Source organism: Nycticebus coucang, chromosome 1 (genome assembly GCF_027406575.1).
Source record: "Nycticebus coucang isolate mNycCou1 chromosome 1, mNycCou1.pri, whole genome shotgun sequence".
Lineage (NCBI taxonomy): Eukaryota > Metazoa > Chordata > Mammalia > Primates > Lorisidae > Nycticebus > Nycticebus coucang.
Genome location: NC_069780.1, coordinates 92,620,772 through 92,692,860, shown reverse-complemented (window position 1 = coordinate 92,692,860; position 72,089 = coordinate 92,620,772). Strand labels below are relative to the sequence as shown.

At 39.2% G+C, this 72,089-nt stretch overlaps 1 protein-coding gene and 2 pseudogenes across 1 annotated transcript; 2 read left to right on the top strand and 1 right to left on the bottom strand.

Annotated features, from left to right (window-relative positions):
* Positions 1-15,639: 15,639 nt before the first annotated feature.
* On the top strand, positions 15,640-16,144 carry LOC128588855 (DAZ-associated protein 2-like; annotated as a pseudogene).
* A 9,374-nt stretch (positions 16,145-25,518) lies between these two features.
* Positions 25,519-27,578, bottom strand: LOC128590655 (ubiquitin-conjugating enzyme E2 N-like; annotated as a pseudogene).
* Positions 27,579-58,610: 31,032 nt separating this feature from the next.
* On the top strand, positions 58,611-60,084 carry LOC128590646 (aspartyl/asparaginyl beta-hydroxylase-like). Its single transcript, XM_053598030.1, has one exon. It carries the CDS (start codon positions 58,611-58,613, stop codon positions 59,601-59,603), a length of 993 nt encoding a protein of 330 aa, XP_053454005.1. The 3' UTR covers positions 59,604-60,084.
* The last annotated feature ends 12,005 nt before the right edge of the window (positions 60,085-72,089 follow it).

Sequence of the window (72,089 nt, the reverse complement as noted above, 5' to 3'; positions counted from 1 at the left end):
TACTATGAAACTAATTTGGGGCTCTCACATGAAAGCTATAACCCAGTTACAACCTAACAATAGGGGGAAGTGGGAAAGGGGGGGGTGGTGGGTAGAGGGAGGGGGATCGGTGGGATCACACCTGTGGTGCATCTTACAGGGGTGTTTGCGAAACTTGGTAAATGTAGAATGTAAATGTTTTGTGTCACACTTTATGGGGGCAAAACATGATTGCAAGAGGGACTTTACCTAACAATTGCAATCAGTGTAACTGGCTTATTGTACCCTCAATGAATCCCCAACAATAAAAAAAATAAAAAAATAAAAAAAAAACAAAAAAAAAATGTAGAATGTAAATGTTTTGGCACAATAACTGAGATAACACCGGAAAGGCTATGTTAACCATTGTGATAAAAATGTGTCAAATGGTCAAAAAAAAAAAAAAAAAAAAAAAAAGATGGATAAAAGATCTAAATCTAAGGCATGAAACAACAAGAATCCTTGAAGAAACTCCAGGGAAAAACACTTGAAGGTATCAGCCTGGGGAAAGACTGTATGAAGAAGACCTCTGTGGCAATTGCAGCAACAGCAAAAATAAACAAAGGGGACTTAATTAAACTGAATGGCTTCTGCACAGCTAAAGAGACAAGAACCAAAGTGAATAGATAACCGTCAGAATGGGAAAAGATATTTGCATATTATGAACTGCACAAAAGCTTGATAGTTAGGATCTACAGAGAACTCAAATTAATCAACATGAAAAAAGCCAACAATCCCTTATATCAATGGGCAAGAGAGATGAATAGAACCTTCTTAAAGAAGATAAACGAATGGCTAACAAACATATGAAAAAATACTCATTGTCCCTAATCATCAGAGCAATGCAAATGAAAACTACCCTGAGATATCATCTAACCCCAGTGAGAATAGCCCACATCATAAAATCTCAAAGCTGCAGATGCTGGTATGGATGTGGAGAGAAGGGAACACTTTTACACTGTTGGTGGGATTACAAACTAATACGACCTTTTGGGAAGGAAATATGGAGAATTCTCAAAGAATTCAAACTAGACCTCCCATTTGATCCTGCAATCCTATTACTGTGTTTCTACCCAGAAGAAAAAAATCATTTCATCATAAGGACATTTTATTGCAGTTCAATTTACAATTGCCACGTTGTGGAAACAACCCAATGCCCACCAATCCAGGAATGGATTAAAAGGCTGTGGTATAATTATACAATGGAATACTATTCAGGCATTTAAAAAATGGAGACTTTACATCTTTTATATTAACCTGGATGGAGTTGAACACATTCTTCGTAATAAAGCATCACAAGAATGGAGAAACAAGAATCCAATGTACCCAATTCTGATATAAGGACAATTGATGACCTAGTACATGGTGGAGTGTAGGGGAATGGGGGAGAGGAGAGAGGGAAGGAGGCAGGGAGTGTGGGGTCATGGTGTGTGACACACCTCTTGGAGGCAGGACATAGTTATAAGAGGGACTTTAACAAATGCAATCAGTGTAAACTGGTTCTCTGTAACCTCAATGAATCCCCTACAATGAAAACAAACAACCCCCCCCCACAAAAAAAATAAGAAAAAAAGAAAAGAAAAGAAAAAAATACCGATTTGTTTTTTTTCAAGAAGTGAGATTGAACTTGTTGGCCCAGGTGATACATGTAGTCAAATTTCTGCTGTTCAGAATAAAGTCACAGGTAAACAATGTTCTTCATTGGAACACTTCCCGTACGGAGTCTTGTTCTTTTGTGTGAGTTAATTTTGTAAGCTATTCACATCATACACAATTCACAACAAAAATTGCTGATCAGAGCAAATCCAGTCAAGAAAATATATTTGTTTCTGTAGCACTATTATAGAATGTGAAGGCAACAATATAGTCTAATATTTTTCACTTAGTATATAGCTCTCTTCACAATTCTACTCCATTACATTTTATTTCTCTCTCCTTTTCAGTTCAATACACTTTTCTTTATCTGCTTTCACCTATTTGGTTATCTCTTTCCTACCTGTATTCATCTAAATGCTCTGTTTGTTTATTTAGAATTAGTTTTCCTCTCTCCTTTAAAATGCTCTGTGTTTCAGGAATGACCACAGGGTTCTATGATGCTATATTGCCTGCAGACATTGTCTTGTTCAAAAATTTGAATTGTAGTTTCAACTATAGTACTAAAGATTTACCTACTAATTGATTTGGATGTGAATTCACTCTTTAGGTGAAAGACCTGAAGAAGGCTAGTGGAAAGCCTCTGATGGGAGAAAAAAGCAAACAAAACAACAGCGAATTCTTACTTGCTCATTTCTAGAGCAGTGTAGGAGAGATATATAAATGATGGAGCTATTTGTATCAGCTGTCACTGTCACTCTGTTTTATCCGAGAAGTAACTCTGCAGTTCCTTTAAACAATTCTGCCGGTATGTATTTGGACTGGTGATAAAAGTAAAACATTTTCAATGTCAAGAACTATACATTTTAATACAATTTTTCATTTTAATGGAGTCAGAAGCTTTGAGAACAGTCCTGATGGAAATCTTCAACTGGTGCTGAAAACACTGCTATGTTATATATATAGGTAAAGGAAAAGGCAGCATTTTTGTCTCTGCAAATACACAATCATATGCCCAACCAAAATTTTTTTTTTTTTTTATTAAATCATAGCTGTGTACATTAATGTGATCATGGGGCAGCATATACTGGTTTTATAGACCATTTGACATTTTTGATCACACTTGTTAACATAGCTTTCCTGGCATTTTCTTAGTTATTGGGTTAGACATTTATATTCACAACCAAATTTATTTTTATTTATTTTTTTTATTGTTGGGGATTCATTGAGGGTACAGTAAGCCAGGTTACACTGATTGCAATTGTTAAGCAAAGTCCCTCTTGCAATCATGTCTTGCCCCCATAAAGTGTGACAACAAGGCCCCCCGCCCTCCCTCCATCCCTCTTTCTGCTTTTCCTCCCCCCCCATAACCTTAATTGTCATTAATTGTCCTCATATCAAAATTGAGTACATAGGATTCATGCTTCTCCATTCTTGTGATGCTTTACTAAGAATAATGTCTTCCACGTCCATCCAGGTTAATACGAAGGATGTAAAGTCTCCATTTTTTTTAATAGCTGAATAGTATTCCATGGTATACATATACCACAGCTTGTTAATCCATTCCTGGGTTGGTGGGCATTTAGGCTGTTTCCACATTTTGGCGATTGTAAATGGAGCTGCAATAAACAGTCTAGTACAAGTGTCCTTATGATAAAAGGATTTTTTTCCTTCTGGGTAGATGCCCAGTAATGGGATTGCAGGATCAAATGGGAGGTCTAGCTTGAGTGCTTTGAGTCACGACCAAATTTTAATTGAGAATGACAGGAGAAAAATAAATTTAATGTTTTGGAACTGATTAGACATATCTGCCAATGAATATAGGATTTTTTCCTACATTGAAAAATGTAAACATTTGGAGTGTTTAAAATAAGTATTCTGTTGCTGTGCTAAGTATTTGTTGAAGCATTTATTTTGCTTTCCTAAAAATAATCCTCTCCCCTAGGCTGTTTGATTCTTTCTAAAAGTTTTTTTATTTTTAGCAAATATTTTTATTGAGCTGATATATCCTGTTCTTGAGAATACACACACACATATATATATATTATGGTTTTATGAATTGGTTCATTTCCCTTTTCATTGCCTTTTATATATATTTTTTACTGTGTTAAAAACAATCCAAAACATACATATTATGCTGCTCATTGAATATGTTAGAGACAACGGTAGGTAGAAACTGTGTATTTAATTCTTTTCTTGTGTTTACTGTATTTAAAAGACTTTGTAAATAGTTTTTTTCCTTTGGTTTTCATTATTTAATTGAGTATTACAGAAATTTATACACTTTTAAATTCATTTTTTCTTTCATTTCCGTTCTATCATTATGTATTATGAAAAATTGACACTATGCCTGAATAAGAAAAAGCCTTCTTCATGATCAAGACCAGGAAACTCTATTTAATTTATTTTACAATGTGTGCAATACAAAAAAGGAAGAATACTGCTGGTTTAGATCATGCTGTGGCCCTTTTGTCATCTTAGAAACACACAATTTTTAGTGTAAGGAATACACATAAAACTGCAATTTAATAAAACTGGATGGTAGAATTCTGGCCTGAGGTCCTTCAGCTGCATATCCCTGAGCATCATTTCACTTCTCTGGGTCACATTTTCATCTCTGGTAAAACCGGAAGCCAGACTTGTCTTTGTTTGCAGGTTTTGAATTGAAAATAATCAATGAAAAATGCTTTGCACTATGTCGATCTTTCCTGATGCATGAATCAAGATTGTCTTTAAATCTGATGATGAGCCAGCACTTCTGTGAGCTCCAATACCCATGTGATATGCTGAAAAAAAAAAAATAGAAATTGATAATCAACACCCAAAAGCTCATTCTAGTTATCTTGCTCCCTTGCTAATGACACTAGCAGTTTTTTTTACCTCTCTGTTTTTCAGTGGACTCAATTATAGTGTCAAGATAAAGAGATTGACTCATCTTATAGTACTATAGTACTACTGTGAGGCATAATCTATAAAAAAAATTCTGTTTATGAAAATTGCAAAAACATCATAAAGGATAAATAACAGTGTTATGATTCTACTTTCCAAGCATAGCCTAATGTATTCATGAATCTAAATCAAGCAATAACTTTAGTACAGAGTAGAAGATGTAATTTTCCTGCCCATTTATTTCGTCAAAATGCTTACTTCTTAGAATAGGTCATTCAGATTCTCAAGAATTAATACTAATCAGTCACATCTTCATTATACATTTGTAAATTCCACTGGCTAACATTTTCATAACCCTAAAGAATTTACAAACCACACTTTCTTCTAGAGTAGTTATAGTTTTGTGTGCAAAAACCTCTTAATGATATTGGCCTTGGGAAAGAATTTATAAAGAAGCCCCCAAGGACAATTGCTGCAACCACAAAAATAAGTAAATGTGACCAGATCAAGATAAAAAATTTCTGCATAGCTAAGGACACAATCAACAAATCAAAGAGACAACCTTCAGAGTGGGAGAAGATATGTATATGCTAGGAATCCCACATAGGGCTAATAACCAAAATCTACAAAGAATTCAAGCAAATCAACAAAGAAAGAGCTAACAACCTCATTAAAATCTGGGAAAAAGACAGGACCAGAATCATTTCTCATGAGGACAGTCAAATAGCCAACCAAATCATGAAAAAAGTGCTGGTGAACTCTAATTATTGGAGAAATGAAAATCAAAACCATATTGAGATATCACCTAACCCCAGTAGGAATGGCCAGTGCAGGGAGAAGGGAACACTCATGCACTGTGAGTGGAACTGCAATCCAGTTCAGCCTCTATGGAAAGAAGTATGGAGAATTCTCAAAAAACTCAAAGTGGACTTTCCACTTGATCCTGCAATCCTACTACTATGTATCTACCCAAAAGAAAAAAGTCATTTTATCATAAGGACACTATAATGTTTACAGTAGCCCAATTTACAATTGCAAAGATTCGGAAACAACCCAAGTGGCCTTCAACACATGAATGGGTTAATAAACTGGGTTTGTGGATACTGTGGAATACTGTTCAGCTACAAAAAAGACAGAGACTGTGTATCTTTTGTTATAATTTGAATGCATTTGGACAACATTCTCCTAAGTAAAGTAACTCAAAAATGGCAAAAGAAGCATTCCATGTTCTTAATGCTAATGTGAAATTTTCAGAATAACAACTTGCTCGCATGAGAGAAAAACTCAATTAATTTCAAGAAGGGGGAGATTGGTAAATTCCCACATGATGAGTACAATGTATGGGTAATGGCACAACCCCTGGGAGGAGGTCACACTGCAATTTGAACTTTATCTAACAAATGCAAACAATGTAACTTAATTGTATATACCCTCATTAATCTGAAATAAAACATTATAAACCCACAGATCCTAATTATTCACTGCTAAAGAGACAAAAACATAAACAAAATAAAAGCCCAATGGTATTTAGAGAATTTTTTTTTTTTTTTGAGACAGTCTCACTATGTCATGCTCGGTGGAGTGCCATGGTGTCATAGCTCACACCAACCTCAAACTCTGGGGCTTACACAATTTTCTTGCCTCAGCCTCCCCAAGTAGCTGGGACTACAGGCATCTGCCACAATGCTCAGTTCATTGTTATAGCTGGCCTGGGCTGGGTTTGAACCTGTCTCAGTGCATGTGGCTGGCACCATAACCACTGTGCTATAAGCACTGAGCCTAGAGAATATTCTTAAACATGCCTTCTGATTATGGAGAGAAAAACAAAATTTTATACAGTTAAGCCCTGTTTGAAATACCTCGCTTAGGGCCTCTCAGAATTCCCGTCTGCAATAACATAAGACAATAGGAGAGCCAGGAGCTGTGCAGGCCTCCCTTCTGAGTCTCCAGAAGACCTGAGTGAGAAATGGAAGTTTTCACACTATTCCCAGGGTTGTGGGTGTTCAGGTAACAGTGAACTGCTCTAGTAACATCCTGCAGTGCACAGAGAACTCAGCATCTTGCTGTCTCCTCTTCCTGCATGATCCTGAATGAACCAGGTTCAATTTCACTGCTCATTAGCAAGTTCATTAAATGTTACTTGAAATTCAATGGAGAATGGGAAAAAATATTCACGTTTTATACCATATGGCAAAGCACCATAAAAAATCTCATTAAATATTCTCCCCCAAGTTTCTTTCCATTCCTAGCTGCTTCATCCCCTTCCCCTCCACATTCCCCCACCAAGTCCTCAGTATTCCCTGTCATACCTGCCTTTTGCAAAATCATCTCTGTATGTCCAAGCAGGTTTTCTTTGTACACCCTGGTTAGCCAAACAAGGGCCCAGTGACCCAAACCTTGTTTTTAGGGGCCAAGGCTGAAGTCTGCCCTGGCGAGGGTTCAACACCCCTCCTTCACCTTGACAGGTCCTGCCTCTATGAGGGTCAGAAGTGAGCACAGAAGGTCCTGAGCAAAATAAGACATCTTGGAGACAAGATGGCTGACTGAAGCCAGCTTTCCATAGAGGCTCCCGTCCAGAAGGAGAGTTAAAGGACAGAAATTGGACTTTGTGTTAACAGAGTTGACGGAGAACAATCCAAGATGGCGGCGAGTAACAGTTTCCCTGCAACAGGGCACCGTGAGTCTGGGGAGATAAGACTCCAGGCATCTCTGGCAGGTGGGATCTGCCTATAATCATCCCTTTGAGGATACAAAAATCAGCAAGAGACTTCTGGACACCAAGAGAAAAAAAACAGTGGAAAACTGGAAACTGGTCGCGTGTGTTTGAACAAAATAATCCCACTAGCAGCCGTAAGTACAAGCAGCAGTGAGACTGCAAACCAGAAAGGCCTTACCTGTGAACTGTTTCGGTGTTTTTGGACTTGGCACTCAGTTTAACTGCCTTGGGGAGAGCATCAGCAAGAATGTGGAGAACTTTGGGCATTGTCTAGGGGCCCAGACTGAGCCACTGTGCCAGATGGAGCTAATAGTGTTCGGCTGTGGGCTGTAGAGAGCCATTGTGAGAGAACTGCCCCAGCAACCTCTGCCCTCAGCGTCGCAGAGCAAGGATCAGGCAGGAGCTAGTGACTGAGCAGCCTAAAGACAGGGACTGAGTTGCCTTACAGCCTTAACCCTCAGGAGCAGAGTGAGACTGGTTTTGGCACACTGGAGCCTTGGGCTGTTGCCCTGGGTAGAGTGCAGTGGCATCACAGCTTATAGCAACCTCAAACTCCTGGGCTTGGTGCCACCCGGACCTCCATAAGAGCTGTGCTGCGACCCCTGACATGCGACCCGTGCCTGCTAGGCCTCCGCATGCCCTGACCAGGAACTTCAGGAGCCGTGCAACCCTGCATCCTCCCTCCTGTACCCTCCCTGCCTCCATACTGGCCCACTTGTCTGAGGAGGGACTCTGGTAGCCGTGTGCCCGCCGGAGCCCCCCTCCCCCTGCACAGAGCCCTTCTCAAGGCCAGAGACTGCTGGAGCCTTGGGCTCTCAGTGCCAAACTCATTGGGTGCCAGGCACTCCCAGAACCATGTGCACCACCTCCCACCTGTTGCTGGATCTGGGTGTGTCACACTCCAGAGCTGCTTCCACAACCAAAACTCCCAAGCTGGGACAGCCCCAGAGAAACTACACAGGGTCACTCCCTACAAAGATCCAGCAAAAATAGAGTGATCCCGCTGGGGTCTAATCTTGGAGAGGCACCTTCCAAACATTGAGGATGGCCAGAGGCAATGGTGAAGAACAATCATGAGGCAAAATCAACAGAAAAACTCTGGCAATATGAATAATCAGAGAAGATCAACTCCCCCAAGGATCAATGGGGCAGACACAGCACAAGATCCCATGCACAAACAAATAGTTGAGATGTCAGAAATCGAATTCAGAATCCAGATAGCAAATAAGATTGAATTAGAATTCCAAGGAGTAACCCAAAAGATATCTCAAGAATTCAGTGAATTCAAAGACCAAATGACCAAAGCTTTTGACACATTGAGACAAGAAGTTGCAGCCCTCAAAGATCTGAGAAATACAGTAGAATCCCTCAGTAACAGAATGGAGCAAGCAGAAGAAAGGATTTCTGACATTGAAGACAAAGATTTCGAATGCTCCCAAACTCTCAAAGAGGAAGAGAAATGGAGGGCAAAAACAGATCACTCTCTCAGAGAGCTCTGGGATAATTTGAAGAAAACCAATATTTGTCTTACAGGGATCCCAGAAAGCGACTAAGTGACTTCACAAGGCACAGAGTATCTTCTCCATGAGATTATGAAGGAGGACTTTCCAGACATGCCAAGAGATTCTGAAATTCAGATAGCAGACAGTTTCAGAACTCAAGCACAACTCAACCCAAATAAGACATCCCCCAGACACATCATAATCAATTTCACTAAAGTTAATATGAAGGAGAAAATTCTGAAAGCTAACTGTGTTACAAATATTAACTACCAGGCACCAGCAAAGATAGAGCCTGAGGCACAGGCTCTGTGGACTCAAAAAAGCTTCTCTTCTGCAGGAGAATTTAGCCAGGACAGAAACAAATTCCGCAAAGTTGTTCTGTTCTGTCAGTAACATCAATTGGGGCGGGGCTAGAACTGAGTGAACAGCCCAGCCTCCATCAAGTGCCCAAGCTTGTCAGGCCTCACCTCCTCCTGCCAGATAGTGGCAGAGAGCAGCAGCCTGGCTGAGGAGACATAGATTTCCTTGTGATTCAGGCAGGTGCAAAAACCTAGAGTATCTGCTCATTGGAGGCAACTGGATCACAGCCCTGCAGGGTTATCAGTGACTGGGTGTGACAGAGGTGCAACGTGGAGAAGTAGGCATCAACCTTCCCAGACTAATCTATTTGCTGCGTGGGTCCTCTTGACCTCACAGAGCACTGGAGCAAGTCATATTTAAGTTTTCAGCAGACCCCTGCGATCTACTCGCCAGAGACCTTTTAAACTCTCCCATCTGAGACAGGTGCTGACTGAGACAATTGATTTGGACATTTTGAACTGAGCCAATTGCCTGAGGAGTATCCAAGTGGTACCCTGGGTGTGTGGTTGTAGGAAGGTTTGATTTTCATTTTCCAATTGTTGCCTGTGAGGGGCAGGGTGACTTAATTGCTGGTATTTCTCCAGAGCTGAGACTTCTACCCAGAGTAACTGCTTCACTAGGGTTGGACAGAGACCAGCTGAAAACAAGACAGAGCCACTTAGCCCCACTACACCAAGCAGGTCCCCAGTTTCTCAGGCCATAGCATTGTATGGGTCCTCGACAAAGATCCAGTAGAAAAATCAAACCGTGTAAAACAATCATGGGGCGGAATCAAAGGAAAAACTCTGGTAACATGAATAACCCATGCACAAACAAATAGCTGAGATGTCAGAAATCAAATTCAGAATCTGGATAGCAAATAAGATTGAATTAGAATTCCAAGTAGTATCCCAAAAGATATCTCAAGAATTCAACGAATTCAAAGACCAAATGACCAAAGATTTTGATACATTAAGACAAAAAGTTGCAGCCCTCAAAGATTTGAGAAACACCATAGAATCCCTCAGTAACTAAATGAAGCAAGCAAAGGATTTCTGACATTGAAGATAAAGCTTTCAAATGCTCCCAAACTCTCAAAGAGGAAGACAAATGGAGGGCAAAAACAGATCACTCTCTCAGAGAGCTCTGGAAAAAATTTGAAGAAAACCAATACTCGTCTTATAGGAATCCCCAAAAGTGATGAAGTGGCTTCACAAGGCACAGAGTCTCTTCTCCATGAGATTATGAAGGAGAACTTAACAGACATGCCAAGAGATTCTGAAATTCAGATAGGAGACAGTTTTGAACCCCAGCACGATGCAATCCAAATAAGACATCCCCCAGGCATATCATAATTAACTTCACTAAAGTTAATATGAAGGAGAAAAATCTGAAAGCAGCCAGACGTAAAAAATCCATTACCTACAAAGGGAAGAATATTAGAATGACTGCAGATCTCTCTGCTGAAACTTTTCAAGCCAGAAGAGGGTGGTCATCGACTTTTAATCTCCTAAACCAAAATAACTTTCAACCCCGGATCCTGTATCCAGCTAAACTGAGTTTCATTTATGATGGAGAAATTAAATACTTTAATGAAATTCACATGTTCAAGAAATTTGTCATTACCAAACCAGCTCTTCAGGATAGTCTCAGAATTATCCTCCATAATGACCAGCCCAATCCTCTACAACAAAAGTAAACTCACTCAGAACTTTTGATCAAGCTCCAACTTCCACAGTGGCAAAAGGATTAAAAATGTCCACTGGACATTCGAAAAACTAGATACCCCAAATTTTACCAGACTTATCAATATTCTCCATTAATGTGAATGGCTTAAACTGTCCTCTAAAGAGGCACAGGTTAGCTGACTGGATCCAAAAACACAGGCCAGATATTTGCTACATACAAGAGTCACATCTTACCTTAAAAGATAAATATAGACTCAGGATGAAAGGATGACTCATATTAATAGAGTCAAATAGACTCATTATTTCAGGCAAATCGTAATCAGGAAAAGCAACTGTTGCAATTTTATTTGCAGGTACAATATGCTTTAAACCAACAAAAGTAAGGAAGGATAAGAATGGTCACTTCATATTTGTTAAGGGTAATACTCAATATGATGAGATTTCAATTATTAATCTTTATGCACCCAACCAGAATGCACCTCAATTTAATAGAGAAACTCTAACAGTCATGAGCAACTTGATTTCCTCCAGCTCCATAATAGTTGGAGATTTCAACACTACTTTGGCAGTGTTGGATCTATTCTCCAATAAGAAGCTGAGCAAAGAAATTTTAGATTTAAACCTAACCATCCAACATTTAAATTTAGCAGACATCTACAGAAATTTCATCCCAACAAAACTGAATACACATACTTCTCATCAGCCCACGGAACTTACTCCAAAATCGATCACATTTTAGGTCACAAGTCTAACTCAGTAAATTTAAAGGAATAGAAATAATTCCTTGCATCTTATTGCACCACCATGGAATAGAAGTCGAACTCAGTAACAACAGAAATCTGCATACTCATACAAAACCATGGAAGTTAAATAACCATATGCTGAATGATACCTGGGTCATAGACGAGATTAAGAAGGAAATTGCCAAATTTTTGTAAGAAAACAATGAAGACACGAATTATCAGAACCTCTGGGATACCATATAGGCAGTCCTAAGAGGGAAATTTATAGCACTGAAATCCTTCCTCGAGAGAACGGAGAGAGAGGAAGTTAACAACTTAATGGGATATCTCAAACAACTGGAAAAGAAAGAAAATTACAACCCCAAACTCAGTATAAGAAAAGAAATAACCAATATTAGAGCAGAATTAAATGAAATTGAAAGCAAAAGAATTATACAACAGATCAATAAATCAAAAAGTTGGATTTGTACCAGAATGTTTACAGCAGCCAAATTCATAATTGCTAAGTCATGGAAAAAGCCCAAGTGCCCATCGATCCATGAATAGGTTAATAAATTATGGTATATGTACACCATGAAATATTTTGCAGCCTTAAAGAAAGATGGAGACTTTACTTCTTTCTTGTTTACATGGATGGAGCTGGAACATATTCTTCTTAGTAAAGTATCTCAAGAATGGAAGAAAAAGTATCCAATGTACTCAGCCCTACTGTGAAACTAATTTATGGCTTTCACATGAAAGCTATAACCCAGTTATAACCCAAGAATAGGGGGTAGGGGGAAAGAAAGTGGAGGGAGGTGGGAAGTGAGAGGAGGGAGGTTGATTGGTGGGATTACACCTGTGGTGCATCTTACAAGGTTACATGTGAAACTTAGTAAATGCAGAATGTAAATGTCTTAACACAATAACTAAGAAAATTCCAGGAAGGCTATGTTAACCAGTGTGGTGAAAATGTGTCAAACGGTCTATAAAACCAGTGTATGGTGCCCCATGATCGCATTAATGTACACAGCTATGATTTAATAAAATTAAAAAAAAGGAAAAAAAATATTGTTGAGCACACTAAAGAAATAAAGCCTGTAACTCCACCCCATACAGATAATTGCTAACCATAATCCCATAGTTACCATTAATAGCCATTCAAGCTCTGATTTTTGTGTTTACATCCTTGTATCTGTATCTAGTTTTGTGTATAAGTTTTGACTTTCAAAATTGAAGTCATGTTGATTTTATTACCTAAATTAAGAACATTTCCTCATTGAAACACACACATGAAATACCCATTATTTAGTTAAACTGTAATTTCTCTGTGCACATTTGGACATTTAAGGTTATCTCCTTGTTTTGCTCTTATACATAATGGGGCAATAGAAAGAGCCATGTATATAAAAATTAAAAGAAAAGTTGGTTTTTTGAAAAGGTCAATAAAATAGATAAACCTTTGGCTAACCTAACCAGGAAAAAAAAGAGTAAAATCTCTAATCTCATCAATCAGAAATAACAAAGACAAAACAACAACAGATTTCTCAGAAATTCAAAAAATCCTTAATGAATATTACAAGGAACTTTATTCTTAGAAATATGAAAATCTGAAGAAAATTGACTAATTCTTGGAAGCACGTCACCTTTCAAGACTTAGCCAGAATCAACTGGAAATGTTGAACAGGACCATATAAAGTTCTGAAATAGCATCAACCATAGAAAACCTCCCTAAAAATAAAAGCCTGGGACCAGATGGTTTCACATCAGAATTCTACCAAACCTTTAAAGAGGAAGTAGTACCTATATTACTCAACCTGTTCCAAAGTATAGAAAAAGAAGGAAGACTACCAACATGTTCTATGAAGCAAACATCACCCTGATCCCCAAACCAGGAAAAGACTCAACAAGAAAAGAATATTATAAACCAATATCACTAATGAATATAGATGCAAAAATATTCAACAAGATCTTAAGAAACAGAATCCAGCAACATATCAAACAAATTATACATCATGATAAAGTCGGTTTTATCCCAGGGTCTCAAGGCTGGTTCAATATAAGTAAATCTATAAATATAATTCAGTACATAAACAAATTAAAAAACAAAGATGATATGATTCTCTTAATTGATGCAGAAGATCTTTTGATAATATCCAGCATCCCTTCGTGATCAGAACGCTTAAGAAAATTGGTATAGAAGGGACATTTCTTAAACCGATACAAGCCATCTATAGCAAAGCCACAGCCAATATTATATTGAACGGAGTAAAATTGAAATAATTTCCACTCAGATCAGGAACCAGACAAGGTTGCCCATTGTCTCCACTGCTCTTTAACATTGTAATGAAAGTTTTAGCCATCTCAATTATGGAAGAAAAGGCGATGAAGGGTATCCATATAGGGTCAGAAGAGATCAAACTTTCGCTCTACGCAGATGATCTGATTTTATATCTGAAAAACACGAGGGATTCTACTATAAAACTCTTAGAAGTGATCAAGGAATACAGCTGCATCTCAGGTTACAAAATCAACATGCATAAATCAGTAGCCTTTATTTATACCAACAACAGTCAAGCTGAAAAAACAGTTAAGGACTATTCCTTTCACAGTAGTGCCAAAGAAGATGAAATATTTGTGAGTTTATCTAACAAAGGACGTGAAAGATCTCTATAAAGACAACTATGAAACTCTAAGAAAATCAATAGCTGAAAATGTTAACAAATGGAAAAACATACATGCTCTTGCTGGGAAGAATCAACATTGTTAAAATGTCCATACTACTCAAAGCAATATACAACTTTAATGCAATCCCTATTAAAGCTCCACTGCCATACTTTAAAGATCTTGAAAAAATAGTACTTCATTTTAATGGAATCAGAAAAATTCTCAAATAGCCAAGACATTACTCAGAAATAAAAACAAAGTAGGAGGAATCATGCTACCAGACCTCAGACTATAGTATAAACTGATAGTGATCAAAACAGCATGGTACTGGAATAAAAACAGAGAGGTAGATGTCTGGAACAGAATAGAGATCCAAGAGATGAACTCAGCTACTTACCATTATTTGATCTTTGACAATCTAATTAAAAACATTCAGTGGGGAAATGATTCCCTATTTAACAAATGGTGCTGGGTGAACTTGCTGGCAACCTGTAGAAGAGTGAAACTGGACCCACACCTTTCACCATTGACTAAGACAGACTCTCACTGGATTAAAGATTTAAACTTAAGACATTAAAGTATAAAAGTACTAGAAGAAAGTGCAGGGAAAACTCTTGAAGAAATCTGTCTGGAGAATATTTTATGAGGAGGACCCCTGTGGGCAATTGAAGTAGCTTCAAAAATACACTACTGGGACCTGATCAAACTAAAAAGCTTATGTACAGTCAAGAACACAGTAAGTAAAGCAAGCAGGCAGCCCTCAGAATGGGAGAAGATATTTGCAGGTTATGTCTCTGACAAAGGTTTAATGGCCAGAATCCACAGAGAACTTAAACGTATAAGCAAAAAAAGAACAAGTGATCCCATTGCAGTCTGGGCAAGGGACTTGAAGAGAAACTTCTCTGAAGAAGACAGGTGCACGGCCTACAGACATATGAAAAAATGCTCATCATCCTTAATCGTCAGAGAAATGCAAATCAAAACTACTTTGAGATATCATCTAACTCCAGTAAGATTAGCCCATATCACAAAATCCCAAGACCAGAGATGTTGGTGTGGATGTGGAGAAAAGGGAACACTTCTACACTGCTGGTGGAATGCAAATTAATACATTCCTTTTGGAAAGATGTTTGGAGAACACTTAGAGATCAAAAAATAGACCTGCCATTCAATCCTATAATTCCTCTACTAGGTATATACCCAGAAGACCAAAAATCACATTATAAGAAAGATATTTGCACCAGAATGTTTATTGCAGCCCAATTCATAATTGCTAAGTCATGGAAGAAGCCCAAGTCCCTATTGACCCACGAATGGATTAATAAATTGTGGTATATGTACACCATGGAATATTATGCAGCCTTAAAGAAAAATGGAGACTTTACCTCTTTCATGTTTACATGGATGGAGCTGGAACATATTCTTCTTAGTAAAGTATCTCAAGAATGAAAGAAAAAGGATGAAAAAATTAACCGTCTGGGATGCCGAACTGGACCGCAGCCACCATGAACAGCAAAGTTCAATATCCAACGCAGCCAACTTACCCTGTGTAGCGTCCTGGGAATCCAGTATACCCTCAGACCTTGCATCTTCCTCAGGCTCCACCCTACACAGAAGTCCACCTGCCTACTCAGAGCTCTATCTCCGAGCTTTGTGCACCCAGGGGGCTGCCACAGTCCCTAACATGTCAGCTGCATTTCCTGGCGCCTCTCTGTATCTTACCATGGCTCAGTCTGTGGCTGTTGGGCCTTTAGGTTCCACAATCCCTATGGCTTATTATTCAGTTGGTCCCGTCTATCCACCTGGTTCAACTGTGCTGGTGGAAGGTGGGTATGATGTAGGTTCCAGATTTTGAGCTGGGGCTACTGCTGGCAACATTCCTCCTCCATCTCCTGGATGCCCTCCCAATGCTGTTCAGCTTGCAGTCATGCAGTGAGCCAAGTCCTCCTAACTTATAGCAAGGGGAACTTCTTCCTGGGTGGCTCAGATAGTGACTACACCATCTGGTGAGGAATCAAGGCCACCTCTGTGCCGGGAAAGACATCACATATCTTCAGCACTTCTCACAATGTAACTGCTTTAGTCATTTTAACCTGAAATTGCAGTTTAGACACATGTTGTTGGGGTGTCTTTCTGGTGCTCAAACTTTCAGGTACTTTTCAAATTTAATAAGGAACTATGTAATGGTAGCAGCACCTCTCTGAAGCATTTTGAGGTAGGGGAGGTATCCATTCATAAAATGAATGTGGGTAAAGCAGCCCTAAGGATCTTCCTTTAGTTCTCTGGAGTAATACTGTACCATACTGGTCTTTTGCTTTTAGTAATAAAACATCAAATTAGGTTTGGAAGGAACTTTGATTTTTCTAAGAATTAAACTTGCCAAATTACTCTGATTGGTGTTTAATCTCCTTTAAGTCTTTATGATTTATAGTACTTGTTATAAATGAAGCTCGTTAGTCATCTGCCTTCTCCTTTCCATCCTTTACCCCTCATCCCACCTCCAACCCAAGTCTTCCATTTCCTTACCGATCTCTATTGAATAAATGATGCAGGACAGAAAACCAGTCAGACTAATTCCTTCTCTCCTTGCACTTCTCCTCACTTGTCCTCTTTTCACTAGTCTTTGAAAAGGATCCTCTGAGTCCCCCCCTATACCTCACATGCAGATCCCATTACTTCTTCTTTTTTTTATCTCCTCAGGCAAAAGTGGAGGGTGCCTTTTAGGCCCTTCTTGTAGGTTGTCTCTGCATATGGGAACCTAACCCAAATTTGCTTTGGTGCCAGGAAAACTGAGCTTTGTTTGAACAAAGTATATCATACAAACTGTACTATAAACAACAGTTTGTTTAACATATGAGGGGCACGGAGGAGGGTGCATTTCAAAAACCTGATTGATGACTTTAGAGCCAAATTAAGGGGAGTTTTCAGATCAAAATTTTTTTGTCACAGTGTCTAATGCACCCACTTATGGCTCCCAAGAATTCCTAAATGGGGTTGATAGAGTCATATTGTGAGTGCTTCACTACAAAGTGACTTGAGTCCAGTGTAATCTCATTAGGGTTAAGAATATTTCAGGGATCCTTAATATTTTGACTTTTTGATTTCTGCAATTGGATTTTATTTTATTTTATCTTGTGCTGTGTACAAGTGATGTTTGACTGTTCCATGGACTGTTATGGAAGTTCAGCCATTGTATGTCTCTCTCTACACTGTGGATTTTTTATACTAAAAATGTAGAATAAAGACTATTTTGAAGATTTGAAAAAAAAAAAGAACGGAAGAAAAAGTATCCAATGTACTCAGCCCTACTATGAAACTAATTAATGGCTTTCATATGAAAGCTATAACCCAATTATAACCTAAGAATACAGGGCGGGGGAGAGGAAGGAGAGGGAGGGTGAGGATGGGTGCAGGGAGGGTGATTGGTGGGATTACACCTATGGTGCATCTTATAAGGGTAGGTGTGAAACTTAGTAAATATAGAATATAAAAGTCTTAACACAATAACTAAGAAAATGCCAGGAAGGCTATGTTAACCACTGTGATAAAAATGTGTCAAATGGTTTATGAAGCGAGTGTATGATGCCCCATGATCATATCAATGTATACAGTTATGATTTAATAAAAAAAATAAATAAAAAAATAAAAAAAAAGAATAGAAGAAAAAATATCCAATGTACTCAGCCCTAATATGAAACTAATTTATGGCTTTTATGTGAAAGCTATAACCCAGTTATAACCTAAGAATATGGGGAAGGGGGAGAGGGACGGGAGGGAGGGGGGAGGATGGGCGGAGGGAGGGTGATTGGTGGGATTACACCTACCATGTATCTTACAATATTACATGTGAAATTTAGTAAATGTAGAACACCATGTATCTTACAATCTTCCATGTGAAACTTAGTAAATGTAGAATATAAATGTCTTAACACAATAACTAAGAAAATGCCAGGAAGCTTATGTTAACCAGTGTGATGAAACTATTTCAAATGGTATAGAAAACCAGTGTATGGTGCCCCATGATCGTATTAATGTACACAGCTATGATTTCATAAAAAAAAAAATGAGACATCTGTCCTTGAAGTAATTAAAGGTATTTAATAAGGACCTACTATGTGATTCAGATAAATATTAGATACCTGAAATAATGTAAGGATGACAAAACAACAGCAACACAACAAAAGCAAAAGCAAGATGTGTGCTTTTGTGGAGATCCCTGTCTCGTAGATGTTCACCAAAAAGGCACACTAATTTGTGTGTGATTATAAAGGGGGTAGCAATGAGGGTGGGGAGAATACCCTTGTGCTGTAAGAACAGAATCAGGAGGCCAGGTGCGGTGGCTCATGTCTGTAATCCCAGCACTCTGGAAGGCTGAGACAGGCGGATCACTGAGCTCAGGAATTCCTGACCAGCCTGAGCAAGGGTGAGACCCCATCTCTACTAGAAAAAAAAAAAAAAAACTAGCTGGGTGTGATGGCCAACTATAGTCCCAGCTACTCAGGAGGCTGAAGCAAGAGGGTCTCTTGAGCCCAAAAGTGTGGGGTTGCTGTGAGATATGAAGAAGGCACTCTACTCAGGGGAACAGAGTGAGACTCAGTCTCAAAAACAACAACAAAAAACAAAGAACAGTCAGGTAGTTAAGGGGAGTCTTCCCTGAGAAGCTTCGCTTGAGCAAAGAGTAAGATTTAAGGAAAAAAAGGAAAGAGTAAAATTTTTTATAATAAAAAATAGCTTTATTGAGACATAGTTCATTAAACATAGAATTCACCTACCTAAAGCATATGATTCTTTGGTTTTTAGCATATTACAGATATGTGTAACCATTGTCTCAATTTTAGAACATTTTGAACAAACAACCCAATGTATTTGAGCTTCCACCTTCCTACTGCTCCAGCCTTTCTCCATTCAAGGCCTTATGCAAGCCCTGCTGTCCATCATGGTTCCTATAGAATTCTCTCTTCTAAACATGGGATCACCCAACATGTGGCCTGTTTTCTAATCCCTGAGTATAATGAACACACTGAGTGTATCATTTACTGTAATGTTTTCAAGGTTCACACATGTCAATTTGTATCATTGCTTCATTTCTGTTTGTATATGAATAGTATGCCACCGTATAGATACATACCATTTTGTTTATCTGTTATCCATATAGTTGGTTTTTGATGTCATAATTGGAATTACGATTATTTAAGATGAGATAGAAGTGTGAGAATAAAGCAGATTCATGCCATACTTTAAGAATTTTTCATATTTAATGGCCAGAGACCAGAGGATGAGTTTACAAAGGAGATGGGGAAAGAACAGCCGGAATGATAGAAGAAAAGCTGTGGATTTCTTGTGTTGTAGAAACTAAAGAGCAAGAGTGTTTTACAGAGGGAGAACAGCATGGTGGCATGGTACCGTGCAGCTCCTCAAGAGGTTAAGGCAAGAAGATTGCTTGAGCCTGGAGTTTGGGGTCATGATGGGTGACGTAGTGAGAAACTGTCTTGGAAAGAAAAAAGAAAAACACCCATGTGAAGTTCAGTAAGATGGAGAATAAAAGGTGCTCTTTAAATTTAGTGATGTGAAGTCCATTGATGATGGCACCAAGTGATATTTTGGTGGAGTGTTGGGAGTGCACACCATGTGGGAGTGGATGCAATAGGAGGAGATGAGGAAATGGTGATAGGAAATGTACGTGACAACTGCAACATTTACAAGAAGCGTGATGGGGAAGGAAAGAGGGAAAGAAGAAAAGCGGCATGAGAGCTGTAGAAATGTGTGGTCAAAGAAAAGCAAAAGGGATCTTAACCAAATCCAAATGATGAGGGAAAGGCTAAATCCTCCAGAGCTCTATCAGGACAACCGTCATGGGCTCCTGTACTCAGAAGGAGGAGAAGACGTTAGATGAGAAAAACGATGCTCCTCAGTGGTAATGAGAGAGGATGACAGGGTCTAGTCCGAGATGGGGGTGTGTGATTTATGAGGAAGGGATGTAAATCACCATCTACAGGCCTCTATTTCCTCTGTGGAGCAGAGGGGAAGTCATCATCCAACTTGAGGAAGGAGGAAGGGAGACCAGGTTTTGAGAAGAGTAGAAGTTTGAAAATGTCATGGACATGGGTAGGGGAGTTGGTCAGGGGGTCTCAGTGAGACAGGTAGTGAAGACTGTGGGCTTATTTGAGATTGTGGTTTTGAATTGATAGTAGATTCCACCAACAAACAGATATCCCTTGAGTACTGCATCCTAAGAACATCACTTCCTCTGGAAGTATTCCTAAACCCCTTCAAAATAGATTGTTCCCCTCCCATCATAGTCTGTAGCCTTGGCCATGAGGGTCAAACCTTACTAACAGTTTTGAGGCAACGAGGAGTGAACCAATGCCTTCACTGAAGTGATCAAGAAAGATTCACTGAGTGGTAGGTTAGTCACACCTAAGAGAGAGTTAGTAGTTAAAATCACAGCTTTTTGTATTATTAGAACTCATTTTTCCTTACTGCACTCTGTCCATCACACTCATTTATAAATGTTTTTTATTCAGAAATGTTTGCTCAGTGCCTGTGTGTGCCAGGCTCTCCACAACTTCCACAATTACCTTCCCACTCCCTCTGCACCTCTTTGCCCCTTACAGAAGACTTCTACTATTTCTTTTTGACTTTCTCTTTGTCTTTTTGTCTCTGTGTCTCTACATTAAGATGGAGAATTAGGAGTCATCAATATTTTCTCAGACTCGAATAGCTTTGATTCTTGGGCAGATGACGACTTTAAGCCTAGAGGTGACATCCACTTGGATGCAGAAGGAAGTGGAGCAGAAGTGGCCTTTGCAGCCCATGCTCTTGTAACACCACACAGACATAGCATGTAATATGTGTACCACGCAGTATGTGTTGTATTGTAATGGCTTTTTACATGTTCTTTTTGTTAGGTTGCCAATTTTTTATTTTAATCTCTGTGGTTTTGTAACTGTGCTTGTTTATTCAATAAATATGTGATGAACTACTATGTGCCTGTAAATTACTATGCATAGGAGGGAGGGGAAAAAAGATGAGAGTATTGAAAGAAACATTCTTCCCCCCCCCAACAATCCAGTAAAGTGCACGCATACGTGGACATATACATTAGAATACAATGTGACTATGGCTACAGTAAAAAGGATAGGCAGGATAAAAGTTAGCACAGGAAAGTGTGGGTTAGTCAGGGGATGTTTTCCGGTGAGAGAAACATTGGCAATGGGTTTGGAATAGTGAATTGTTTAGCAGGGAGTAGGAAGGTGGGGCCGGGTGGGTCGGAGCCTTTTATCCATGCCAAGGTGTTTGGGTTTTATCATAGATGATAAAAGCAAGTGAAGAGTTCTCAGCAGTTAGAATGATGTGATGCAGAACATTCCAGAGGTAGCATGGAGAACTATTTGGAAGGACTGAGGCTAAGAGGAGGTAGATGAGTTCAGAGTTCAGATGAGAGAGAAGAATGCACTGAACAAGCAGATGGGCATGGGAATACAGAGGAAAGGATGGATTCAGGGTCTATAGAGCAGATACAATCTGCTGGACTTGCAGCTGAGGGGGGCAGAGCTGGTAGAGTGAGAACAGAGTCCGAAAGGCAGGTCCAGACTTCCCGCCTATGTGGTTGATTGGATGGAAGCACCGTCAGTGGTACCTATGGGTATGAGGGAGAAGCAGGTTTGCAGAGAGGGATAAAGTTCCATTTTAGACCTCACAACTTGAAAGAGCCTCAGCAACACTGAATGGAGATTCACCATGAGCAGATCTACAGATGTTAGGGAAGTGGTCTCCGTCAGTGCTTCTCAAACCGGTGAGCTGTGAAAAGTTTTAAAGGTCATTAATTAAATTGCTTTTGAAAGAAGTTCAAAGCAGAGTAAACATATTCTTTCTTTTTACTTTTTTTTTTTTTTCTGCAGTTTTTGGCCGGGGCCAGGTTTGAACCAACCACCTCTAGTATGTGGGGCCAGCACCAGCCCTTACCACCCCATTTTTTGTTGATCAACATAATTTAAGTGTGCTGTGGAAGTTTAACTATAGATTCAAGTGCAACATGAGATATAAAGGTTGAAGAACACTGGTCTATGTGAATAATAAATAATAATACTTTGTAAGCTTTCCAATGGTAATTAAAATCATGAGAACAAAAGAGGTTGCCTAGAAAGGGTAAAGACCGAGTAATGAAGAGAGTGCAACATGAAACCCTACAAAATATGAGTATTTATGGGGCTGGAAAAGGAAAAAGGTACATGTAAAATGTCTAGAGAAGAAGAGAACTAAGAGAAGCCACTGAAGGAGACAGATTCAAGGAACAGGACGATGCACTTAAAGAATAAGTTAAAGTAAGGATTTAGTCTTTGACTGTTGTTGGAGAAGCATGCTCTAATGTCTTTGTTAAAAACAATTGCACAGGTAGGCATGGAGATAAAGGATTGGTGATAAAAAAAGATAAGATTTTATTACACTAAGAGTTAAACGAAAAGCAAGGGAAAAGAAAGAAGAAAAACAATTTAGGTATTTTTAATTTTTAGCATAGCCAAGAGAATTGAATATCCTAGAAGCAGCGGTTCTCAACTTGTGCTCTCAACCCCTTTGTAACAATGAAAATACATCGCAGCATTAGGAAGGTTGAGAACCACTGTCCTAGAGTAGCTCATGGGCTTTTGATTTTTTTTCTTAGATACTCTGAGGACCAACAGGTGGTATGTATGTTGTTCTGTGTGGTTTCACATGTCACAACTATAAAGGGGTATTACCAAGAGAGAGAATATTCTAATAATTAAGAGCTTTCTGAAATAGAAATTTTGTATTTAGTAACTAAGGAAATTCATTACCCTAAGACATGTTAAGGAGTCTGAATAGCCACTTATCCCAGTTCTGGAGAGGAGTCTCACGCATCATTTAAGTGTTTGAGAGTCTTTTTAATGTGAGATTCCATTACATTATTATCTTTTGTTTATAATACCTGACAATTGTAATTTGAATTAAATTAAAACTTTGGATTACAGGCTTCTAGACTTAATTTATATTTCTTTTCTTGTCTTATGAGATCTCTCTCTTCTTGTTGAATTTTAGCCTGTGTTACCAAGAAACTCTCTTTTATCCCTCTTCCATTCTGTATACACCATACCCAATTGACTGTAATGGTTTATTTTCTCACCATTTTAACTTACTTTCCCACCTGAAGCTTTCTCAGACTGGCCCTTATCAGGTTCCTGTCATGTAAAATGCCCCAGCCAGCACTCCTACTGGAGCCAATCTGGAGCCACTGCTTGTCAGAATGTCAGAAAATACCTACGTGGTTCTTTTGTTTGTTTGTTTGTTTTTACATAAGGGATTTGCTAATTTGGCTGCTTGTTTGTTTTTACATAAGGGATTTGCTAATTTGGCTCTTGGCCATCTTCTTGTATCAGCATCCCCTAAGTCCATGCAGCCAAAAATTTAACCAACAAAGTCCACATTTCCAAAAATTTAACTAACCGACAAATTTGGCAAACAAAAGAGTAAATAGAGAAAAGTGATTATTTCATAAGATGAACTTTTTTTATATGTTGGGGTTTTACGTGAGGACAAAATCTGCATTCAAATAAATAAATAATAGCAGTGTGAGGGGCATAGCAACAGGGATGTAAACACTATTTTCTATGTTTTTATATGCATCAATTGATTCATCAACAGTAGTGCTGAACTATATTTATTTCTGCTATATGTATGTATTAGTACCACTGCTCAGAATTCTTTTTTTTATGTTGAAAATGTAATTTTAATAGATAATTCTTCATTTTACATAGGAGCACAATAAAATACACCACATTCTGAAGAAACTCCAGAATTATGAGAATGAGAAAAATTCAGATGGGCTATAATATTCATTACCTTAAACTGCAAGAGACAAAGGTTCCAACCCGAAGGTTAACATATACATATTTATGACTGGCTACATTTATGACTTAAAAATAACAAGAATCAGGAATTAGATATGGAGAGAGGCAGAAAAGAACAGTTTTGTGAGGGGAGAAATGCTGTCAATAAAGGAAAAAAAATTACTGTATATCAAAGAATAAAAGGAGTTCTCATGGTGAATACTGGAGGGATGAAAAGCAAGAATCATTAACAGAGGATTTGATGATTTCAGAGGAAAAAACCTTTCTGATAATACTTATGCAAGTTAGTTGCTTGAGATTTGCTCATCAGGTTTGTAAGAAAGACTCAACAAACCTTAAATCGTTTATCAGATTGGTCTTTCCTGGTAACACACACCAATGGTTAACACATGAAATTTTCAGACAAGAACCAAGAAAAAGGTTATAACTCAATTTGGAGGCAAAATGTGGCACATGTGAAGTCCTACAGGTCAGTCACAACTGCCGTCTTTGCTGTGACTGTCCTGTACAGTAATTTTCAAACGTTGTGACAAGACACCAATGATCACCTAATGAGACAACACACAAACACATTTATTTCGAACTTTTAGGAGGTAAAAAAAAGGGTCAGATATTGAGGTTTTATTCATGCTCAGGGCCAGTTTATAAATACTCTGTTCAGTAATATCTTAACATGAATTTCTATCAGTGAAAAGAAACTGGCAAAATCCACCTCATGCTATTCAATCTGTCAGATGGTGAAGACCAAAACAGAATCTTCCATTAGAGTTTTAATTTTTAAATACAGTTGTCACATTGGGAAAATGAAATAAACACAGTAAAATAAACTGTACAAAGGCAAAGTAGAATAACAAAAAATATTTTACTAAAACATAAGATTTACAGAAGTTTCCAGACAAGCCATACAAAATGGTCACAAGCTTTTTTTTTGAAGGGGGGAAAAATCTATACTTGACAGCAAAGTCACGATGTTATTAGTGATGTTTGTTTAATAGTCCCATTTTGGTTCAAACAATCAAGCTTGTCCATCTACAATGTCTAAATAAAGTTAGACTTGGCTAGAGAGGATATTCTAAAGAACTGGTTAGCTGCAATTAGATTACCATAAAAAGGGGGAAAGGAGCCCATAAAATTAAAATAAAACTACCTCCCCCCACAAAAATAAAGGTAAAATGAAATAAAAACACCCACCTCCCTGCAGCTAACCCTGACAACTACCTTCGTTCACAGTGCTTTATACTTAAACCATGATGGGGGAAATGAATAAAAGCAGAGAGGGGCCACTGCTTTTAAACGTTTCGTAACAATCCATATGATTGTTCTAGCCTCTGCTCATGCTTAACAACAGCGAATCAGGACAAGACAGATTTGCTAATGTGCATTTAATCACCAAAGGATTTAAGATGTCTGGGCTTTTATTCTGTAATGTTTCTAAGACTGTGTCCATTAAATTCAAACAAAAGAGGAAGAATCTTGGCAGAACAGGAGAAGTGGTGCACACTTGATGATGGGATTGATTTAAATATTATTCGTGGCATATGGCCTAGTCCATGCTATAGCTGTTTCTATGCCTTGGGCTTGTTGGTCTTCCACTGCTCCGCTCCATCATTTGCTAATGGGCCATCTGGATTGGGAGCACTTCACAAAGCCTGGATGGATAGCAGAACTGTGCTGGGGACCATTTATCTTTCAAAATATTTAAACATATTCTTCTCAACTTGTCTACATTAGGATGATAAACTTTGGTCATGAAACGTACTTTAGGAGCTGCCATTGGATATTCTTCTGGAAGGAATAGTTCGAGTTTAAAAGTCCCTCCTTCAAAGGGGGAATCCTGGGGGCCAGCAATAACCACATGAAAATAATAGTCGTTGCTCTCATCTGGTTCTGCTTAATGCCAGGAACTGGTTCCACCAGCAAATGCTGGGTTTCCTTGATAATCCAGCCTGGCCATCTTGTCAGATCCTGAGTTCGGCCTCTGGTCTCCTCTCAGGCTCTGCTCACCTCACACACGAGTGGAAGTCCGAGGCTCCACTTCCCCAGAATTCTTAAAAGTGAAGTTATCAAAGATAAGAGGGTTATTATCTAACAAAAGCAATCAATGTAACCTGGTTCTGTGTACCCTCAATGAATCCCCAACAATTAAAAAAAAAAAAAGTGAAGTTATTCTAGATAGTTGTTTTTCAAATAGTTCAGGGCTTATTTTGGTGAGTATAAGAACTGCTTTACCTTTCTGAATATATTATACATTTAATTGCTTTCTTAAAGTAAAGGTGCTACAGAAAGAAAAACACAAGTGTAGTCTAGTGAGGGAGAGGTGAGAGAAGGAGAAGGCAGGGAGGAGGTGGGAGGGCGACTGGCAGGATCTCACCTAATGTGCACCAAGTGAAGGTATTCTGCATGCCCCGGGTAAAGAGCTCAACTACAACTTGAACTTTAGAATTGAAAACAATGTAACCTAAACATTTATACCCTCATATCAATCTGAAGTTAAAAAAAATAAACTCACTATTTGGATGATTCAGAATTAACATTATAGGTGGCTCCATGGTACGACAGATAGCTCACTGGACTTCTGGAGGCATTCAGAATTAACATTGTAAGATCCACAGATAAACTCACTAAATTACTCATTCTGTTTATGGAGCCCTATGTTAGGTGCTAATGCAGCAATACAGTGAAATACAGGAGGTGTGTGGTTTACTCAAACTGAGTGACCAGAGCTTGTGGTCTTTTCAGACTATTTTAGGCTTCCTTCCTGTCAAGCTCGTGGTTTTACTCCGTTTGAAAGTGGCCCTACTTCTAGGCAACCTCCCTTCTCCACCTCCGATTTCTTTGGATAAAATTTCTCTCTCTCTCTCTCTCTATGTGTGTGTATATATATATATATGTATATATATATATACACACACACATATATAATAAACATGAGTCAATAAATTAAGTATGTAAGTTAAATGTAAGTTTGCTTTGTGTTCTAAGGATGTCTCCTCTAACTACACAATTTTTAGAGGCAATCACGTCATCAATTTTAGGTGCTAAGAGGCCATATATACATGTATATATGTTAAGATAGAAATAGGCTGTTCAAGAAAGCAAAAGGTATAATTGATTATGTAGTTGCTATTGCTTTTTGTTTTCTTTAGAATTGTAGATGTATAAACAATATTTATTAAATTATAATCTCTGCCTTTATACTGCAAACTCCAGAGTTTTAGCATTCTCCCGTTTATTGGGTATAGAAAATGGCTTTACTGATGTAACTGAGATGGAGAAAATTTTATTCATAGAATTTCAGGGAGGTCAGGCTTTCTTAGATAATAAACAGTAGCACACTTCCTGGAAGGGTATGGGAAGCTGGGAGGGTGATGTGGAGGGAGTGTAGGCTTTGGAATATAAACAGACAGAAGAGGAAAAAAGGATTAGAGTCACTGGCATGCAGGAGATTGTGAGGTACAGGCAGGCTCAGGTTATGAATGAGATAGGTTGTGTAGGTTTGTTCTTATGTTGAACTTGTGTGTAAGTTGGAAGGTATGTTTACCTGTGTAATAGCCCCCGTTTGTAAGTGTGAGTTGCATGTCAATCAGATGTTTGTAACTTGGGACCACCTGTACATGGTCTAATTTCTCCTTGTAAGGCCTATGATTCTCAGTAAACCTACTATACTCCTAAAATCATGTGATTGAATATTTTGTGGAAACAAGAATGGAACTTGGCTTCATTTCTGAAATAGAACATGAGGAAATAAGGTTAGGAATTTGCAGATACCACAGAGAGATGGTTTCTGGACTTTCCATGCCACCATATTTGTTGTTCCATCCAAATATATATATTTGTTTGTTTATTTATTTTTTGAGACAAAGTCTCACTATGTCACCCTTGGTAGAGTGCTGTGGCATCACAGTTCACAGCAACTTCCAACTCTCGGGCTTAAGTGATTCTCTTACCTCAGCCTCCCAAGTAGCTGGGACTTCAGGTGCCTGCCACAATGCCCAGCTATTTTTTTTATTGTTGTTGTTGCAGTTGTCATTGTTGTTTAGCATGCCCAGGCCAGGCTCGAACCTGCCGCCCTCGGTATATGTGGCTGGTGCCCTACCCACTGAGCTACGGGTGCCACCCAAATTTACTTATATTTTAAAGGGGGAGTCCCAAGATGATTATTAGGTTACATTTAAAGAAGAGGTAGTGCAAAAGTAAAGGCTAAACAGAAATACTGGTCATGCATTTGTAGATTTGTAGCTACCGTGGGAGTAGGTGTGTTTGCCACTTTTCTTCATGCTCTGTAAATGTGTGTGTTTTTCCATTACTCCTTTTAGATTACATTGGCACTTTTGGGCAGAGGTCTGCCAAGGTTCTCAAAAGTCCCTGTAGAGCCTTGTGGAGTTCCAGGGTCATGATGGTCATTGATTTCTTTACTAACTGAATGACATCAAAAGTATGTTCCTGTTAGTTTGACAAAGGTGTTGACGTGAGAGTTGTAGAAATGGGATAAAGGACTTGGTAGAAATCAAAGGATATTCTAAAACTATATAATTGATGATATAAATTATTAGGATAAATTGTATCTTGATTTGATGCATATTGTAATACATTATAAAAGTCCCACAAAGAAATGTATCTCTATCAAGAAAAAATAAAAATGAATCCAAAAATCTATAGCTTAAGTTAATGAAAAAAGGAGGCATTTTAATGCGAGGCAAGCTTAGCTGTGGTCCAGCAGGATACAAATGAAAACTAGGCCAGTGTTCCTCAAAGTAAGATCTTCAGACCACCTGTGTTATATCCACAGGATGCACTTGTGAAAGGCAGGTGTATGAGGCCTACCATGATATGCTGTGTTACAGTGTCTGGGAAAGAGGGCTCAAGAATCTGCATTTTTAATCTGTACCCCAGGTAATTCTGATGTACCAAGTTTGAACCCACTGCCTTAGCATACAGATTTAACTGTAGCTTCAGAGTTGATAGAAATGGCAGACAGCAGAAGGCATGAGGAAAATGACCAGGGGATGTTTGTGGGTAATTAGATAGGCGAGGTAGTGTGGTGGTGAAATGAGCTTTGTAGTGAAACAGTCCAGATTTGACTAGCTGTTGCATTGGACAAGTCATTTGAATATTCTGATCTTCTGTTTTCCTTCCTGTGAAACATAAATAAGAGTCTTCCTGTGGGATTGTGGTCATGAATAGGGATACTTTGTGTGAAGGACACAGAGAGGGTGCCTGATAAGTCATATCTTTGATTATCTTAGTCCTATGAAAGAGGATGTTACCGTGATTAGATTTTGGAGTCCTCTAACCCAAAAAGCTTCTGGGAAGCTCAAAGGTTTCACATTTGAAGGAAGTCTTTTATAAAGAGGCCCTCTGCCCCAATCGAAGCATCATCAATACCATATACATGAAGTACCAAGATGATCCCACAAGAAATCAGTGACCCGAGAGAAAAGCAAATAAAATCTCTTTTAGGAACGCGGTAGAAAGAGTCACAATTTCCACTGCTTTACACCATAACATGATTATGAAGGAAAAGTATAACTTCCTGAAGAGCAAAAATAAATCATTTTGACTAATTTTGATGGGCTGGAAAAGATAAACCCTGTAGATAACAAAGAAACTAAAATTATAGCTCCAAGGAAGTAGAAGAGGAACATCAAATTTTGTTGTGTGTGATTAAATCTCAGAGGAGCATGACGGGAAGACCTGAAGTGAGAAGAAAAGAAATGGTAGGTGAAGTTTGTAAATGTTCAGAGTCCCCGTGGCAAAGTGATGCAGTTTTGTGTTTGTTTCCTGACTAAGTCACTGTTTCAGGAAGCAGATCCTGATGAAGATATAAAGCAAGTTCTGGCTGAGCTACAACACAATTGCAAAGAACTTTCTTAAGGATGAAGCACATGTAATTCTTTTTCTTCTCACATTTTAAAAGTGGACATTTGATGATTATCAGAGGTGGATTTTAATTTCTACAGCTTTTTAGCGTAGAAAGTATCTTCCTAGAGAATCCTAGGTAATAATTTTTTTCAGTTTATTAAGTGGTTATAGCTCTCCTGTTCAACTTCTGGAAAGAGAAATATTCTAGTTTAAATTAATGCAGCAGGCAATTAGCAAGAAAAGGCTTCCTTATAGATCACTTGCTTTTTAAAATTTTTTAATAATGTCATCCAGGGAACAGATTTAACAGTATTATTTAAGAAGTTTCATAATGTGTCTCTGTTTCCAAAAAATACTAGGATTGATTTTGAGCTTAAACCTCAACCTGGAAGTCCTTTCAGAAACAAAACAAGCAAGACAAATCCGGCTTAATATTGCAAACAGAGGCAAATCACTAATAAAGCAAAAAGAGAGAAAGGGAACCACAGAACTCATTCCTGGGTTTTTGCCAGTCTGACAGTTCAATTGATGCTACTGAATAAAGGCTGAAGTTCTTTGGGGGAAATAGTTCATGAAGATTTCATCCTTTGTACCGTTAGCACCAGCCAACTATCAACAGTCTGATGAGGCCAATTGCCATTGGAAAATAAAAGTACAAGACACTTAAAAAAGAATTATCAGAATCAAAGAGGAGAAGCTCAGATCAGCCTAGAAGCCAGGGATGAGACACTAGTCAACATGTTCCATTGGTTATTAAGCACCTAGGAATTAAACGTTGTGGGATTGAAGGAGAGCCAGAGATGAACTGAACCATAGACTATGACCTCAAAGAAATCACAGTCTCAGGAGCTAGAATTTTACACATTGTTTCTGCATATGCACTCTTGAGTTTAATGTATATGTGATTTATATTATATATAGTATATTATACTATATATTATTGCCATCTTATAGAATAATTTATCCTGTATTAATCCTTTCACTGTATTTATTAATAAACTTTCCTGAGATCGTGTTATTGAGGAATAGTGGTAGAAGCATACTTACCTGATTATTCTGTCTCCAAAGCAGACTCGTGGTCAGGCCCCCTGTCTCCCTTGTTACACCCTTTGAGGAATACCACCTTAACAAGACTCATCTGAAGCTGGGAGTGCTATACATTTTGAACAGAGGCATATTATTCTTTCATAATAGGGGAAATCATTATGAATGGTTATTAAAGAAAAATATGTTAAATGCAATGGGTAAAATAGTTATCCACCTCCCTTTAAGAGACTTCAGGAATCCAAATCTTTTTATGCAGAGAATTCTGTTTTTTCATAAAGTGTATCTTTACCATCTGACATACTTCTTTGGCAAGGACTGACTGCTCAGAGACACTCTCAGTCATGTGCCGTGTGTTTGTCTTGCTTTCCTCTGCAGTTTGGTTCAGAAGTCTGTATTTAGAAAAATGAATAAAGAGTAAAGTTATAATCTTAATCTGTTCCTACCTTCACTGAAAAGCTAACATCTCTTTGGCATGATTTCACTGTTCTAATTTCCATTTTTTTTTTCTTTTGAGACAGAGTCTCACAGTGTCACCCTCGGCAGAGTGCCGTGGTCTCACAGCTCAACCAACCTCAAACTCTTGGGCTCAGCGATTCTCTTGCCTTAGCCTCTCAAATAGCTGGGACTATAGGAGCCTGCTACAATGCCCGGCTATTTTTTTGTTGCAGTTGTCATTATCATGTAGCAGGTTCGGACTGGGTTCGAACCCACCAGCCTCAGTGCATGTGGCCAGTGCCCTACCCACTAAGCCACAAGCATCACACTATTTTCATCTTTTTGAAGATGTCTGTTCTAACCATATCACCAAATACTTCAAAAGAATTATTTCAAACTCAGTTATATATTTTGCTAATTTTGGGTATTTCTGGAGTTGGCTCTATTTTGAAATATGATATGACCTTTCAGTCAAAAGGTCTTGATTTGCTTCTTCTAAAGCTATTTCATATCTTAAACCAAGCAGCTGTGGTCAGGCTTTTAAATCTTCCACCTAACTTGGAGAGGAGGAAGAGAGAGTTTATTTTTTAGGGATACACATATGCGTATATATTAACACATACATACATATGTGTGTGTGTCCCCCTGAATATATATATATTCTGAGCTTAGAAGTGTTCAATTAGTTTTCCTTCCAATTCATACACAGGGAGTAACATGTGAGAGAAGCACCTTGCTTTTCAAAATGATTAATTGCTGAGCAACAAAGGATTCCCCAAGTCCTCAGAAATAATCTCTTTGTAGCTTAGAATTAATGCATCTTTTTTCTTTGACAAAGTCACTACCAGTAAAGGGAAAAAAGAGCTTAAGTAGTGAACACACCTCCGTTTATTATAAACCTAAGCTAAGCTTTTTATAGGTGCTTTTCCTTTTCTTTGTCTTGAGCTAAGAAACCTCTAACCAGGAGAAATCTCCTTTTAGTTCTGATATGATTGAGGCACAAGTGTCAGCCTTTTGAAACATTCCAGCCCAATTTCCTTCCTTTCTTTTAAATACTAAGCATAAGGTCATAAATTAGAAAATGCATAGATTTTCAGTTATTATCCATTTATTAAAGTCTGACAGGATAACTCCATCTAGTTAAATCTAGTTACAGAGCACTAAGATTTATTAAAGGGAACTGTAATGGATCTCTTTAAAAGAAGAGCCTGGCACATCTACTATATTCAGAGTTTATGGTGATTTAATAGAAATATACAGGTCATTTCTTTTCCTTCTGGCTTACTTTATGACATTTTTGAAATAATAAGCTATAAAATGTAATTTTTCTCTCAGAGATTGTTTTGTGAGTTTGATATTTCTCACTATCTAAAATGCATTACTGTAAAAATTTTGCAGGGACGCATATCTTTGTTAGAGCAGAACACTTTGGTAACAAAGAAACAAATTTCAACTAAGTCCATTTGCAGTGGAGTTAGGGGCCTTCCTCATTCACTTTCTGATCTAAATTGTATCATAAGAGAATGTAATCTTTATTCTTTGAGTTTTACATAACAAACTATTAGAAGAAAGTAATTATAATGGTAGATTTAATTTTTTAAAAATTTTTTATTGTTTAATTAAATTAATTAATTTTTTTGAGACAGAATCTCACTCTGTTGCCCCAGGCTAGAGTGCCATGGCATCATAGCTCACATTAACCTCCAAGTCCTGGGCTCGGGCGATCCTCTTGCCTCAGCTTCCCAAGTAACTGGGACTACAGGCATATGCCACTACATCTGACTAATTTTTTTATTTTCAGTGGAAATGAGGTCAGGCTCTTGCTCAGGCTGGTTTCAAACTCCTGGGCTCAGGCAATCCACTCACCACGGGCTCCCAGAGTGTGAGGATTATAGGCATGAACCACTGTGCCTATAGTTTTTATAGTCTTAAAAACTATAATAACCCTAAACAGACGAGATAAGTGACTTAAGTAATGAGTAGAGATCACTGCTCAGCTGTTTTTTGCTTTTAAAAAAAGTTTTTACTAAGAATAATAAAAAAGTTCGTGACATTGCAAAAGTTCTTCAGTCACAGTGGCCATTTCCAAAAGAACGCCCAGATCAGTCAGTAAGATAACTCCATGGAACATGGTCCAAGTACATAAAAAATGTGAAAACATATTTACAGCTTTCTGAGGTCAAAGGTATGTATGGTGTTCTTTCTCTAGGCTCTTTCTGTCCTTGTACAACCACAGGGATTAAATGTTTTAATAGAGACAGGTCTGTGAGTGGGAGACCCACTGTTTTCTGTAGGGCCTGCTCCTCCATGTTGGCATATAGTAGCCACGCATCCAAATTCCTCAAGTTAATAACAGAATGATTGAATGAGTTGCTGTGAAATTTCTTTCTTAATTTTTGTCTCTTTATCTTTCTAATCAATACATAAAATAAATTATTGCTAATAGAGAGAAAATTATATCAATTTTATAAGTTGGAAATAAAATAATTCCTCAGTTTCTCTATGTGAGGATTTTGGACACATATTTGAGGTTTCTATTTTCTTTCTTTTTTTCAATTAAATCATAGCCGTGTATATTAATGCGATCATGGGGCACCATACACTGGTTTTATATACCATTTGACATATTTTGATCACATTGGCTAACATAGCCTTCCTGGCATTTTCTTAATTATTGTGTTAAGACATTTATATTCTACATTTACTAAGTTTCACATGTACCCTTGTAAGATGCACTGTAAGTGTAATCCTACCAATCACCCTCCCTCCACCCAACCTTCCCCCTCCCTCTCCCCTTCCCTGTATTCTTAGGTTATAACTGGGTTATAGCTTTCATATGAAAGCCATGAATTAGTTTCATAGTAGGGCTGAATACATTGGATACTTTTTCTTCCATTTTTGAGATACTTTACTAAGAAGAATATGTTCCAGCTCCATCCATGTAAACATGAAAGAGGTAAAGTCTCCATCTTTCTTTAAGACTGCATAATATTCCATGGTGTACATATACCACAATTTATTAATCCATTTGTGGATCGATGGGCACTTGGGCTTTTTCCATGACTTAGCAATTATGAATTGGGCTGCAATAAACATTCTGTTACAAATATCTTTGTTATAACGTGATTTTTGGTCTTCTGGGTATATACCTAGTAGAGGAATTGTAGGATCGAATGGCAGGTCTATTTTTAGATCTCTAAGTGTTCTCCAAACATCTTTCCAAAAGGAAAATATTAATTTGCATTCCCACCAGCAGTGTAGAAGTATTCCCTTTTCTCCACATCCATGCCAACATCTCTGATCTTGGTATTTTGTGATATAGGCTAATCTTACTAGAGCATGATATCTCCAATTAGTTTTGATTTGCATTTCTCTGATGATTAAGGATGATGAGCATTTTTTCATATGTCTGTATTCCATGCATCTGTCTTATTCAGAGAAGTTTCTCTTCAAGTCCCTTACCCAGCCTGTGATGGGATCACTTGTTCTTTTCTTGCTAATACATTTGAGTTCTCTGTGGATTCTGGTTATTAAACCTTTGTCGTAGACATAACCTGCAAATATCTTCTCCCATTCTGAGGGCTGTCTGCTTGCTTTACTTACTGTATTCTTGTCTGTGCAGGAGCTTTTTAGTTTGATCAGGTCCTAGTAGTGTATTTTTGAAGCTGCTTCAATTCCCCGGGGGGGGGTCCTTCTAATGAAATATTTGCCCAGACTAATTCCTTCAATAGTTTTCCCTGCACTTTCTTCTAGTGTTTTTATAGTTTCATGTGTTAAGTTTAAATCTTTAATCCAGTGAGAGTCTATCTTAGTTATTGGTGAAAGGTGTGGGTCCAGTTTCACTCTTCTACAGGTTGCCAGACAGTTCACCCAGCACCATTCGTTAAATAGGGAATCTTTCCCCCACTGAATGTTTTTAATTGGCTTGTCAAAGATCAAATAACTTGGTTCTCTATTCTGTTCCAGACATCTACTTTTCTGTTTTCGTGCCAGTACAATGCTGTTTTGATCACTATTGATTTATAATATAGTATGAGGTCTGGTAGCGTGATTACTCCTGCTTTGTTTTTATTTCTGAGTAATGTCATGGCTATTTGAGTTTTTTCTGATTCCATATAAAACGAAGTATTTTTTCAAGATCTTTAAAGTATGACAGTGGAGCTTTAATAGGGATTGCATTAAAATTGTATATTGCTTTGGGTAGCATGGACATTTTAACAATGTTGATTCTTCTCAGCCATGAGCATGGTATGTTTTTCTATTTGTTAATATTTTCAGCTATTTCTTTTCTTAGAGTTTCATAGTTCTCTTTATAGAGAACTTTCATGTCCTTTCTTAGATAAACTCTCAAATATTTCATCTTCTTTGGCACTACTGTGAACAGAATAGAATCCTTAATTGTTTTTTCAGCTTGACTATTGTTGGTATATATAAAGGCTACGGATTTATGAATGTTGATTTTGTAACCTGAGACGCTGCTGTATGTCCTGATCACTTCTAAGAGTTTTGTAGTAGAATCCCTGGTGTTTTTCAGGTATGCAATCATATCATCTGTGAAGAGCAAAACTTTGATCTCTTCCTACCCCATATGGATACCCTTGATTGCCTTTTCTTCCCTAATTGCGGTGTCTAAAACTTCCATTATAATGTTAAAGAGCAGTGGAGATAATGAACAGCCTTGTCTGTTTCCTGATCTGAGTGGAAATGATTTCAATTTAACTCCATTCAATATGATATTGGCTGTGGGTTTGCTGTAGGTGGAATCTATCAGTTTAACAAATGTTCCTTCTATACCAATTTTCTTAAGTGTTCTGATCATGAAGGGATGCTGGATATTATCAAAAGCTTTTTCTGCCTCAATTGAGAGAATCGTATGATCTTTGTTTTTTAATTTGTTTATGTGCTGAATTATACTTATAGATTTACGTATATTGAACCACCCTTGAGACACTGGGACAAAACTGACTTGGTCATGATGTATAGTTTGTTTGATGTGTTGCTGGATTCTGTTTGTTAGGATCTTGTTGAATATTTTTGCCTCGATATTCATTAGTGATATTGGTCTATAATTTTCTTTTCTTGTTGGGTCTTTTCCTGGTTTGGGGATCAGGGTGATGTTTGCTTCATAGAACGTATTGGGTAGTCTTCCTTCTTTTTCTACATTTTGGAACAGTTTGAGTAATATAAGTACTAATTCCTCTTTAAAGGTTTGGTAGAATTCTGATGTGAAGCCATCTGGTCCTGGGCTTTTCTTTTTAGGGAGATTTCATATGGTTGACACTATTTCAGAACTTGATATGGGCCTGTTCAACATTTCCACTTGATTCTGGCAAAGTCTTGGAATGTGACATTGCTTCCAAGCATTGGTCAATTTCCTTCAGATTTTATATTTCTGAGAATAAAGTTTCTTGTAATATTCATTAAGGATTTTTCGAATTTCTGAGGAGTCTGTTGTTATTTTGGCTTTGTCATTTCTGGTTGATGAAATTAGAGATTTTACTCTTTTTTTCCTAGTTAGGTTAGCCAAAGGTTTATCTATTTTATTGACCTTTTAAAAAAAACTAACTTTTTTGATTTATTTATCTGTTGTATAATTCTTTTTTTTTTTTTTCAATTTCATTTCATTCTGCTCAAAGTTTGGTTATTTCTTTTCTTCTACTGGCTTTGGAGTTGGAATGTTCTACCTTTTCCAGTTGCTTGAGATGTCCCACTAAGTTGTTAACTTCCTCTTTTTCCATTCTCTTGTGGAAGGCTTGCAGTGCTATAAATTTACCCCTTAGGACTGCCTTTGTGGTATCCCAGAGGTTCTAATAATTTGTGTCTTCATTGTCATTTTGTTCAAAAAATCTTTCAATTTCCTTCTTAATCAATGACCCAGCTATAATTCAGCACAAGGTTATTTAACTTCCATGATTTTGTATGAGTATGCAGATTCCTGTTGTTACTGAGTTCAACTTTTATTCCATGGTGGTCTGAGAAGATGCAAGGAATAATTTCTCCTTTAAATTTACTGAGTTTAGACTTGTGACCTAAGATGCGATTGATTTAGGAGTATGTTCCATTGGCTGATGAGAAGTATGTGTATTCAGTTTTGTTGGGATGAAATGTTCTATAAATGTCTGCTAAATGTTGGATGGTTAGGTTTAAATCTAAAATTTTTTTGCTTACCTTCTTATTGGAGGATCTATCAAACACTACCAAAGGAGTGTTAAAATCTCCAACTATTATGGAGCTAGAGGAAATCAAGTTGCTCATGTCTGTTAGAGTTTCTCTTATAAATTGAGGTGCATTCTGGTTGGGTGCATAAATATTAATAATTGAAATCTCCTCATATTGAGTATTACCCTTAACATATATGAAGTGAGCATCTTAGTCTTCCTTACTTTTGTTGGTTTAAAGCCTACTGAAACTGCAAATAGTGTTGCAACAGCTGCTTTTTTCTGATTTTTATTTGCCTGAAATATGGATGACCATCTTTTCACCCTGAGTCTATATTTATTTTTTAAGGTAAGATGAGATTCTTGTATGCAGGTAATATGTGGCCTGAGTTTTTGCATCCAGTCAGCCAACCTGTGCCTCTTTAGAAGACAGTTTAAAAGATTCACATTAATGGAGAATATTGATAAGTCTGGTAAAAATCCAGTTCTTTGAAAGTTCAGTGGACATTTTTAATCCTTTTGCTACTGTGGAAGTTGGAGTTTGATCAAAAGTTTCTGAGTGAGTTTACTTTTGTTGTAGAGGATTGGGCTGGTCATTATGGAGGATAGGTCTGAGAATATCCTGAAGATCTGGTTTGGTTATGGCAAATTTCTTCAATATATGAATGTCATTAAAGTATTTAATTTTTCCATCATAAATGAAACTCAGTCTAGCTGGATACAGGATCCGGTGTTGAAAGTTATTTTGTTTTCAAAAATAAACTAATGGGACTTCATTAAACTGAAAAGCTTCTGTACAGCTAAGGAGACAATAACCAAAGCAAAGAGACAACCTAGGCAATGGGAAAGGATATTTGCATATTTTCAATCAGACAAAAGCTTGATAACTAGGATAGAGAACTCAAATTAATCCACATGAAAAAAGCCAACAATCCCATATATCAATGGGCAAGAGACATGATAGAACTTTCTCTAAAGACGACAGACGAATGGCTAACAAACACATGAAAAAATGTTCATCATCTCTATATATTAGAGAAATGCAAATCAAAACAACCCTGAGATATCATCTAACCCCAGTGAGAATGGCCCACATCACAAAATTTCAAAACTGCAGATGCTGGGGTGGATGTGGAGAGAAGGGAACACTTTTACACTGCTGGTGGGACTGCAAACTAGTACAACCTTTCTGGAAGGAAGTATGGAGAAACCTCAAAGCACTCAAGCTAGACCTCCCATTTGATCCTGCGATCACATTACTGGGCATCTACCCAGAAGGAAAAAAACCCTTTTATCATAAGGACACTTGTACTAGACTGTTTATTGCAGCTCCATTTACAATCGCCAAAATGTGGAAACAGCCTAAATGCCCACCAACCCAGGAATGGATTAACAAGCTGTGGTATAGGGGTGGCACCTGTGGCTCAGTCGGTAAGGCACCGGCCCCATATACCGAGGGTGGCGGGTTCAAACCCGGCCCCGGCTGAACTGCAACCACAAAATAACCAGGCGTTTGGCGGGTGCCTGTAGTCCCAGCTACTCGGGAGGCTGAGGCAGGAGAATCGCTTAAGCCCCGGAGCTGGAGGTTGCTGTGAGCTGTGTGATGCCACAGCACTCTACCGAGGGCGATAAAGTGAGACTCTGTCTCTACAAAAAAAAAACAAAACAAAAAAACAAAAAAACCAAGCTGTGGTATATGTATACCATAGAATACTATTAGGCTATTAAAAAAAAAATGGAGACTTTACATCCTTTGTATTAACCTGGATGGAAGTGGAAGACATTATTCTTAGTAAAGCATCACATGAATGGAGAAGCATGAATCCTATGTACTCAATTTTGATTTGAGGACAATTAATGACAATTAAGGTCATGAGGGGGAAAGAAAAGCAGAGAGAGGGAAGGAGGGACAGGGGTGGGGCCTTGGTGTGTGCCACACCTTCTGGGGGCAAGACATGATTGCAAGAGGGACTTTACCTAACAAATGCAATCAGTGTAACCTGGCTTATTGTACCCTCAATGAATCCCCAACAATAAAAAAAAAGAATGGGTCAAATACCATTAAAAAAGAAAGAGGGCTATGAGATCAAGTGATAGATTTGACTGGTATTGATAATCAATTGAATGTAGGGAACTAAAGAAAAGAGAAGCTGAGTATGATGTGCAGGTTTGAACACAGGTCACTGGGCAGAAGGCATCAACTTTCCCTTTCACCAGAAAGTGAAACCAGGAACATGTACAGTTTCACAGGGACAGACAGCTAATTGTGTGGTGGATGTGGTGACTTAAGGACATACAAATGGACCCAACAGTTGAACATACAGAGAAAGCTGCATGTTTTGCAGAATGTAATTCTGTACTTCTAGACAGTGACTCTTTGAGAAACCTGTCTCTTACTCACATTTACATTGTACCTACCTCAGAGTAGGTGCTGTAAAGCCTGTAGTATTAATTTTATGGTTATTTCTATTAACTTGATGCCAAAGGAAGTATAGTAACTTACAAGTGATCATGCATTGATTTTTTGTGATGTATTTGGCAGGTTTCTTTCCATGTAGGTCTTTCATTAGAGTGTCTCCAATCTCAGAGAATTATCTTTTCAGATTGTTGAGTTTAAACAGGGAACTGGACCTGCACAGCTCACCAACATGCTCTTCCTGTGATTGACCTTCCTGCTGAGCACACACATCTGTGTTGCTTCTCCTAGCCACATAGGGGACAGAGTGGGGTGGACTGTTGCACATGTAACAAAAGACAAGGCTGTCTTGGGCTGAGGATTCCAACTTATTGCTTCTGCATCTACGCACAGGTCTGAAACTTCTAACAGTGATCACATTGAGTTTCTTATCTCCACCTTCCTGACTCTGGCATGAATTCCAACAGGGATCTTTGTGGGCCTTGTTTTCTTTTTTCTTTCCTTTAGAGATAGGAGATAAAGTGTTGCCTGTATATAGGTAGGCCAGGTAGGCTAGGTAGGCTAGGCAGGCTATAGTGCAGTGGTGAAATCAGAGCTCATTATAACCTTGAACTCCTGGGTTTAAGTAGTCTTCCTCCCTCACCCTCCTAAGTAGTTGAGACCACAGAACATGCCACCATGCCCAGCTAATTTTTTTAATTATTACTTTTTTGTATGTGTGGATACAAGACCAGGTTGTTCTTAAACTCCTGGCCTAAAGTGATCCTCCTGCCTCAACCTCCCAAATTTCTGAGATTACAGGTATAAGTCATGGCACCTGGTCCTTATTTTCTCTAATTAAAACAAATTTTTCCTTATGCAAGTATTTTTAGGGTTTCATTTCAAACAAAAAAAGTTCAAATTAATTTTTTATTTTTGCCATTGGTGGAAAAATATTACATGCATTTTTTGTTTCATATACATCTATAGTTAAACAGAGCAGTCTTAATTTTAGATAATTTGAAGCATACTTTTAGATATTTTAGATATTAGATAGAATATTAGATAATTTATCAAATTTAGATTATTTTACATATTAGATCAGAATATTAGATAATTTTAGATATTTTAAAGCATAATTTGAATCACTAAATTAATATATATTTATTGTTAAAAAATTACAATCATGAACAAATCAAACTTTTTCTTTAAAAGAAATCATCTATAGGGTGGTGCCTGTGGCTCAGTTGGTAAGGCGCCAGCCCCATATACCGAGGGTGGTGGGTTCAAACCCGGCTCCAGCCAAACTGCAACCAAAAAATAGCCGGGCGTTGTGGCGGGTGCCTGTAGTCCCAGCTACTCGGGAGGCTGAGGCAAGAGAATGGCTTAAGCCCAGGAGTTGGAGGTTGCTGTGAGCTGTGTGAGGCCACGGCACTCTACTGAGGGCCATAAAGTGAGACTCTGTCTCCACAAAAAAAAAAAAAAAAAAGAAATCATCTATAATCTCTAAAACGAGACAAATAGCCCACTACTTTTTGTTGACTATACATCCAATCCTTTTGCTTTGCATATGTTTATATTGTTTGTTTCTTTATATACAAAAAGTGTCATAAGTCTATTTTATAAAAAGTTCTGATGAAATATGGTTCCATATCATAAGATGTATTCTAACATCATGTTACTTCCCTATATAAATAAAACATAGTTTACTTAATCAGTTTCTTAATTTTAGATATTTAGATTATTCCCAATTTTACACCATATTATGAACAGTTTTGAAGAACATTCTTATAGCTTAGACTTTGTAAATATTTAATACATTCTAAAAATTGAGAATATTTAAGGTATTGAGATTTTTTTGCCAGATTTTCTACTAACTTTTGTGAATGAATAAGTTCATTGTTATTATTTAAAATATTTGATAATACAATAGCTGTGCTGGCATTTCCATTGACTCTTCCAGATGCACACCCTTTCCTACTCTGCCCGTGCCCCAGGGGACTGTCTCTCAGCATCACAGGGACCAGCTCCCTCTTCTGGTTGTTTTTGGCCAGAGAAAGGAAACAGCGGGATATTGGAAAGCTGGTGGAAATGGGGTGTGCTTGTCCCACTGGTTTGCTCTAGGTCAGTGTGGGTGGCAGTAGCTACATTTACCTCCTGTTGGCTGTCCCATTCCTCTAGCCACAGCTCTCTTAACAGCCTGAGAAATACTGCCTTCCCTTGCCACATCAGGATGGTGATGGTTTTCACAATCATTTTTTGCAGAATATTTGACCATTGTTCATTAAGTTACATCCAACTTTAAAGCAGTCTCCTCCTTAAATTCTTTTTCAAATATCCTATAGATGGCATCATCTATTTCCTGCCAGGACCTGGTAGTTACCAGACTATTAGGTAAAGCACAGATTGGTAAACATGGAACTAACCCAGGGTGGTCTACATAAATATAGCAAAGTAAACTCTTTCCACCCACCCTGCATACTGTGATATGCTTGTCTCCTTATGCTCGCTTCTTTCCATTAACAAGTTGGTTAGGATCACAGAAAATGCAAAGTTATCTTTTAAATGTTTAAAGCAGGTATCCTCAAACTTTTTAAACAGAGGGCCAGATAGTTGGAGGGCTGGACTATAGTTAAAAAAAAAAAAAAAAAAACTATGAACAAATTCCTATGCACACTGCACATATCTTATTTTGAAGTAAAACAACAAAACGGGAACAAATACAATATTTAAAATGAAGAACAAGTAAAGTTAAATCAACAAACTTACCAGTATTTCAATGGAAACTATGGGCCTGCTTTTGGCTAATGAGATGGTCAATATCCGGTTCCATATTTGTCACTGCTAGTCGTAACAAGTGATGCAAGTGTGCATCAGTTAGTCTAGATCTGGTTGGAGATTTCAGATGTTTCATTCTGGAAAAAGTCTGTTCACAGACATAAGTGTTGCCAAAGATGTTTGCCATTTTGAGTGCATGGTTCCTGAGATTAGGGTATGTCTCAGAGGGGAGAGATGCATAGAAATTAAGAAGGCTGCTTGACTTGAATGTATCTCTCAGAGAGTCACAATTCTGCAGTTCAGCCATTTCCATTTGGTAAATCGTATCCACACTTTCATGTCAATAGAAAATGGGTTATGGAAAAGCTATATGTCCTGTTCATGGAGATGAAGCTCTTTAAATCTAAATTGGAACTTCTTTCGCAACTTTTCCAGTGAATCCACACATGTTTTATTTGGGAATGCAACCAATGGATTTTCCACTAACAGATTTTGAGTTGTGGGGAGATGGCAGAAATTTTCCTCCTTCACTTGTTTGAGGAGGAGGCCTAATTTTACTTGAGATGCTTTCATATGTGATTGCATATGACAGATGAGCTTCCCCCTTCCTTGAAGTTTCACATTGAAACTGTTGAGTAGCTCTGTTACATCTGTCAGAAAGGCAAGGTGCCATTTCCACTCTGCATCACTGAGCTCTGGTACTTCTTTGTTTTTTGAAAGCAGAAAAACTATAATCTGTGGAAGTAAGTCATAGAAATGTTTCAAAACTCTCCCTCAATTCAGCCAATGGACTTTTGTGTGGTACGGAACATCTTCACAGGCAACATTTAGCTCAGACAGAAATTCCTGAAATTGTGGTTTAGTGCATTAATGAAGTTAACACAAGATAACACAGTTTTCATAACAGAGTCCCACCTCAGTGATTTACTACACAGTGCTTGTTGGTGGATGAGGCAGTATATGGCTATTGGATGAGAATGGTTATGTTTGTCAATCTCTTGGTTAATGCGAGCAATTACTCCTTTCTTAGACCCCACCATGTTAGTTGTTCCTTTGATAGTTTGCAGTGCATCAAGCTCTTCTGTGACTTCAAAATAGTCATTCATCCCACAAATAAAAATTAGAAGTTGTGCAGAATCTTGAGCATCATTACTTTCATCGAGTGCCAAGGAAAAATAGGAAAGTTTTTTTGCAGAGTTTTGCAAATGCTGATGCAAATTGTCTCCCATTTCTTCAATCCTTCACGTAATTGAGGGTCCTGAAAGACTCACTGTACTAAATAAGTCGGCCTTCTCTGGACACATCTCTTTGGCAACAGAAAGAAGGCATTCTTTAACAAATTCTCCCTCCACGAATGGTCTGCCAGTGCACACTATTATCTTGGCAACTTGAAAACTTGCTTGCAGTGATGAAGTATTTAACTGTTTCTGCTTCACAAAAGTATTTTGCTGAGTTGTCAATGTAAATTTCAGTTTTAATATTTTATCTTTTCTCACTTCTCCGACCAAACAATCATATTTATCTTCATGTTGAGTTTGATAGTGTCGACGCAAATTGTATTCTTTGAACACAGACACTATTCTGGCATATCAAACACACAACTCTTTCCTTGTACTGCATGAAAAAGTAATCATAAGTCCACTGTTCTTTGAATATCCTACACTCCGAGTCAATTTTTCTCTTTCTTGATATCATCATTTCCTAGGGATTCCAAATTGCTATTAGTAAAATACCAATATATATATACAGTGCTCCAAAAGCAATATACCAGCAATAACTTTGCCCACACAGAGACATATAGACTGCGCTGCCCATCAATGCAGTCTGATCAGTGCCCATCAATGCAGCCTTGCCAGTCCACATCATTTCAGCCTCGCCAGTGCCCATATGGTGGAACTCCGCTTTTACCTCAGGCTCACACTGGTGCAGTGCGGGAACAGGCATGATTACAGAGCCGGTTCCTCCACCACCTTTCCAGTTCACACTACCCTGTGCAAACCGCACTGTGATCTGTGAACTCGCATAGGAATCTGATCTCATGGATGAGAAGACTCATGTAATTAGATTCCACCCCAGGAAAAAAGAAGGCATATATCCCTTTTTTCTTCCAAATCTAATGTGAATTCAGCCATGCAAGCATATAGCCAAACTCGCACTGCTCAGAGATCCCAACAGCATTAAACAGAGTTTTACACAGCACACAACATACAACATCACACACAACTGAATAGCAATCAGACTATAAATGCACTTACTGTCAATTAAATTGGGTTTCCTACTTCTCGGCTGTCTGTAGAGCCGGATTAAGTTCCCATGGGGCCCTAGGCAGATTACCAGTTTGGGGCCCCCATGTGATAACACTGAGCACTGACCATTTGCATTAACACTGACCGCTGACCTGCAATAACACTGACTACTGACAATTTGCATTAATAATGAGCACTAACAATTTACATTAACACTGAACACTTACAATTATCATTATCACTGAGCACTGACTATTTTGTGAGCTCTGACCATGTGCATTACCTCTGAGCACTGAGCGTTGACTATTTGTTATCACTGTGATGTAACTCCCCTAGAAACCACCCCCAACCAACTAACCAACTTAAAAAAAGGCTCTTCTAACTTCAAAAAAAAAAAAAAGGCACCTCCTATCTGCAAAAAAAAAAAAAGATCTCCTAACTTCAGAAAAAAAGGCTCTCCCTGAACGGCAAAAAAAAAAAAGGCCCTATTAACTGCAAAATAAAAAAAAAAAAATAGACCTCCTAACTTAAAAAAAATAATAATAATAAATCCTAACTTGTTGTTACCTCAGTCCTTAGGCAGCAGCAGGCTCTGCACAGGCAACCTGGTGACTCCTCTGATTACACCAGAGACTGAAAGGAGGAGTCAAGAGACAGAGAGAAGGAGGGGTGGGGAGAGACAGAGAGAAGGAGTGGAGTCGGAGAGTTGGCACACATTCCACACATGCACACTGCAGCCTGGGATAAGTCGGCTGCTAAACAGGACAGGCAGGGCGGCAAAAACACCCGGCGGGCTGGTTAAATGTCCTCTGTGGGCCGCATGTGGTCCACGGGCCGTAGCAGACCTATCATTTTCAAAGGTCAAGGCAGATGTCTCTTAACCTAAGTAGTTCAAGACCAGCCTGAAGAGGAGTGAGATCCTGTCTCTACCAAACATAGAAAAATTAGTGGAGTTTTGGGGCAGGCACCTGTGGTCCCAGCTACTCAGGAAGCTGAGACTGGAGGATCATTTGAACTCAGGAGTCTGAGCTTGCTGTGAGCTAGGCTGAGGCCACAGTACTCTAGCCTGGGTAACAGGGAGAGACTCAGTCTCCAATTAAGTCAATAAATAAATGCTTAACAAATAATATATTACTTTTCTTATAAGAAAATAAAAATTAAGAGACAGCTTCCAGCCTATTGAAACATTGAGAATTCTCAATTATGAATTGTTGCCATTTTGTAAAATCAGAATAAATAGCTTATTTTAAACAAACATTTGAAAATGTTTATTTACAAATTATAAAAATGTAAAGTAGAGTGATAGCTAGAATTCATCTGCAATTATCAATGATAGTCTTCTCTAGCTCACTGGGTACAAAGTTTGCATATTCAGTGTTGCTCCAGATTTTGTGGTATCTTTTTATCTGTGGCCCTGTCACATATTTTTCTGCTACTATTTTGCAAAGATGAAGCACACAGCCAGGGTCAGTGAGCTGTTGCCTTTCTCAAATATAAGTTTCTTTGGTAATCTCCACTCACTGCTTCTTTGTCTAGGAGCCATGTGAAAGCATGTACAAAAACAGGGGGAAAAATATATTACAGAGAAAACACCGTATATGTATATACAGTGTATATGTCTCACCACAGAATATTTAAGTACATAGGACCAATAATTGTCTTAAGACTTTCAGATTTCACTCTGTAGGTGATAAGGAGGCATAAAATTTGTATTTACAGAGAAAGTTCCCTGGGTAAAGTGGTGATTTATGTCTCCGTGATGAATAGAAATAATTGTTGTGGGAAATACAAGAGTTGGGAGGATCAGTTAAAGTACAATCTTCATAGGTTAGGTCAGAGGTGATAATTAAACCCAATACTTGCAGCCAAGATGCTGATGACAGCTGCTGAAGAACTGTGTTGATCCACATGAAGTCACTAGATCTAATTTTATGAAAACAAGTCTTTTGCTACAGACCAGTGGTATGCAGTCAATGTGCTCCAGGATGCTTGGAAGCAGAATCAGACATATCATCAAAACTCACTGTAATGATATTGAAAAAGGGAAGGTTCTGGCTGGGCACAGTGGCTCACATCTGTAATCCTAGCACTCTGGGAGACCGAAGCAAGTGGACTGCCTGAGCTCAGGGGTTCAAGATCGGCCTGAGCAAGAAATTCCTGGCTCTACTAACAATAGAAAAACTAGCTGGTGTTGTGAGGGGCACAAGAAGTCCCTACTACTCAGGAGACTGAGGATCTCTTGAGCCCGAGTTTGAGGTTGCTGTGAGCATAAAATGAGACTCTGTCTCAAAAAAATAAATAAATAAAATAAAGTAAAATAGAAAAGTTCAAGTATCTCTAGGAGACTGACCTCAAGTGACCTGGCATCACATTGCTTAGGTGTTTTTGACATATCTTCTTGTTTCTGTGTGCTCCAGATAGGAACATTTAACTGTGTGGCTTGGGATTGGACCCAAACACCAGAGCTCCTTATTGGCAGCTGAAACCAAAAACACTGTCTTAATTATGAACCCTGTATTTATGTTATATTGCTGGGTTTGGTTTAGGTTTTGTTTCTCCAGAAGGGGACAGAGTAAGAACTTATGCCTCTGCTGGTGGAATCTTCCTTATTTTCCAAAGCTGCCTCCTTCTGCTAACATGAAGGCCTTTCTTCAGCAAATCACCTGAATCTAAATAAGATAAATAGATGTCCTCTGGGGTTTACAGCACAGAAGCCTCTGGACATCACCGAATACACTCAATTAGAAAGTGTCATTCCCCAGTGAGGACAGTGACAAGAAACTTAATCCCAAAAAAAGTGCAATCTGGGCACTTGAATTTCAGGTGACTAATTTGGTTGACTCCATTTGCAAGGTTTGACCGGCCACTGTAGGTGAAAGGATTTGATTGAGCATAGATCAAAAATCTCCCCAGAGCAGAGTGACCTTGCTAAACAACTTTGCCACATCTTTTATGCAGTGAGTTGTGCTCAGCAAAGCATGGATATTTTCCATTAACCTCTGAGGCAACAGCAAATTTATCCATTTCCTTTTCCTGCTATTTACCTCACCCAATCCTTCAGCAAAATGTGTCTCTCTTCCCCCATTTGCCACCTTGTCACATGGGTCATGTAAACTAAGTACTCAAATAAGAATGCTGTCTATACCACAGCTACAGAGTTTATGAGTTTTAAACTGGATTCCCAAAATTTTTATTTTTATTTTAAAAATCCAGATATAATTTTAAGATGCCTGGAGAAACAGACAGAGACTTTTTGTCTTCTACAACCTTCTAAACAGTCTAACTGATATCCTTGTTAAGCTGCATCAGATCAGTCCAAAGGTATTTATTATAAGACTAACGTGTCAGGCCCTGTGTTAGACACTTGTTATACAATGTCACACAGTTCATGAAAAAGTAGAGAACAACCTTGCAGTCAGGGAGACCAGAGTACACATCCACTTCTCACTTTTTCTATGGTTTTGATGGAATAGTTAATTTCTCCAAGCCTCAGTTTCTGCATCTGGAACACGGGGATAAGAGCGCTAGCTCATGGAGTTTGAGAGCATCAGATGTTATTAGAAAAATGCTTAGTTGGGCTTGTGCAAAGAGTGAAGATACACAGATATTAGCTGTTTATCATTTTTGCCACTTGGGGTCATTTTGTTTGGATTTAGAAGATCACTGTTGTCACATTAAATAGCCATAAGGTAATATCCCAATGGTCACAGCAATGAACAGCTCTCCTTCTGCGATAGACCTTTAATCATTTATGGTACTAATTTTATTTTCACAGCCCTTCAAATTAAATGAAATACAAGAGACCATATTTATCTTAATATCACAAGGTATATTTCATGTGTATGGACATAAATAACAATAAAAACCCTTAAACATGCTTTTAGTCTTAATGTGGAAAGAGAAGAATGCCCTAAAGTGGGACATAGTTACCCTCCCTGTAATTAGCATCTCTCCAGTGTTAACAGGTCAAGGCCAACTTTAGTCAGACACTGGCTCAGCCACTCCTTCTTTATAGGAAAACAGACACTGTTTTGCTGAGCCTTCCTGGGAGCAGTCATGCCTAGAATTGTTGCTATGCTACGGAAAAGAACAAGCTCATGCTATTCCCACAGCAACCTGTGTATAACACGCAGAGAAGCCTGCCAGGGCTTCCATCTGAACACTTAATGGCTAAATGGCCTTTGGAAAAATATATGATTCTTTTCATTGCCTAGATCTTGGAACATACATGATCAACAAATGGCAAACCTAATTAGAGATTGCAGGAAATGTTCTAAAATGTTAAAAACCGCATTAGATCTAATGCCCTATGCCATATCACCTGATCAAGAGGAATAAGAGGGAATCACAGGGTGGACAGAGGCCGTCACAGGCAGTGACTGAGAGCATCTACAGTGGCTACAGACCTATGATATGCAAAGCACTGGATGACCCTCCTTTTTCCTCCCAGGAATACTCACACTTGAGTGGTATAGACCCCACAGGGGATTATGCACCAAGTCACTCTGTCTCCCCCAAGCCAGGCACCCATGCCCACCTACAAAATGCTTCCTTGGAGGCCTACCCCATATCATGCCATTGTGATCACAAAAACCTATTCTAGCACACATTAAGAAAAAGGAAAGAGATTCGACCCTGTTTTATGTCTGATTCCTTAGGATATTCTGAACGCTAAATTTGAGTTAGCAATATTTATTGTGAAAGGTTTCTCTTTTAACTTAGAGTCGATTTTTTATTCTCCTTCCTTTGATCTGATAGCTTGTCCTAAAGGCATTGAGCTTCCTGGGTTTGTCCCCAGGGGCTTCTAGACACAGCCTGTGTGATTTCTATTGCTTGCTGCTTTTATTTTCTCTTACTGTGAACTTTTCATTGACTTTAATTAAGCTCCCTTTAGTGTTATGAGTTTCTCAGTATCTGATCTAAAGTCTTTCATACATTAAAAAAAAAGAGAGAGAGAGAAAACCTCAAGCTGGAAAGGGAGCAGTTCAGCCATAAAAGAAATACAGAATCTATTTAAGTTGCTATATTATAAAAAGGTCAGCCCTTTAAATGATCGAGTTAAATAGGATTAAATTTGGGTTAAATTGTCCCTCTGTGGAAGTGGACAGACCCATCAATGGGCCTGCCGACGCCGAGAGCCACAGCTTCCTTCCCTCTGCTACAGGCGCCATTTGGGCCTGGGGAAGTCTGTTGGGGAGGAGCATGGCACTGGGCTCGGGCAGCCAATGGGGTGATGCTTTACCCAAACAAAACTTCCTTTTAGAAATCAAAGCACAAATAGTTCATACCAATGCTTGAAATCTAGAACACAAGACTTTCGAAAGTCCTTTCAACACTGTTAACCTTGGGTTTTTGTAACAGATTTTGATGTTTTTGTTTTGTTTTTTAACGTAATGTGTCAGAACAAATAGGTTAAGGGTCTTGTAGGGTAATGATGCACTCAGAGGCCCTCAGGCAATTTTACTCTGTGCTGCTCTCTACAATATACATGTTTCTGTCTATAGCATTCTTGGTTTGTAGTGTCTGCTAAGACATGATAGCAGAATCCTAACTCCACCTATCCTAACACATGACCTTCCGTGATGCAGCCATACCCCAAGGGAGGTGTACAGCAAAGATGATATGAAACCAACAAATAGTTTACTATGAGGCAGGTTCAGCTCCTTGAACTTCATGAAAACAAGGGTCCTGTCTTCTTTTTTCCAGTCTACCTCTAGACTTGCCCTAAACTTAAAGCCAGGCTAGATACTGCCCCTGCCTCCAGTTTCCTGAGCCCCGGCTTCCTTTCACCACCTGTTCACAAGCTGCAGACCTGTTCCCATTTAATCCACCAATCCCATGGGAAAAGTCTATAAAAGAAATAAGATCCATAGAAGAGAAATAACCCAAAGAGAGACTTTCTTATACAAAGATAAAAATTTATATTTCCTTACAACCCATTATCAAAATCTTTACTATTTCACTAACTGACCCACCAGGTAACTCTGAGGGTGTCTCTGTTCTTCCTGTAAGAGTCCTATCAGGGAGAGTACAGTGTGTTGTTAATTAGAAGGTATAAGAATCTCCTGGGAAATAAGGGTAAGACCCAGGAACACACACACATACACACATGCACACATGAAACGGGGGTAATACAAATACTAAGCCTCTCTAATTTCTGGTACAATCTCTTGCAGACAGCCTTTGAGAACCATTGCCTGTTATGGAACACAGTGTCATCTCTATAACCAACTTGCTTGAAGAATAGCTAAGAGGACATTTTCAAAAACAGAAGTGGAATCATCAACATCATGAACAGCTAAACAGCAAAAACATTCAGCATGATCAGAAAAAAAGAGTTAGTTTATGAAAAACAAAGCAAAGTAATATTGTAAGGGATTTAAAGGATACATCATAATGGAGAGGTTCAAGTGTCTACATACCTGACTTCCTCAAAGAATCAGAAGAATTTCTAGTTTCTCCCCAAATATAATGCAAGTCAAATAATTTTTCCCAGCCACCTGTCTGACCTCGTACCTTGGCTGAAGACAGAGAAAGTTCTCATGGTCATTTTTCTGTAACATGAGTGTTTTTCTGGAACACTTAAATTCCAGGAACCATCAAAATTGCCTTTGATTCCCTTATGGACCAAGTACCTGGCTGCAAATTTAACACAAAAGTCTTACCATGTCACATGAATGACTTGCTCGAGCCCTAAAGATTTCTCTATTCTGAAAGGCAAGAAAAATGCTATCCTAACCACTAATAATATAAATTACTATTTTCCTCTTAAAAATAATAGCTGTAAGTAATCTTGGCACTCCTAATCAGCACTGGAGGAATTTGAACCCCAAATTTCCAGAGTGATTTTAAAAATTTAATAGGAATAACCCAAAAATGTGTATAAAAAACACCATCCTCCCCAAGAAGCTAGGAATACATTTTTAGTGTGGCCTATATAGTAAATAATTAATATAAAGAATTCAAAAATTATCACAAATATTGTACATATCCCTTCATTATATTAAATACCTATCATTGTCAGCACTGTTTCAAAATAAGTCTTTCATTAGCACAAATGCTGAACTCTGCTTGATAAAAATTTGCCTTCCAATTAGCTAGTTTACTTAGAAACAGCCACACAGGTCTTTCTCACTTAATAGACATGTTGCTAGGGAACTGTAACCATAACTCAATTTTATTAAATCGAATAGAAACTTGCAAATGCTTTTCACTGTACATTTTGGAGATATAATCAATTGATAGTTTACAGTATTAGCACCTTCCAATTCTCCATTTCCCTTACTCTGGTCCTTTAAATAGAGAGACTAGAGATATTATGTCCAAAGACATTAATTTAGTAGTGTCTAGGGACTGGGAAATGAGGAGTTAGGGAAAAGAATGAATCAAAGAACTGAACAATTGAATGCACAGTAGACCTCAGAATGCAAAATAGGCATGTCCAGGAAATCTTCTGTGTATACCAGAGGAAGAGGATGGCAATAAAGACTTCTTAAGACTATTCTAGATCTACAAACCTATGAGTGAGTAGTTGAGGATATGACCAGTGGTCATCTTTACAATCCCTGTTACCTAATTTCTATACCACAACCACATTAACTGCTGCCACTTCTGTTTCCTAACGTACTTGGAATTCGGTTCCATCATGTGAATTTTTTTTCCTCAGAAGTGTTTAACCTCTTGTGCTTTTTTATGATTTAAGGGTCACTGACTTGACTTCAATCAAAAGGAAGGAAAACAGAGCATTAACCAACAGGAAGGAAAACAGAGCATTAACCAACAGTGACAAACATCTGGGTGGAATGTGTGCCCTTAGTTCCCCCTCCTGTGTAGCCCCTGAGCCAAACAGCTTTTCTAACTCACAAGGTAAAAGAATGTATTATTTATAAAAGTTGTTACTTATAAGCAGTAAGAAGAATCTAGTTGTAAGTGTCCACAATTACGATCAGAAAGTGGAAACAAAAAGATGGGTGTATTCAACTGATGTTTTGGTAAGAACCAGATAAAACAGAAGAAGCACGGCAGTGGTGAAAGCGGGGGCTTGCCTTTGATTCTTCACATTCCTGGTGACATATCAAGATTCATTACAGGAAATGAATTATATTCTTGGCCTTTAGGTAACAGCCCACTAGCATAAGATTTTTTCTCAATTTTTCACAGCAAGAAATCATAATAAAAATGTCATTTGTATGTAAAATATTTGAATCCCAAGTCTATTCCTTCGAGAATAAACAATGCAGGCACTTGTTCCCTGGGCTCTTCTTATCTTCCTTTCTCTGAGAAGTTTTCAAAATTGTTAGATTCATCAGGGGTCAATGCAAAGGTAGTTGTACTTGAGTCTTTCATGGAATAAAAAAATAATATTTATTTTTAAGAGCACATCTGTGCCTGTGGCTTTAAAATACTTTCTTGGGCAGTGCCCATGGCTCAAAGGAGTAGGGCACCTGCCCCATATGCTACAGGTGGCGGGTTCAAATCCAACCCAGGCCAAAAACTGCAAAAAATAAAAAAATTAAAAACTTAAATGAAATAAATTTTTTCTTTCATTGTACTGAGAAATAATTTGAATGGATCAATGCAAAAACTCACTTGCAGAGGAGGCAGGACTGAAAGCAGAGGGCCAAGGAGGAAAGCACAACAGCAGTCCAGGCATCCTGGCCTGAGGGGACAGCAGTAAGAATTGAAGAGTACCGGACAGAAGATATTTTAAAGTTAGTGCAGAAGCACTGCGACAGATACACTGAATATGAGGAATAAAAAAGAGAGAAGAAATCAAGATGGTTTCATGTACTGAGTTGAGAAGTCCAGAGGAAGAACTGGGAAAAAAAATGTGAGTTTGAAATATTTACTAGACATCCAAATGACATGTTCGGTAGGTGAGTGGTTTCTGAAGAAAGCTCGGGCTAGAGATAGTTGGGAGTTGTTGCAGTACAGAGCATTTACACAGGTAGGAAAACACCTGCAAGAGTGTGAGAATGGAAAGGCCTCCAGGCAGCTTGACATTTAAAGGTCAAGTGGAGAAAGCAAAAGGGACAGAGAACCAGTGATTATCAGGAGGAGAAAACCAAGAAAAGAAGATATCACAGAATCTCAGGGAGGAAAATCCTTCACCAAGAGAGAGCAGTCAGCTGTGTCACATGCCGCTGGCGTCGGTGTCAGTGAGCGTGAGGACTGCTCGTGTTGCCCAGTGCAGCCTCAGTGGGCCGTTGGGGACACAGGCCTGATGGGAGTGGGCTGAGGAGAAAAGGGGTAGTGACGAAATGGAGACAGCTGCTACAGAGCATCCAGCAAGATTTGCAGTGAAGAGGAGCATTTTGATCACCATAGCTGAAGCGGAATGAGGGCTAAAGAGAGGACCCTTTTCAGGTGGAATGCACAGTAGTGTCCACACTCTGGTGAGAACAATTCAGTAAAAAGGAAGAAACTTCTGTTGTATAAGAGAAAGAAGATAAACACAGCGGGAACATCTGAGAAGGAAGGAGTCCCTGGGATCCTGATCACACACGGAATGCGTGCGTGATAGGTGATGAGGGCCAGATCAAAATACAGGAGAACAAATGTAAAAAACATGCAGGGAAGTTTATTTTACACTTGGGATACAAATGGGCTGAAGTCTCAGGAGATGTCAGCAGCCTTAGAGAGGGAGGCAGTTCTTTCTGGCAGGCTGAAGAGCAGCTGACTTTACAAACAAGTGTTTCTTATCAGGGTGCCAGGAATGGGCAGCTCATTATTGGGTCTCTCTGGCCAGCTCTTCTTATCAGGGTGTCAGAAATTTGTGGTACTAACATTTCTTATGGGTTTGTAGCTGGACAGGTGGAGAGATGCAACCAGCCTGAGGCACGTCTCCCTTATCTGAGTTACGTCCACCTGTAACAGTCTCACAAAGTTAGCTTGGCCAACCTAACAGTGCCTTTGATGAGGGCAAACTGCTTTATCCTTCACAGGAGAGAGTAGAGATTGAGGTGTGGGATGGGAGGTACAGCCTGTGGTGGGACGGTAAAAGAGTTGCAATTCTACTTTTTTCTAAAAGAAAAGGAGGATACATTATCAGAGGAGTCAGGGGATATGATAAAGATAAGACAAGGAGCTGGAGAGAAAAAGAGAGAGAAGTATGAATGAAATTGCCATTTGGACATGGAATCGGACTACAGAAATACACATACAGCAAGCTTGTCAGAGTTGTTTGCCGACTGGAGATTTGTGTTCATGGTTGCTTTATGATTGGATATAACTAAATAATATAAGTCTAGCCTTCCAAGAGAAAAAAATCAAAGATAAAATGAGCAAATAAAACCAAGACCTAAATCCAAACATAGCTTTAACAATAGGTTAAAGCCTGTCCCCCCACACAGTTGCTTCCTTTACAGAAGGGTGATGCAGTGCTCGTTAAGTTCATAGACCAGGGTAATGTTTACAAGCACAGGAGTCACACAGCTCTGCCACTATGTAGCTATATGATCTCAGTTTCTATACATCACAGTTTTCACATCTATAAAATGGAAATTATGTCTATCTCACAGGGTGCTGGGAATATTACATGTGTACTAACGTAGGTTAAGTATTCAGCACAGAGACTGACACACTCTAATCAACCACTAAATGGTAGCAATTTCTATAACTTGCAGAGTGAGTGACGTTACAAAATGTTGTGAATGTTGCTTTAATTAACTTGTTTAGGATTTCGAAACTGGTCTGGGGGTAGAAGAGAGTAAAAACCACTTTACTTAGATAACCAGCTAATGCATTGTTAAGAACTGACTGTTTTTTTCTTTACTTTTCTCCTTTGATTTATTATCTGTTTTGTTTGTTTGTTTTCGAGACAGAGTCTCAAGCTGTTGCTGTGGGTAGAGTGCTGTGGCATCATAGCTCACCTCCAACTCCAGCTCAAGCAATCCTCTTGCCTCAGTTTTCCTATTTTTAGTACATACAGGGTCTCGTTTTTTGCTCAGGCTGGTCTCAAACATGTGAGCTCCAGCAATCCACCCACCTTGGCCTCCCAGAGTGCTGAAATTACAGGCATGAACGACCATGCCCAGCCTGATTTACTATGTTTAATCCATTCACATGTCCTTAATTCTTCAGCTGAAAACAAAATCCTTTGTCTTTTTTGTTTAGCTCAAATTATATCTCTATTAAAAGATACATTTGTATCTTTATTCCACTGAAGAGTTCCTTTCCAATGAAACAAAGATTCACCCTTGATTTAAGGTAACAAAGAGAAAATACAAAAATTAAAAGTTACCTAAAAACAATTAACATTCAACTACACTAATAAAGAAGGAAATAATCCAGGACAAATTCTAATATTTTTGTAAATTAATAAATGTATGAGACTGTAAGAGGAAAACCAGGTTCAAAAACACCAGAAAGAAGGGAATGTGCAGAGGGAATCTAGTGCAGAAGAAAAAGGAGAGGTAGAAAGCTCAAAAATGAGGCATAATGAGGAACAGGTGGGAGAAGGAAATGTGGAACGGGAAGGATAGGTAGTGGGAGAGTGAATGAGGATCAAATTCAGATCTTTGGGCTCCAAATCCCCAGCTTTTCTAATAGTTCATCCCTTGGTCCTAGCCCTCCGGATCCAGCCCACCACCATGATCTTCCCTCTGCCTACACTCCTTAGCACCACCATGATCCCACGATCCCTACTTCTCAGCCACCCTCTCCAGATCCCCAGCAGAGAGGCTCCCATCGGATGGAGAGTTAAAGGACAGAAATTTAGCAAGTAACCTGGTGGATTAGAGCTGCACCAAGAGAGAAGGTTGAAGAACGCACATCAATCTTGCTGAGGTGAGCTACAACCCCAAGGATACAAACAAAATGTACAAACTCCATCACCAAGCAGACGGGAGTCCCCTCTCCCATGAGAACAACTCAGAGTACCCCGTAAACAAATGAGCAGAGTTCAAAAGTCCTCCCATTATACTCCATGGGAGAGACCCTCTAAAAACTGGACCTATATCCCCTACTAGGGTGCCATGGTTCTCTCCTGCCAGGCATAAAACTGTGTAAAACTGTATATATTCTCTACCTGCAATTCTGAGTTCCCAGCACTCCCCGACACTCTCACTCTGAGATCTGGAGGGCTGTCCCCCAGGAGTCTAAATTCTTGGGTGTTTTCTCAAGAGTTGTGGACAGGGCCTGGACTGCTACTGTTCAGTGCTGATTCTGCGGCACAGGAGTGAGGAGAGGATGGTCGGCTGAGAGGGAACCACACAGGAGCAGCAGTGCCCCAGGGTGCAGAGCAGCAGCCATTTTTGGCAACAATATGGCTCACCCCTGGATATTCTGGAGTCATATCCCCTGTCTCTGTGGGCAACCAGAGGAGGCTGGGCATCTTCTAAGGTGGCAACCACCAGCGGAACAGATCTGGGACAGAAACACAGGCCCTGTGAGTAAAGGGTTTGCCTGAGGCGGTACTGAGCTGGATGGGGTGCAGGGACTAGAAAATGCATGCACAGTGCTGGCAGACTCCAGGGCAGGGCTGACCCAGAGGACCACTTTACTGATCCTGAGACGCACCCGGCCCTCAGGGTATCATTAGCCTAAACAAAAGAGAGCAAGAGGCTAGAAATAACAGCTAACCATGCTGTGAATACAAACCTGCAGCAGCAAAGACAGGGCTTGAGGCACAGGTTCTTTGAACTCAAAACAGCTTCTCTTCTGCAGGGGAATTTAGCAGGAACAAAAACAAAAAGTTGTTCTGTTCTGTAGAGTATCTGCTCATTGGAGGCAACTGGATCACAGCTCTATGGGGTTATCAGTGACTGGGTGTGACAGAGGTGCAATGTGGAGAAGTAGGCATCAACCTTCCCAGACTAATCTATTTGCTGCGTGGGTCCTCCTGACCTCACAGAGCACTGGAGCAAGTCATATTTGAGTTGTCAGCAGAACCCTGTGATCTAGTTGCCAGAGACGTTTTAAACTGTCCCACTTGAGACAGGTGCTGACTGAGACAATTGATTTGGACCTTTTGAACTGAGCCAATTGCCTGAGGAGTATCCAAGTGGTACCCTGGGTGTGTGGTTGTAGAAAGGTTTCCTTTTCCTTTTCCAATTGTTGCCTGTGAGGGGTGGGGTGACTTAATTGCAGGTATTTCTCCACAGCTGAGATTTCAACCCAAAGTAATGCTTCACTAGGGTTGGACAGAGACAGCTGAAAACAAGACAGAGCCAACTGGCAGGTCCCCAGTTTCTCAAGCCATAGCACTGTACGGGTCCTCAGCAAAGCTCCAGGGGAAAAGGTACAGACACCAGTCCCAGCTTTTGGGCAAAGGCATGGTTAATCACTACTCCTGGAGCCCCGAACCCAACTTTTCTTTATCCACTCTCTAGTCAAACAGTATAAAATAATCATGGGTGAAATCAGTGGAAAAACTCTGGTAACATGAATAACCAGAGTAGATCAACCCTGCCAAGTAAGGATATGCCAGATGTAACTGAAGATCTCATTCATAAACAACTGGCTGAGATGTCAGAAATTGAATTCAGAATTCGGATTGCAAACAAGATAAATAGAATGGAGAAAAAGTTGGAATTAGAAATTTGAGGAACAATTCAAAAGTTGGAATTACAAATTCTAGGAGAAATTCAAAAGTTGTCTCAAGAATTCAACAAATATGGGGAAGTGGCGTGGCCGAGGGGCGGGCGAGCCGCGTGCTCTCGCCTCGGGAGGGAGTCACAGGTCTGGCACATGCGAGGGCCGGGCGTGCGTGGCCGCACCCGGGTGGAAGTCCTCGGAGGCATGGCGGGCGGTGCACAGGCACAGGCCTGGAGAGAGACAAAGCATGGAGGACACAAGAATGGGAAGAAAGGAGGACTTTCTGGAAGTTCCTTTTTCATGTGGTTCATGGTCATCGCGTTGCTGGGAGTTTGGACATCAGTAGCGGTTGTTTGGTTTGAGCTTGTTGATTATGAGGAAGTTCCAGGAAAACTAGGAATCTATGACCCTGATCGTGATGGAGATTTTGATGTAGATGAATCCAAAGTTTTATTAGGACTTAAGGAAAGATCTGCTTCAGAGCCCAAAGTCCCACCAGAAGCGGAGCCAGATGCTGAGCTGGAGGAGCAGGCTCCTATGGGGGCAGAACCCAAGAATATCGAAGATGAAATAAACGAACAAATCCAGCCCCCTCTCCATGAAATGGTACACAGAGAACATGTTGAAGGAGAAGACCTGCAGCAAGAAGACGGTGCCCCGGTGGGAGAACCACACCTGGAGGATGACCACTTCCTCACGGCCCCTGATGTACATGATAAATCTGAGACCCTGGAACCTGAAACATTTCATGAAGATTCACAGGACTACCATCAGGATTTGGAAGAGAAGACATATGAACAGGAAGCTCCAGATTCCAGTGAACCATTAGTAGCTGATGGAAGATTGCAGCATGACGAAGATGGTGTAACATACCAAGACTATGATGAAAAAGTATATGAACCTTTGGAAAATGAACCTTTGGAAAACGAACCTTTGGAAAACAAACCTTTGGAAAATGAACCTTTGGAAAATGAACCTTCAGAAAACAATCCTGTGGAAAATGAACTTTCAGAAAATGAACCTTCAGAAAAGGAAAGGATAGAAATCTCAGATACTACTGTATACAGTGTAGAAGATTCAAATGTAATTGCAGAAGTCACTGTTCCTCTGGTAGAAGAACAGCAGGAAGTCCCACCAGATACTTAAAGCTTCAAAAAGACTGCCCCTACTACCACAGGAGGACCAGCCTAACCATACGCTCCAAAAGATGGCTGTGCTAGATCTTGTGAAGCAGTTACCGAGCAGATCAAGATCTTTGGGAGAGAGCACTAAAGATGTCTTGAATGCATTGTAGTCCACTGGCATTTTAGTGTATTTTTATTATTATTTTTTTTAGAAACTAATGTTTCTAAAAAATGTAATGTTACATTCCTGCGTGTCCTTTTTTGATAGCATTAGTTGATTCATTGGGTTTCTTTTCTTTTTTTTTCTTTTTGTGACAAAGTTTTTAAGTCTTATGTGACTTTAAGTGTGTGTGTGTATTTTTTTTTTTTTTGACAACAGTTAATAATGATATTGATGATGTAGCAGCAGTTGTCTTTGGAGGGCTTTAGTATATTGTAGGAATGAACACTAACTTTTAGAACTGACTTGTTGTTAAATGTGATTTAAAAGCTGTTTAGACTGCTCTGGGCTGGCTGCCTCAGAACACTAACAGATCATCCTTAGTTGTGAAGGTGTAAGCTGTACTGTATCTGTGCTGATAGTCTCATCACAAATTTCTAGTATTCAGGTGAAAACTCAGATTTTGAGGTTTCAGTAGCTTTTAGCTGGTTGGTTAGCAAAATTTAATATGTTAATGGTAGTTTTAAATTATCATTTATTTATTTTTCAAAATGAGAGCAAAACTAAAATTTTCTGTCAAGACACGAAGAAAAAGAATGACCTGTTCTGTCACACCAAATGCTTTCTCAGACTCATCATCTGACATTCAGATGCTGAATGTCCATTCAGCATTTATTTAAAGTTTAGAAAATATATATATAAATCACTGGTGCATAAAGATTGTTCTGCCTTTGGCTAATTAAGTAACGCCCTGCTGCCTTAGAGCCTGCTCAGTGCTCTTGCTAGAGGAGCTCAGTGGCGCCCCCAGCTGGTTGATTTAGGGGACATGAAAAGCATTCCCAGAGCCGGAAGCCTGCTGCTATTTCACAACAGATGAGCCTTCTCCCTTTTACACTGAAGATTTTCTTCTGTATTTAATGTGGTTTATTTTCAGCTCAGAAATGGTTGCCATGATGAAAATATTCCTTTGTCAGAAAGGAAGGTAGCTACCACATCATTTGCAAAGAACCGTGAGCTCTAAGAAAAGCCATAGAAGTGGTTTCATTTATGTGTCCGGGTTAGCTCTTGATTCTATTAACATTAAGATAAGATGACTTTATCTTTTCCTGCTTTAGGGTTGAAATCAAAGAGATTCTATGTTTTTATCATTGTAGATCATAGTTACAGTGTACTGAGTTCTCCATTCTGCCTCAATGTGTCGTGAAACCTGAAATAGTAATAAGTTAGTAAGAAAAGCAATAGTTTTCTAAAGCTGTGACATGAGTAATACAGAGTTGATACTCAAATCTTAATAAAGCTCTTCATATTGTGAACTATAGAAAACTACTTTTTACAAAGCTGTATTTTTTTAGGGAAACTTAGAAGTGACATAAAGCTGATAAATAAGTAAAATAAGTTTTGCTGGATTTTTATCTATAATCATCTCTAGAACTCTGGAAATTGACAATTCATTATGCTGTGGTCATCTTTAAATATTTTTTAATTCCAAGTATCTGAATTAATGATCCTGTCTTTACAAATAAGTGCCCATTGGGCAACATCAGTGGATTTCTGAAAGTAATGTCAGTGTCTTCTGTTAAATGTTATTTTAGTGCAATAAAATACAAAATGATTCTCTAAAAAAAAAGAAAAAAGAATTCAACAAATATAAAGATAAAACCACCAAAGATTTTGACACATTGAAGAAAGAATTTGTAGCCCTCAAAGATCTGAAAAATACATTAGAATCCCTCAGTAACGGAGTGGAGCAAGCAGAAGAAAGGATTTCTGACATTGAAGACAAAGCCTTTGAATGCTCCCAAACTCTCAAAGAGGAAGAGAAATGGAGAGCAAAAATGGATCATTCTCTCAGAGAGCTCTGGGATAATGTGAAGAAGGCTAATATCCGCCTCATTGGAATTCCTGAAAGCGATGAAGTGGCTTTGCAAGGCACAGAGGCTATTCTCCATGAAATAATGAAAGAGAATTTTCCAGACATGCCTAGAGATTCTGAAATTCAGATAGCAGACAGTTTCAGAACCCCAGCATGACTCAATTCAAATAAGACATCCCCCAGGCATATCATAATTAACTTTACTAAAGATAATATGAAGGAGAACCTTCTGAAAACAACCAGACGTAAGAAATCCATTACCTACAAAGGGAAGAATATTAGAATGACTTCAGATCTCTCTGCTGAAACCTTTTAAGCCAGAAGAGGATGGTCATCGACTTTTAATATCCTAAAACAAAATACTTTTCTTTTTTTTTTCTTATCCTCAAGTCCTTTTATTATTTTGTCTGCTTTCGTTTTTTTTTTTTTATTGTTGGGGATTCATTGAGGGTACAATAAGCCAGGTTACACTGATTGCAATTGTTAGGTAAAGTCCCTCTTGCAATCATGTCTTGCCCCCATAAAGTGTGACACACACCACGCCCCACCCCACGCCCTCCGTCCCTCTTTCTGCTCCCCCCAACCTTAATTGTAATTAATTGTCCTCATATCAAAATTGAGTACATAGGATTCATGCTTCTCCATTCTTGTGATGCTTTACTAAGAATAATGTCTTCCACTTCTATCCAGGTTAATACGAAGGATGTAAAGTCTCCATTTTTTTTAATGGCTGAATAGTATTCCACAGTATACATATACCACAGTTTGTTAATCCATTCCTGGGTTGGTGGGCATTTAGGCTGTTTCCACATTTTGGCGATTGTAAATGGAGCTGCAATAAACAGTCTAGTACAAGTGTCCTATGATAAAAGGATTTTTTTCCTTCTGGGTAGACACCCAGTAATGGGATTGCAGGATCAATACGGGTTCTTTTCTGGTTCCATACAAAACACAGAATCATTTTTTCCAAATCTTGAAAGTACGACGTTGATATTTTGAAAGGAATGGCATTGAATAGGTAGATTGCTTTGGGAAGTATAGACATTTTAACAATGTTGATTCTGCCCATCCATGAGCATGGTGTGTTCTTCCATTTGTTAATATCCTCTGCTATTTCCTTTCTGAGGATTTCATAATTTTCTTCATAGAGGTCCTTCACCTCCTTCGTTATGTATATTCCTAGGTATTTCATTTTCTTTGAAACTATGGTGAAGGAAGTGTGTCATTAATTAGCTTCTCATCTTCACTGTTATTGGCATATACAAAGGCTACTGACTAGTGGACATTGATTTTATATTCTGAGACATTACCTTATTTTTTGATGATTTTAGGAGTCTTGTGGTTGAGTCTTTGGGATTCTCTAAATAAGATGAAGTCATCAGCAAAGAGGGAGAGTTTGACCTCCTCTGCTCCCATTTGGATTCCCTTTATTTCCTTGTCTTGCCTAATTGTATTGGCTAGAACTTCCAGCACTATGTTCAATAGCAAAGGTGACAGAGAACAATCTTGTCTGTTCCAGTTTTAAGAGGAAAATCTTTCAGTTTTCCTCCATTCAGCAAAATATTAGATGTGGGTTTGTCAATCAGTTTTAGAAAGGTGCCACCTATGCCTATACTCTTCAGTGTTCTAATTAGAAAAGGATGCTGGATTTTGTCAAATGCTTTTTCTCCATCTATTGAGAGGATCTTACGATCTTTATTTTTGCCTCTGTTAATATGGTGGATAACGTTTATGGACTTGCTTATGTTAAACCAGCCTTGCATCCCTGGGATAAAACCTACTTGATCATGATGTATGACTTTTTTCATGATAAGCTGTAATCTATTGGCTAGTATTTTGTTGAGAATTTTTGCATCTATATTCATGAGTGAGATTGGTCTGAAATTCTCCTTTCTCATTTAGTCTTTTCCTGGTTTTGGTATCAGGATGATGTTTGCTTCATAGAATGTGTTGGGGAAGATTCCTTCTTCCTCAGTTTTTTGGAATAATTTCTGCAGAACAGGAATAAGCTCTTCCTTGAAGGTTTGATAGAATTCTGGATTGAAGCCATCTGGACCAGGGCCTTTTTTGTTTGGAAGATTTTTATTGTTTCTTTAATCTCAATGCTTGAAATTGGTCTGTTCAGAAGCTCTATTTCTTCCTGGCTAAGTCAAGGAGAGGGTGTGATTCCAAATAGTGATCCATCTCCTTCACATTGTCAAATTTCTGGGCATAGAGTTTCTGGTAGTATTCAGAGATGATCTCTTGTATCTCTGTGGGATCAGTTGTTATTTCCCCTTTATCATTTCTGATTGAGGTTACTAGAGATTTTACTTTTCTATTCCTCGTTAGTCTGGCCAATGGTTTATCTATTTTATTTATTTTTTCAAAAAACCAACTCCTTGTTTCATTAATTTTCTGAATGATTCTTTTGTTTTCAATTTCATTGATCTCTCATTTGATTTTGGAGATTTCTTTTCTTCTACTGACATTAGGCTTAGATTGTTTTTCTTTTTCCAACTCCATAAGATGGCTTGTGAGTTTGTTGATGCACTCTTTCTGTTTTTTTGAATGTAGGTATCTAAAGCGATGAATTTTCCTCTCAAAACTGCTTTTGCAGTATCCCACAGGTTTTGGTAGCTTGTGTCTTCATTGTTGTTATGCTCAAGGAAGTTAATAATTTTCTGTTTTATTTCTTCCTGCACCCATCTGTTACTCAACAGATGGTTGTTTAATTTCCATGTCTTAGTGTGGGGTTGAACGTTTTTGTTAGAGTTGAGTTCCACCCTTAGTGCCTTATGGTCTGAGAAGATACAAGGTAAAATTTCAATTCTTTTGATTCTGTTGATATTTGTTTTGTGTCGCAGAATATGATCAATTTTGGAGAATGTTCCATGGGGTGATGAGAAGAATGTGTATTCTTTATCTTTGGGATGGAGTGTGCTATATACGTCTATCAAGCACAGTTGTTCTAGGGTCTCATTTAAATCTCTTGTATCTTTGTTTAATTTCTGTTTAGAGGAACTGTCCAGCTCTGTAAGAGGAGTTACAGTTATTATTACATAACATTATTATGGTGTTATTGGATATCATATTGCTCAGACTGAGTAAGGTCTGTTTCAAGAATCTGGGAGCATTTAAACAGGGTGCATAAGTATTTAGAATTGAAATGTCTTCTTGTTGTATTTTTCCCTTTACCAATATAAAGTGACCATGTTTGTCTTTTTTGATTTAGTTGCTTTAGCTCCACATGTATCTGAAAATAAGATCACAACTCCTCTTCTTCTGAATTCCATTTGCCTGAAAAATTGTCTTCCAACCCTTGAATAGGAGCTTTAATTTGTCTTTTGAAGCCCGGTGTGTTTCTTGCAGACAGCAAATGGATGGCTTGTGTTTTTTAATCCAGTCAGACAATCCATGTCTCTTCAGTGGGGAATTCAAGCCATTAATGTTTATTGAGATAATTGATAAGTGTGGTAGTATTTTATTCATCTTATTTTGTGAGATTCCATTGCTTAGTTTTGTCTTTTGCATCAGTGTGGAGGTTAGGGTCTGTCCTTTAATATCTGAGTTCTTACTTTGCTGCTGATCCATTGTGATGCTCAGTGTGTAGAACAGGTTGAAGTATTTCCTGTAGAGCTGGTCTTGTTGTGGCGAATTTTCTCAGTGTTTGTATATCCGTAAATGATTTGATTTCTCCGTCAATTTTTAATCTTAGCTTAGCAGGGTAGAAAATTCTGAGCTGGAAATTGTTCTGTTTAAGTAGATTAAATGTAAATGACCATTGTCTTCTTGCTTGGAAAGTTTCATTAGAGAAGTCTGCGGTCACTCTGATGGATTTGCCCCTGTAGGTCAACTGGAGCTTACTCCTGGCAGCTTGCAGAATCTTTTCTTTTGTCTTGACTTTGGACAGGTTCATCACAATGTGTCTTGGAGAAGCTCGGTTAGAGTTGAGGTGACTTAGGGTCCAATATCCCTCTGAAAACAGTGTGTCAGAATCTTTGGCGATATTTGGGAAATTTTCTTTTATAATATTCTCTAGTATGGCTTCTGTTCCTCTGGGGCATTCTTCTTCCTCTTCTGGGATTTCCATAACTCATATGTTGAAATGCTTCATAAGGTCCCATAATTCTGACAGTGAACGTTCTGCTTTCTCTCTCTTCTTTTCTGCCTCTTTTACTATTTGAGTTATCTCAAGAACTCTGTCTTCTACCTCTGAAATTCTTTCTTCTGCATGGTCTAACCTGTTGCTGATACTTTCCATTGCATATTTAGATTCCCTCATTGACTGTTTCAGTTCCTTCAGCTCTGCTATATCCTTTCTATAGTCTTCATGTTGTTCATCTTATTTGATTCTGTTTTTGGATTTCCTTTTGGTTATTTTCCACTTTATTAGAAGTTTCCTTCATTGGTTCCTTCATTTCCTTCATTGTTTTCATCATGTGTATTCTAAATTCTCTTTCTGTCATTCCTAACATTTCTTTATGGGTGGAATCCTCTGCAGTATCTACCTCATGGTCCCTTGGAGGGGTTGGTCTGGACTGGTTCTTCATGTTGCCTGGAGTTTTCTGCTGATTCTTTCTCATGAGTGATTTGTTTTATCTGTTTCCTTGCCCTAATTTTCCTTTCACTTCCTCTTGCTCTTTTAGTTCCCGTGCATGTGGAATAAGGTTTTGATGAGTCCTTTTGGTATAGGACCAGAAGGTTGAGAAGGTTGAAAAGCTAGAAGGGATGAAAGAAAGAAGGAAAGAACAAAAAGAAAGTAGAGAAAGGAGAGGGTGTGGGTAAAAGGAATGTTGACAAAAAGAAGAGAGGCACAGAAAGAGGGAGACAGAGCAATATAGGTGTACAGTTGGGTACTTTGACACACCTTAAAAAACCCCAACCTCTGGGGGTGCCGGGATGGGTGATTCCCTTGAGGTCAGCAACTCTTTGCTAACCTAATGAGACACAGTACCCCACCTCCACCAAGTAGACAGGAAAGACAAAAATGCTATAAATCAAACCAAAACAAGCAAACAGAAAACTTTAAGGGATAAAAATGGGTGAAAAACCAAAAAATATGGGTAGCAACACTAGCAAAAATGAAGTTCTAGTTATTGAAAAAGGCAGCAGTGGGAAATTGTATTTATACTAGAAACCAGAGAAAGGAAAGAAAAAATCTGTACAGAAAAGGTTGAAATTAAAAAACAAAACAACAGCATTGAAATAAACAAAAAACAAACAAACAAAGCAAAACAAATAAAGAAAAAAGAAACCATAAATGGGAGACAAGATGACGGACTGAAGCCAGCTTTCAACAAAGGCTCCCGTCCAGAAGGAGAGTTAAGGGACAGGAATTTAGTAAGTATCCTGGTGGACTTGAGCCTCACCAAGAGAGAAGGCTGAAGAACGCACATCAACACCGCTGAGGCAAGTTGTGATCACAAGGACGCAAACAAAAGGTACAAAATCCACCACCAAGCGGACGGGAGTCCCCCTCCCCCATGAGACCGGCTCTGGAGCCCCACAATTGAACAAGCGGGCAGAAATTAAAGCCCCTCCCACTACACTCCGCGGGAGAGACCTTCTAAAAACTGGACCTACCTCCCCTACTGGGGTGCCGTGGCGTTCTCCTGCCGGACATAGGGCTGAATAAAACTTTGGGAATCCTTTGCCGGCAACCCTGAATCCCTGGCGCTCCCCTCCCGCCCACTGAGGTCTGGAGGCCTGTCCCCCAGGACTTCAGATCCTTGGGTGATTTCTCAAGGGGAGTGGACAGTCCCCGAGTTGCGACTGGTCAGCATTGACTCTGAGGCGCGCGAGTGAGGAGAGGGCACCGGGCTGAGGGGGAGTCACGCCTCGCGGCACTTCCCTGCGGTGCAGTGCACCAACCCTCCCCGGGCATAGGGGGCCCAAGACTGAATCAGACTCTGGCCTCCCCGCTGAGAGCTGAGAGCCCCTACTCTCACTCGGGGTCTGAGGGCCTATCCCCCAGGAGTTCGGCTCCTTGGGTGATTTCTCGAGGGGAGTGCACAGTGCCTGAGCTGCGTCAGGTCAGCGCTGACTCTGGGATACGTGAGCGAGGAGAGGGCACTCTGCTGAGGGGAAATCAAGCCTTGGCGGCACTTCCCTGCGGTGCAGTGCAGCAACCCTCCCCGGGCATACGGGGCCCAAGACTGAATCAGACTCTGGCCTCCCTGCTGAGAGCTGAGAGCCCCTACTCTCACTCGGGGTCTGAGGGCCTATCCCCCAGGAGTTCGGCTCCTTGGGTGATTTCTCGAGGGGAGTGCACAGTGCCTGAGCTGCGTCAGGTCAGCGCTGACTCTGGGACACGTGAGCGAGGAGAGGGCACTCTGCTGAGGGGAAATCAAGCCTTGGCGGCACTTCCCTGCGTTGCAGTGCAGGAGCCCTCCCCGGACCGTAGTATTGCGTGAAACTGAATGAAACTCTAGCTTCCCCCCGCCCCACTCCCAATCCGGGTGTGGGGGCCCATCCCCCAAGAGTTCTGATTCTTGGGGGATCTCTTAAGGAGTGTGGACCCAGCACAAACTGTGGCCGCTCAATGCTGACTCTGGGGCACGGGACAGAGGAGAAAAGGGTCGCCTGAGTGCCCACACCAGAGCAGCAGTTCCCTGGAGGTAGATCAACAGCCGTTTTTTCTTTAACGGCAGAACGCTCACTTCTGGATATTCTGAGGCCACACCCCCTGTCTCCCTGGGCAACCAGAGGAGGCCACCGGTGACACGGCTCACAAACCCGGAAGCCTCCAGGGCGGGGCCGACCCAGAGAGGTGTTCAGACGCAATTCTCCAGCAGCAAAGACGTTTGAACTCAAAACAGCCCGTCTCCTGTAGGCGACGACAGGAACAGAGACAGAACCTCGCAAAGTTGTCTGTTCTGTTCTGTTCTGTTAGCAGCATCCATCAGGGACGGGGCTAAGCCTGAGTGAACACCTCCTTCCCATCACCTGCATCAAACACTCAAAGATGTCAGGCCCCATCTCCTCCTGCTAGATAGCGGCAGTCTGCGGGGGCCTGGCAGACTTCCTCGCGATTCAGGCAGGTGCAAACCCCTGGAGTGTCTGTTCACTGCAGGGAACTGGGTTAGCCATCTGCAGAGATACCAGTGACTGGGTCCGACGGAGGGGCAAAGTGGGGAAGGAGACGTCAACCTTCCCAGACTGCTCTGTTTGCAGGGTGGTTCCTCCTGACTCCACGCTGCATTGGGGTGAGCTGTCTCAGAGGAGTCACCAGGCCCCTGTGATCCAGTTCCCAGAGACCTCTTGAACCCTTCCACCCGAGACAAGTGCCGATTGAGACAGTTGATTCGGACCTTTTGAACTGGGCTAATAGACTGAGGACTTTTCAGGTGGTGCCCTGGGTGTGCGATTGTAGGAAGGTTTGATTCTCCTTTTCCAACTGGGGCCAGAGGTGGGCAGGCGGGGTGACTTAATTGCTGATTTTTCCACACAGCTGAGACTTCAAGCCAGAGTAGAAGTTGCAATAGGATCAAACAGAAACCAGTTGAAAACAAGACAGAACCACTTTGCTCCACCACACCAGACAGGGCCCCAGTTTCTCAGGCCACAACACTGTACGGGCCCTCGATAAAACCCCAGGGGAAAAACCAAAGGGAGTAAACCATGGGGCGGAATCAGCGGAAAAACTCTGGTAACATGAATAACCAGAATAGATCAACCCCCCCAAGAAAAGATACGGCAGATGTGATTGAAGATCCCATTCATAAACAACTGGCTGAGATGTCAGAAGTCGAATTCAGAATTTGGTTTGCAGACAAGATTAATAAAATGGAATTAGGAATTCGAGGAGAAATTCAAAAACTGTCTCAAGAATTTAACGAATTTAAAGACAAAACCACCAAAGACTTAGACACACTGAAACAAGAACTTACAGCCCTCAAAGATATGAAAAATACAGTAGAATCCCTCAGTAACAGAATGGAGCAAGCAGAAGAAAGGATTTCTGACATTGAAGATAAAGTCTTCGAACGCTCCCAATCTCTCAAAGAGGAAGAGAAATGCAGAGCAAAAACGGATCACTCACTCAGAGAGCTCTCAGATAATTCGAAAAAAAATAACATAAGAGTTATAGGAATTTCGGAGACTGATGAAGTGGCAGCCAAGGGCACAGAGGCTCTTCTACATGAAATTATGAAAGAAAATTTTCCAGACATGCCTAGAGAATCTGAAATTCAGATAGCAGACAGCTTCAGAACCCCAGCACGATTCAACCCCAATAAGCCATCTCCCAGACATATCATCATTAGCTTCACTAAAGTTAACATGAAAGAGAAGATTCTCAAAGCAGCCCGGTGAAAGAAAACTATAACGTACAAAGGTAAGAATATTAGAATAACTGCAGATCTCTCTGCTGAAACTTTTCAAGCAAGAAGAGGCTGGTCATCAACTTTTAATCTCCTAAAGCAAAAAAACTTTCAACCCAGGATCTTGTATCCAGCTAAACTGAGTTTCATCTATGATGGAGAAATTAAATACTTCAATGACATTCATATGTTGAAAAAATTTGCCATAAGTAAACCAGCTCTTCAGGATGTTCTCAGACCTATCCTCCACAATGACCAACCCAATCCTATACCACAAAAGTAAACTCACTCAGAAACTTCGGATCAAACTCCAACTTCCACACTGGCGAAAGGATTAAAAATGTCCACTGGACCTTTGAAAAACTCGATACCCAAAATTCCACCAGACTTATCCTTACTCTCCATCAATGTGAATGGCTTAAACTGTCCTCTAAAGAGGCATAGGTTAGCTGACTGGATACAAAAACTTAAGCCAGATATTTGTTGCATACAAGAGTCACATCTCAACTTAAAAGACAAATACAGACTCAGGGTGAAAGGATGGTCATCCATATTTCAGGCAAATGGTAATCAGAAAAAAGCAGGTGTTGCAATTTTATTTGCAGATACAGTAGGCTTTAAACCATCAAAAGTAAGGAAGGACAAGAATGGTCACTTCATATTTGTTAAGGGTAATACTCAATATGACGAGATCTCAATTATTAATATCTATGCACCCAACCAGAATGCACCTCAATTTATAAGAGAAACTCTAACAGACATGAGTAACTTGATTTCCTCCAGCTCCATAATCGTTGGAGATTTCAACACTCCCTTGGCAGTGTTGGATCGATCCTCCAGAAAGAAGCTGAGCAAAGAAATCTTAGATTTAAACCTAACCATCCAATATTTAGATTTAGCAGACATCTACAGAACATTTCATCCCAACAAAACTGAATACACATACTTCTCATCAGCCCACGGAACTTACTCCAAAATTGATCACATTTTAGGTCACAAGTCTAACCTCAGTAAATTTAAAGGAATAGAAATTATTCCTTGCATCTTCTCGGACCATCATGGAATAAAACTTGAATTGAGTAACAACAGGAATCTACATACCCATACAAAAACATGGAAGTTAAATAACCTTATGCTGAATGATAGCTGGGTCAGAGATGAGATTAAGAAAGAAATCACCAATTTTTTGGAACAAAATGACAATGAAGACACAAGCTATCAGAACCTCTGGGACACTGCAAAGGCAGTTCTAAGAGGGAAATTTATAGCACTGCAAGCCTTCCTCAAGAGATCGGAAAGAGAGGAAGTTAACAACTTAATGGGACATCTCACGCAACTGGAAAAGGAAGAACATTCCAACCACAAACCCAGTAGAAGAAAAGAAATAACCAAAATTAGAGCAGAATTAAATGAAATTGAAAACAAAAGAATAATACAACAGATCAATAAATCAAAAAGCTGGTTTTTTGAAAAGGTCAATAAAATAGATAAACCTCTGGCCAACCTAATCAGGAAAAAAAGAGTAAAATCTCTAATATCATCAATCAGAAACAACAAAGATGAAATAACCACAGACTCATCAGAAATCCAAAAAATCCTTAATGAATATTACAAGAAACTTTATTCTCAGAAATATGAAAATCTGAAGGAAATAGACCGATACTTGGAAGCACGCCACCTTCCAAGACTTAACCAGAATCAAGTGGAAATGTTGAACAGACCCATATCAAGTTCAGAAATAGCATCAACTATACAAAACCTCCCTAAAAAGAAAAGCCCGGGACCAGATGGTTTCACGTCAGAATTCTACCAAACCTTTAAAGAGGAATTAGTACCTATATTACTCAACCTGTTCCAAAATGTAGAAAAAGAAGGAAGACTACCCAACACGTTCTATGAAGCAAACATCACCCTGATCCCCAAACCAGGAAAAGACCCAACAAGAAAAGAAAATTATAGACCAATATCACTAATGAATATAGATGCAAAAATATTCAACAAGATCCTAACAAACAGAATCCAGCAACACATCAAACAAATTATACATCATGACCAAGTTGGTTTTATCCCAGGGTCTCAAGGCTGGTTCAATATACGTAAATCTATAAATGTAATTCAGCACATAAACAAATTAAAAAACAAAGACCATATGATTCTCTCAATTGATGCAGA

What these genes read in the sequence shown, in the direction of transcription:
- LOC128590646 (XM_053598030.1), top strand. Translation starts at nt 58,611, where the DNA reads ATGCGAGGGCCGGGCGTGCGTGGCCGCACCCGGGTGGAAGTCCTCGGA.